This window comes from Enoplosus armatus, chromosome 14 (assembly GCF_043641665.1).
Source record: "Enoplosus armatus isolate fEnoArm2 chromosome 14, fEnoArm2.hap1, whole genome shotgun sequence".
Classification (NCBI taxonomy): domain Eukaryota; kingdom Metazoa; phylum Chordata; class Actinopteri; order Centrarchiformes; family Enoplosidae; genus Enoplosus; species Enoplosus armatus.
The window spans coordinates 18573543-18625975 of record NC_092193.1 but is presented as its reverse complement, the minus strand read 5'-3'; the positions used below and the strand labels follow the sequence as shown (position 1 = coordinate 18625975).

The window sequence follows — 52433 nt, the reverse complement described above, 5'->3', positions numbered from 1 at the left end:
AAAAAAACGTTAACAAAATGGCCTTTTTAAAAGGCTCCTCAGGTGAGGAAAATGACATCAGTGACTGTAGATGTTTCAAGTATGTAATTAGATCATATAAGCAACTGAACACCCAGTGGAGAAATTGAATCACTACTGAATTCTTAATATAGAAATTTAGAATACCACTGGATTCATACCAAAAACATCTATGTGAACCTGATAGGATCCCTGGTAGCCGTGACGTTCAAGATTGAATTTTGGTGTCTGAATTGACCCAATCCAATTGGAGAAACTTGATTTTTTTTAAATAGGACACTTCAATGTCCTATGTCAATTTGTGAACCCTTTTAATGAGGTATTCAGTTAATAAGTTTCAAATTATTTGCTTCCATACAATCACCAGTGATTTTAGTCTTACATTGTACTATAACCAAGTGAATTACAGTCCCAGTAGTAGTTTTAAGTCTGTAATGCCGCTGAACATTGTGACGAACGGCGCCTGTGAAGCAACGCTGAAGGAGTTTCCATATGCCAGTGTCTCCTCATCCTCACTGTTCATTAACACATCAGATGCCACCTTCCTCTGCTCCATCTTGTTCAAAACACGTCTAGTGATGTTGCATAACCCTCCACAGGAAATATGGGTCACACTGCAGGAATTAAGACTTGTAAGGCAATCTTTATTGCATATGAATGACATGGCCTTGCGCTGCACCCCCAACCGCTAATGTGATCTGACACGTAATGGCTGCACTTACATCTGTCATTAATCATGTGGTGTATTGCACTTGATGCCAGCACCCATTTTCTACTGTTGTTTTGTCAAGTAGGAGAGAGGGGGGGGGGGGGGGGGGTAAAACTAGACAAGAGGGGGCGAAGTTTGTTTTATGCCTTACTGCACCCAAGTGGATACAATTACAATTCATCAAACTGGACACAGACTTCACCTGTTTCATTGCACTTCATCACTTGCTTTCATTTGAGAGCAGCAAGCAGTGAGCAGGTACTTCCTGCAGTGTTAACCTGCCTGTCATGCTACTGGAATCACGTCTGTGTTTGGGGGGTTTTTGTTCGTCTAAGAGACACATAGAAAATCAATTCTTTTGAAAACAGGCGCAGATAGACACTGAGACAGCTTGCTGTTAAATGCTCCAGCTTGTCTTTTGTCTTTTGAATTCTCTCTCTTGCCCCGGGGTTTGCTTTGGGCAGAGTCGGGGTCGCCTGCATTTGAGAGGGGGTAAAATGTCACAACAACGTACAGGTAAGTGTTTTATTTACAGGACCACAACATTTGGATATATCCACTTGATTTCTAGCTGCAGGAGATCATGCTGCAACACAGCCAACCTGGAGAGTGCCCACTTCTACTGGCATGAACAGGAGTGAGCAGTCCTAACGACACAGTACACTGGGACTTTGCTCCATATAATGTCTGTTGGACTTTTACATGAAAGTAAACAAAAACCCGTGTGGACACTGATGTTGGTGGCAGAGGAACGTGTTGCATTGCATCCCTCCCACCCAAAAAAAACTGCACAGCGGGTGTCCGTTTCAGAAAGGGGGCTCTGGAGAGTGTTCCTCTTAACACAGTTCAAGTATGCACATATGCGAGGCAAAAACCATTCACACGTTACAAACTAAAAGCAACATTTATAGCAGCAAACTGAGAACAGCTTTCAGGAGGAAACACAAATAAACTGAGCAAAGTGAAACACTGGGAAGCAAGGGTAAGCCTCATCATTATGTGTTGGCTAGTGAGTAATGTCTCCCGCATATGAAATGTACACTAAATTCTGAGTCCCGAGTCTTTGCAGTACAGTAACAGCTGATCCAGTCCGTCGGTTCAGTCCCCACTCTCTTTAGGCAGCTCGATGAGGACATCTATGACAAGGTGGTGCTGTAATGCTCTGCCGTTTGAAACATTTTGACTCATGTGGACAACGGATTAAGACAGATTCACAGATCCACCTCCTGTAAACCCAGCGGTAGATCTGAATTTGCTCTGCAACCAAAAATAAAAATGTGGACTTGGCTAGTCCAGAACTAGCCCCTCGCTGTAGTACTTCATGCCAAATGTGTGACACCAGATCACCATGACTGGATCGGAAGTGCAAATCAAGCCCAGATATTTCATCTGGAACATTTTTTTTTTTTTTTTTTGTCGAGTCCCATCAAGGTTACAACATCACTTTTAAGTTAACAAGGGCTACAAGGGTCAACTCAATGATCATTTTGTGCCTCATAACAATGGATTGACTTGAACAGGTAGTCCATGTTTGACGTACGGATTCTCACACCTTCTCTGCGACCCTTTTCTGCTGCTCCCCCCGCTGGTCAATGCCACCCCCAAATAAGCGACAAAAGAACATGTATAACAGTGGCTTTATGTTGAAGAAATTCTACGCCATCTTGTGAGGTGTGTTGTGGTGAAGAGCTAAGACAGGTGGGCTTGGACAGGGCATCTAAGAGCCCCTACAGCTGTTGAAATGTCTACTAAGGGGTTATTTAACAAAGTCCATAAAGAAATCCACTCGCTTCATCTTTTTCTTTTCTTGCCCCTCTCTCTTTCCATTTCCCTTCTATTTTCCAGTTTGGTTCTGTCCCCTGTCTCAAAACAGTTGAGTTCAAGGGCACAACTTTGTACTTGAACATATGCAAATGGAGTATCCCCCTTCCACTTCTTCACTCTTTTCCATCTCATGTTTTCCAATTTAACCCTCCTCTGTTGCTAATGTATCCATTTGGGAACAGCTCAAGTATTAAAAAAAAAAAGATCCACATCCAGTATCCTCCGATTCCGACAATCCTGCCTTGAGATTGGCCAGAGGGTCCTGTCAGTCACGTGAGAGCCAGTCAGTAGGTAGGGAGAGATGAGGGGGAGGGCTGCAGGGAGCCGGAGGAGTTTGAACGTCTCATGTGAGGGAGGAGGTAGGAGTCCGAGCACAGTTGGTGGACGTCGAACCTGTCCTCCTTGCGGTAGGCCAGACAGCGCCGGATAAATGCCTGCAGAGGAGAACGTGTTAGAAAAGGGGCTGCGGGCGGTGGGTGGGTTTGTGAGGAGACTCTGCACATTTGCACGTGAGAGTAGATTCAAATGTTCTATTAATGTCTAAAAACACATTTTATTATCGCAAATAAAATCACAACACATCAATGTCTCCACTCAGTTATGCTTACGCCTACTAGGAATGGGCAAATCGATGATATGAGACAATCAACATTTGCCAACTGTCAGACATTTTGTTTTCTTGTTTATACTGAGGTCACCATCCCTTCAATTTCGCTGGTTGTATTAGGACAAATCGGACAATGTTGCAAATGAAGTAGGACAGCAGTAGTGTCTTTTTGGGCCAGTCGTTCCCCTGCGATCATTTAATCCACAAATATTTCTTAAGGTACTCCGAAGATGCCAGTTACATTACCTTGGCCTCTGTGCTAGCCTGTGGTTTAGCAGGGAATTGGACCTCTGTGGCTTTGAGGATGGTGTTTTCCTGGAGAATATCCTGCTGTGATTGGTTGTGACCAAACGGCTGGGGAAAAAAAACACATGAAAAAAAAAATCACCACATATCCATCTCTGATGTACAAATCTTTTTTTTCCTCCTCCCAACAGAATCCATGTTGAACGATCTACTGGAGGTTTGTCTGGTCTTCTCCAGAGTTCATTTGCTTTCTCCAAAGTGTAGCAGGTGGTGTTGAGTGTTGTACCTTGCGTCCGTAGAGGCACTGGAAGAAGATCACTCCCACAGACCAGACATCCACCTTGTTGGAGATTTTAGGTGGCTCCTTTCCCACCACAAAACACTCTGGAGGAAGGTACCTAAAACACACACACACACACGCACACGCACACGCACACACACACGCACACAGAATGAATCAATGTGTAATTAAGAGTTCATGCATATTTTTGCAAATTGTACTCCTTGACTTATTTCATATTGTTCAAGTGGTAGGAATTAAAGAGGAGGTGTTATGCTAATTTCCAGCTCTATATCTTTAATCTGGGACACCACTAGAGTAGCTTTGCGTGATTCACAGATCAAATAAGTCCTTAGTCATCTTATTTTGGCCCTTCATGCAGCCCCTCAGTTCACCCTCTGTCTGACACAAGCCTTGTGAGCTCCCGTCTCTTCAAGGCCCGCCTCCCTAAAAGCCTACTTTCTTCTGATTGGTCGGCTCCCTGGGGCAGGGGGACGCCTCTGTCTCCCTCTCTCTCTCTCTCTCAGCGGCATCACTTCATACTCCAGCCGCTGTGCTCGACTGCATGACAGCAACAGTAACTTAGCTTGGAAAACAGAGATATGGGGCACTGAATTTGATGAACTTGCTATTTATCAGACCACAAATGAGACAAGAAGTAGGTTGGAAAAATGACAGATGCAGCTGGAGCTGAGTGTTTCTGGGGACTGGGCCTCACCGATTACTGTACAAAAACACACAACTTCATTCACTGATTTTGGTGAAACTCGATCATTTTATGGAGAAAATGTTTTCTGGTTTTCCCTCTGATGTCCTCCGGCTGCTCTGCCTCAACTCTCGGTGATTTAAGGAGTTTCCTGATGGACAAAAAGATTTATAAAGTAACTGCTAACTGCTGCTAACTGTAGCTGCCTTTAGCTCAGTTCGCTCTGAGCACCAGGGGAGTGTTGGAGTTTTGGACCGCCGGGAGGAGGAGGTTTTCAGTCCCGGGCTCCGAGAGTCAGATGGTTAGAGTCAGCTAGCTAAGAGCATAGATATAGATATACATCTATGGCTAAGAGGACTGCTAGATGCACAGCTAACTAGCGAACGGCAGCTACAGTTAGCAGTAGTTAAAGATTACTTTAGCAACAAGTAAATCCATCTGTCCATCAAGAAACGACCTACTACCTACCTACTTTCCTTCACAACAGAAAAAGCACTTTCTGCGAGACACACTGAACAACCTGAGTAGTAGTAAAGAGCAGTCCTGAGCCGAGCAGCCGAATACCTCAGACAGACTGAGCGGGAGGACGAGCACGTCCCTCTACTTCGTGGGCATGCTTTTTTTTTCTTTTTTCTTCTTCTTGGTGGGCGTGCAGTCACTGCTGTGCCCTGAGCAGATGACTATCTGAGAAAATCTGGGATGCATTTCGGAATACATATCATGGAAGTAAAACACGAAAAGCGAAGGGAGTGTTCTGAGCCGTCTGAAGACTGAGCTTTTGGGTCACAGGGATTACTTTTACATACGTTTCCCTTATTATTTGGCAGCTTTGGTAACATTTAATAGCAATATCCTGCATTGTAACACTATGTATATGAAAAGCATAATAGGTCCCCTTTAAAGGTAATTCATCGACCATAAAGAGGGGTATAACCTACGTTACTGTGTCATTCTGAGAGAAATTTGTGTGTGTGTGTGTGTGTTACCAGTAGGTGCCTGCTCCCTGCGATGTGAGGTCCATCCCGTCCACGCCATAGTTATCATCATCCATAATCTTAGACAGGCCAAAGTCTGTGATTTTGATTTCTCCACACGCAGTACCATCCACCAATAAGATGTTACCTGCACACCACACACACACACACACACACAGTGAGACGGTGTGACTGACACAGGTTCAAACACTGGGCAGGATTGGTTCTAACTACAGCAGTAATAATACATTTGATACCATGCATGATTCATCCAAAAAGGTTTTGAACATGTGACCCACCAGGCTTGAGGTCGTAGTGAATGATGGGGGGTTTGATTTCGTTGAGGTAGCGCAGGGCGCTGACAATCTGCATGACAATGGAGCGGGCCTCCTTCTCTGACATCAGCTTGTTTTGCTTCAAGTAGAAGTCCAGGTCGTTGCCTTCACAGAACTCCAGAACAGTACAGAACCTGGGAGAGCGCAGGACGTACAGTTACATACAAAGGGAAAAGATCAAATTCAATTAAAGTGAAGGTGAACAAATGGAGGCCAACAGTACCCTTATAACAAGAATGTAACAGTGCTGTTGAACTGGAAAGACTAAAGGCTATGAGGAGAAATTTCACAATTTCCAGTCGTGTATGTGAGCTGCCCAGTTCCTCATGGAAAGCTTTGCTAACATGGCAGAATATGAGCTGGGCCTACGCTTAACCTTTGTACTCAACATAGAAACGGTTTGATGTGTTTTTTGGGCGAATATACAGTATCGTCAGCGTCTTTAACTCTCTTTTGGGTATGGGTGGCTACGCCTCACGCGCTTAGTTAACACTCAAAGATAGAAGTTTACCCTTTAAAAATAACTTCCATTGTCATGGGATGTTGACGCTGAATCATACATTTTTCAGCAAACTGCTTTTACTATTTACTCTTTCCCAATCTGATAACACCCCTATGATGTTTGCTCTTGCTTGTAGCGCCCACTGACGTAGAGCCTTGAGGCAGAACTCAAACCTGCCTCTACGAAGGTCTGATTCTTACTGATGTGCACCATGTTGTTTTAAACCCACAGTAAAAGATGCTTTTTTAACCCAGCGCTGGGTGACAAACAACCTCAGGATGTCAACACAGCAGGGCTGCAGCTGGCAGAGGTCAGGGGTGACTCACGTGTCAGTATCCAGGGAAAAATAGTCATACAGTTTGACTATTCTGGGATGGTCCAGCTGCTTGTGTATCCGGTACTCCCTGCATGCATGCCTGGAAGGAAATAAATGTCAATGTAGTGTGTGTTGCTGGAGAAACATTTTGTCTTTGTGTCTCTGAAGTTGTGTGTGTATATGAGACCTACTTGTGGTAGTTCTCCTTTTTCTCCTCTCTCCAGTTCTTGTTGAGCTGGTGGATTTTAACAGCTGCGTAGCGCTGCTCAAACAGGTCAAAAGCCTGTGTGTGATGAGAAAACATGCACACATTTGTCTCCAAACATACTTTTCAGAGAGAGAGGGGATTGGAAAAATAACTAGCCCAACCATACACACATTACCTTATAGACTTCACTGAAGCCGCCCCTGCCCAGCAAGTGCAGCAGCAGGTACCTCTCATTCAGGGTAGGGTGGTCTTTAAACCTGTGTGAGGAGGCACGAGAGGTTAAGCTCACTGCTTATGCTTTGTTGATTTTATTGCAATTCCCATATTCTTACATATACGTCTTTAACTACAAAAGCCATTCCCCATCACTTTTCACAGTTCAAACAGTCTTGTGGTGCTGTATGTAGGACAGACTTACGCTGAGCTGTCCTCGTTGTTTATCCTCTTCAGCTCTCTGATATGGAGGTTCCTCACCCGCTCCAACCGCTCTAGCTCTGCCTGGATCTCAGCTTCCTCCTGCATAAACACACCATTTTAATTAGGTTTCTTTTTGAAGATTCATGCACTTAAAACTCATGTATGCAATCAAACCATTAAAGACTCCAGCTGCCATTTAACACTGAATGATCGTCTATGCGTTGTTTTAACATTTTCAGTGTTTCAATGTGTTTCAGTGTTTCTCTACAAAAAATGTGGCCACAATATGTTTTTTGGTGCGACTGACCTTCTTCAGATGTCCAAGGCGAAGCTTGAAGATCTCTTCCTGCTCGTGGTACTCAGCGAGGGTCAGTCTGCCAAAACATGGACAAGTCAAAATCTTCGGACAGAAGAGAAATCTCAAAAAAACACACTTAATTGGTAACATTCAGAAGTCTTGATAATTCAACTCCAAGTCATCTTGCAATTACATTTTAAGCTTCCACTTGAAGAAGAATCGTGAAGAAAATCTTAAAGAGGGGCCAATCCCCCCTCTCATTCTTTATGGACAGTATGTGTTTATTTCAGTGTACTCACAGTTGGGGCAAGGAGGGCTTGAGGAAGGGGTCAGAGTCGTTGCCGTTGACCACCTTAGTTTTGCGCTGCTTGGGTTCAGAGGTGGAGGCCACCGAGAGGGAGGGAGACGCAGGGTTTGGAGGCTTCCTCTTGGCCAGCAGCTTCCTCTGTCGTTCTATGTCCTCCCTCTGCTGGTTGATGCCCTCCTGCTGCCTACACAGAGGAGGAAATGTAGGAAATGGGTCATACGGAGAACTGCTATAGCAGACAATAAAACAGTGTCATTTTCATTTTCACGTGTTTTGCTCCTGGCCCTGAAGTGAAGCGTGCACACCAAATCAACTTGTGCCACTGTATTTCTGACCCTTCAACACTGTTCAGAATGCAAAATCTGAAAGAAACATGTTGAAATGAATTTAATTGGATTGAAAACTATAAAAGCATGCGTGTGCGGTCTCTCACTTGATCAGGTTCTGGAATGCGTATCCGTCGGTCCACTGCTCCGTGTAGGACGCTCCGTGTCTGACAGTGGTGAAGTGACCGAGGCGGAGACGGTCCTGCATGCTCTTCTCACGACACGACTGCTTCTCCTGGGTGCTCTGATCACAAAAACAGGCAGACATTAGAAATTAGAAAGTAATGTTGCTGAAGGCGTCTCAATAGCAACAGGAGAGAGGAGAGACCAACAAAATATTCACCTATAACAATATAAGGTTACATCTCCACCCACAATAAAAAGTGTGGAAGGCAGGTTTATTTTCTAAATCAAAAAACTGAATTCTCCAGACATATTAAAGCCCCATTTAGGAATATGTTAATATTACTGAATCAAATGACTGCATTATGAAGGGGTTGCTTGTGCCCCAAATCCCACCACCACTGTGCAGCTCTATGCAACTCCAGCCCAAAATGGTGGAGACCTGAAGGAAAACAGGTGGCTGATGAAGAGATTCAAAAGATCTACCAACCCAAAGACAACAATTTTCCCTCAGAAGTTGTGGACCAAAGCAGAGCAACAACACCAGGGAATATTAGACTTTTAGGTTTTGCTCAATTTCTGTTGCAAGCGTAAGTGGGCACTTTTTTTGCTATCTTTGCAAGCAATACGTTTCAATATGTTGCTGACACATTAGGTGTAGGAACATGACAAGACGATATACAGTAGGCTGCGTCTCTTGTCAGTTTGTTTTTCTTTCTACCCACAAGTGATCAAAAACCACTTGAATCGAATGTACAGTGAATACACAAAACAGTGCATTCATGCAAAGACTGATACCTTCTCTATAAGCAGTTTCTTGCTCATGGTGATGCACTTATTGAGCCTCTCCTTGTATTTCTCCAGGAGTTTCTGCTGTTCATCTATCTGTCTCCGCAGGTCACAGTTAGCCTGTTAAGGAAAGACAGCAGGGAATGCATTCAGTGTGGTTGTGTAGTTATAAACATGAAACCTAATGTGATAACCCACAGCACGATAAACAGTCATCCTCTAATGCACTAGCCATCAAAACACTGAACTCACCCTGAGCAGGTCGTCTATTCGCCCCTCTTTTTTTTCCAGGTCCAGACTCTTGTTGCTCTCCAGAGCAGCAAGTTTCAGGCCTGTTAATTCCGTCTAAGAGAGGCAGACAGAGACAGTCAAGAGGTGTATTAATAAATGTACAATCCATACTTCAGGTATCTTCGGGGGGGAAGGGTGTTTCATGTGTGCGTTGCATTACCTGGACACACTTGCTAGAGGACGCTTTGGGGTTGTGATCCACAAAACACAGACTTGTAGGAGAGGAGCTATTCTGCCGGATCTACATAAAAAAGGAGGCGTTGTTAAACCTTGTAATGACACAGAGACAAACATTCACCTCGTGTAAATAACTCATCAGAAATTCCTATGTTAAGGCTTCCTACTGTTTGTGAAACACTCACAATTGAGCCTGGGGCAGAGTGGGAGTTCTGTGGAGAGCGGCGAGCTGATGGGAGGCCTCTGACCGGACTGGAACCATTTCCACCCTGGAACTTTGCAGAGAAAACAAATGGGTAAGCTCAAGAATCTTTAATCATAACATATTGGAATGACAGAAGTCGCTGCAATACTCACATCAAAGTAGTCGCTGATTTTGGGCCCACGAGTGGAAGTCTTTCCTGCATAGAAAATTGAACAAAGAATTAATACAAACTATCAGTAATGCATGGATGCCTATATTATACTGATTTCTTGCAGGTGTCAGTCATACCTTGACTACTCTCTGAATAGGTGTCAGCTTTCCTTTTCCTCCCTCTTGACGATTCAGAGTGCTTCTTCTCCGGGGTCTGTGAATCGATATGAAATAAGAGAGAGAGACAAAAAAGAAGGTATAAATCCCCTGTGTTTTACCTAACAAAGCTGGTTCCAGTGGTGGTGTTCAGCAGGAAAGAGCAGCAGGAAGAAAAGAGTACATACTGAGTAGGCAGGGGAGCTCCCTCTTTTCAAATCAGAGTTCTAGGAAGAGAAGAGAAGGAGAGGTGGAGGTAGTGGGAGAGACAGAAAGACGAGTGGGCAGAGCAAGGGAAAAACTGACAACATGCAACTGTGTCTAACCAGGCTTCATTGTTGGTATCTGTGTATTAAAATATGTTATATTTAAAATTAATAAGTCATCCATGCTCATTGCAAAAATGGTTAGTGTGTGTTTTACCTCAGACTCCTTGTCACTAGATGAGCCCAGGCTGCCATAGCTGTGGTTGGAGGACTCATTGGCCAGACCCTACACACAGTGAGAATTCAAACAAATTAAGAGAACAAAACGCAATAAGAAAATAGTCTCTACAGGTGTGTGGTGCTATTCAAGTTCAGGAACCTCATGAAATGTAAACAAAAGGGAAACAAAAGCCTGGAGGAAGGCCTCTAGTCTGCCACGTCTGATAGGAATCCAGATCTTCGGTTATTAGGTGTGTCACTTGGCCCTTTTCCACCACATGCACATTTCCAGGAACCCAGCATCCTTTTTTAGGAAAACAGGAAATTTTACCTGCTTTTCCACCATGGGAACCTGGGTTTGGTTTTTTATTTTTCCTGCCGCCAAAAAGTCCCTGTTGCTGAGATAGTACTTTCGGATTAGTTAGTCACTGATGAACACAAGCCTCAAGACTGCTACAACTTGTGTACGGCATTCTTTCTGCTGCAAGCAAGCAAGCACTGGTTGTCACTAGTATCGATATGAGAACTTGTCTTGGAATGCAGTCTCGAAAGTGTTGTCTTGTGAGCAAACATTGTGACTAAAACAAAGCTGTTTAAAGCTTTTTAATCCTTTATCAGTCAGGAAACAGGAATGCACAAAATGAACTTTTAGCTCATGAGGTTCCTGAGTCAGCTGTGTGTTTGTGTGTGGTGTGGTGTGACGTATCTCAAAAACAAGGCTTTCATTTTTCTGTGCTGCGGTTACCTTAGCACCTCCACTGGTGCTCCCAGTGCTGCCTACTGTGTTGCCACTAACAGCTCCTGTGAACCTGGCCTCCAGCAGCTCCTGTCTCCTGGGGTCCAGGCTGTGCAGCTCCTCCATGGGGCCTGGCATAAGGGCATCAACAAAAGTAAGGTGAGACGCTTACATTATCGTCATGACTAGCAAAACAGTGGTGACACAGAATGAGAGCGATTGAGCCCAGAACGTTTCTCTGTGACAAAATGGAATAAAAATAAGCACTATGAGAAGGAACAGAGGACAGTATCTGTGTGGAGGATTAGAGAAAATTAGAGTGATTAGAGGATAAAAATAGAAAAATGGATTTGATTCAAGTGGGCAGCAGGTAGCTCTTTAAAAGATGCACTTTCATGCTATGATAGAAGATGCTGTAGATCAGTGACACTGCATTTCCAACTTAAGCAAGAAGGTCATTCTACCACTGAGGAGTCAAGAGTGGAGGCCGGGGCGGAGTCTCCCAGTATGTCAACACAAAAATCTTCAACCAGCCCTTCTATTATTTCATTAGTTCGACTGTCAAAATGGTCTCATTGCAAGGCGCTAAACTAGTCTGTGATATTAAGGGATTTCAATACATTGCAGACAGAAAACACCAGCTGAGATAAGGACACTATTAGTTGTTATCCTAAAGTCACACGGTTCTATATTGCTGCACAGTCAGTGAGGAATAGATTTGGGCCTTTCAGTAGTTATGTGGCTAATTCAAATTGCTACACACGTGCATTAATGTTCCTTACAATGTTGGAAGGGGACACCGCTTTTGGTTTTACAAGCCACTCAGACTTCGCAAAAAAAGCCTACTTTTGTATTTCAATTCCCTCAGTGTACGGCCAGACGTCTGAGTGGCAAACCTGTCAATCTGAACCACAATGTTCATAAAATGACGGGCTAAACATATAAGCTGCCTGACTGGGCCTTCTATGACAACTGGTTTCCAGGGAGAGACACACACACACATACACACACACAGGTCCCCTGCTCTCTGCTGACTAGTTACTGCTGCAAGTGTTTGTTTCCTTATTGGACATTTCCTGGCTGTCATCTTTACATAGCTTCTGGCACAGGGGCAAGCCCTAAAAGGCATAATGGACATTATGAAACCCTTGAGCAGTGAAACAGGGAGTACACCACAAGGCCTGTGTGAGGTTATCTAAGGACAAGGGAGAGAGTGGTTTAGGTAAATTAATCTCTATAGCTAGAGCTTCATATTACTACAATATTTTATATATTTGTACATTAGTGTTCACAATCTAAGGTATAAAAATCATTCTTAAACGATACTGTAATTATAACGCAGATCTTCGTTCTTACCGTTTTATTAACACCATCGACGTCTAAATATTTTTTAACATATCATGTCCTATAACTAATGTACTGGAAGATTATAACCAATTGCTCCCACTTATGATCACAGTTGTCACATCACAGCAACTCAGCATTATCCGAGTAAATAAAGTCTGAACATGTCGAAAACAATGTGGAAAAACAGATGCATGCAAACTGGCCAGAAAGGTAGAATCCAGGGCCTGTTCTCAAGTTTATAGCAGTAGGGGCATGTACTGCAATGCATTAATGGATGCATGCATAGCTACGTTGTTTAATATCCAACTAGATGCTGTTGATAGGGGGCGAATGCTACAAACTGCTACAAAACACTGTTATCGCATAAACATCTGCGAGAAACTAGGAATCATGTAAGCTGACAGTCACACAAACAAAACAACAAGCTAGCGCTGCCTTTGTGCAAACATGATAGCTTGCTGCTAGTTAGACTGGCCATCAACTGAACTGACAGCTGACGTTTGGCTTCCAATTCACGGCATCAGTGAACCTGACATCCATTTTTACTTCAACAAACGTTAGCTCGACACGGCCAAAACAATCCACTTCTCCTGCAAAGAACACACTTTAAGGAGAATAAGAGTCGGTTGGCGAGCTAATATACCTTCCTTGCTCTTTGCGGTCGCCGTTATATGTTGTTGAGAAAACGTTGGGGACGAGGAGAGCTGCGACCAAGATGGCGTCGCCTCCAAACTTCCACCACCACTTCCACTGTTACTTTGGACACTCATGAAGCCACTTTACCGCCGAGAGGAGCCAGCGTACACACTGTCATTCGCAGAAATCCCAAACTTGCGTCCATCGTTTGACACCTGCTGTAACCAGACAGGCCAGTAAACGTGAGTTAGAACGTTTTTGAGTTGCTAGACGTCTCGCATTTTGTGACCCGTGTGGGTCTTGCGGAGGAGCGGCTTCCTGAGACACTCGCTGAAACGGATCCAATGTAACCTTTGCATGATGACCGCACCGCGCGCCTGTCAGCATCCAGTTCGCGAGCGGAGCTCTGATTCCAGTAGGCGAGGCTATCGCGAGGCTGGCGCGCACCTAGCAGCGCGATGGGGGATGGCACGACACCGAAACAGACACTGATCTGGGATCATTTTACCCTCCTCCAAACTAGCCTCAGGTTGACTGGAAGGCGCTACTCGGCGTCGACCTGAGAACAGCCTCTTGTTTTGGTGAAAAGAACAAACACCCCGAAAAAATGGCCGAAAGTTCTTGTCTTCTTCAGGAGAACGCCAGAAAACCGAAACGCACATACGCACACATGCGCGCGCGCGTGCGCACACACCTCGTATACATGTACTATCTATTATATATATATATATATATGTGTGTGTGTGTGTATATATATGTATATATACATATATATGTTTATGTGTGTGTATATATGTATAATATATATAATAGATACACATTACACATATATGTGTGTGTGTGTGTGTGTGTGTGTGTGTGTGTTGTTTGTGACAGAGAATATTTGTGTGCGTGCGTGCGTGCGTGTGTGAGAGTAGTATCTGTGTATAGGTGGGGCTGTGGTCTTGATATGCTGTTTTCCAGTCTTGAAATACAAGTTGGGGGGGGGGGGGGGGTGCAGGTGGGAGGATAGTGATGTGGTCTGGGCTATAAGGTCTTTTTGTTCCAAATTTGGTGCAGTGCATCAAAATGCCTTTGCCTTCTTGTAGGGCAGCATACACAACACACACACACACACACACACACACACACACAGACAGGCTCTGTAACATTGAACTGTTTGGCCTACTTACTCTTACATTCCCTTCTAATTTATTTCTAATATAATAATTTTACTTTACATGAAAATAAATTGACTGTAAACCAGACTGTAAGATTAGAGTCATCCAATGTGTCTTTACTGATACTGAAAAGATGTTTAACCTCTAATATTTGAAAAGTAAATTCTAATGTGATTTCATTGGTTCAGATAAGCCTTCAAAGTAACAGTAAGTATACTGTAAAAGGGTCGTTTGTCTGTCAACCCCCGCCCCCCTTGCAGTCAGATTGCATCAGGAAACAGACTGAGGCACAAACGATCATACTGCACCTCATATGCACCTGCCCATGGTAACCTGATTTTTTTGGTCACATGGTATCCATGGTAACAGAGCAATAGTCTTGACAGGCAATGAGGAGGATTGTATAAGCAGACTACTACATTACACTACTACACACTACACCACACATATACACACACACACACACACACACACACACACACACACACACACACAGTTTGTGATGTCATTTCAGGTATGAAATTGGAGTCGAGTTATGAGGAAAAGGGTGACGGGTGACTGATATTCAGGCAGCAGTCGGGACATTCCAGGAGCATCAAATGTCTGTGTCTAAAAACTGGGAGTGTTGGCTGACATTTTGAAAACTGTCTCTAGCTTGTGTATAAGACAAACAACTGTGGCTTTCAACAGTAATGCCCCTTCAAATTTGTTTAAAAATACAAAGAAAGTAAAGAGGCAAAGAAGCAGTCATACATTTACACAAAGTATGAACACAGCGTTTTGAAATAATAAATATTAAATCAGCATTCAGCTAAGAGCACGCTAACTCTCCAGGCCACAGAGATGTAATGCCAAAACAAAACAAAAACTGTGACAATGTTTTCCGTATTTTGCAGGTGTCAGAAAATAATCTTGTAATTTTTGACATGGTGCACTAAAGTCAGCAGTTCTGGATTTAAAAAAAAGAAAAAGACATCTCAACATTTATGCATGCTATACACAGTTTATAGTGCCCCTTTTTCCTCTGATGTAATTGTGATGGGTATGAATGAATGAGGTAATTACATTTTGTCAAATTTAGATGTTAATCGAATAACAATTAATGAAACTCTATATCTAAATATATACGTAGATATAGAGTACCAAAGTAGTATGATAAAGTATGACAGTAAGCAGTTTGAAAAATATTCTAAAAAGTATGAATGAAGCTATTTGGTGATCACTTTAGATAATATTGGCCAATATAGAGTAAAACAGTGAATAATAAGTTTATTAGGATGTTGGCAGGAGTGGATGTTTTAAGTGCAAGACCAATGTACATTCAGGTACAAGAATACATTCTCCAGTTAGTCATCCACATATCTTTTCCATTGCACATCTTGATTTGAAGTCAGAAGTATCTGATTCACACAAACTAACTGCAGTGTTGTTCAGCAAGGAACTCATTGATGATCTGATGGCAGTTGAAACCTTTTCACAAAGATGAATTACCATGACCGTTTTCTTCTCTCTCTAAATGTAATTACTATGATAATAAGCACAATATATTATGTGGACATAAAAAGAACAATCTACAGCTAGTCTCCAACTTTTAGCCGAATCAGCCTCAGTTAATATAGCTCTTATGGCATCAGCAAGTTCTCTTTAGTGACATTTACAATGCCCCCATTTCACTGTCTTCTTCAAAAGAGAAGAAGAATTATATTATAAAGAATTATATTGGCCAAGTTTCATAGAAAAGTCAGTTAAAACGACTTATTTTTAAAGGTCTAAGACACATTAGCAATAGTATATTCTGCTAATGCTCAAAGAATGATATGTTAGTATCAATTTGAACAATTTTCATGCTCAGACTTAATAGGCCTTCTTCACACAGTTTGACCCGTCACTGCACGCTAAGCACAGGTGTAACTAATCACGAAACCATGTGCAGAGCTAGAGCCCTGGTCGTGGCACAGCTAAATGGAATGCAGCCATAATTAATGTTCTTAATAGTTTCCAGTTATAACATGTCAAATGTCTGCTGTGAAAATGACTTATGTATATTTGCTGGAGAGTGTCTCTTAAAAGACACATTCACTTTGGCACAAGCCATGTTGCTGGGACGGTAAGAAAATCAATGGAAAACAGTTACAGTATACACCATATCCCATTCTATTGACCTGACATCCACTGCCCAACAACACAGGCTAGAGCAGCAATCTGTGGGAAAGAATCAAGCCAGTTGGACATTCACTATGTCGCTAATGTCACTAATTGTCATCAAAACATGTATTTTAGAACATAATAGACTGTGTACACACCAACAATACGTACAGCACAGGGCTCATTATTTTGTTTTTCAAAACTGTGTATGAACATATGTACTTTATGTTGAAATTTCCTTTGAGGTAGATAAAGATAGATAAACACAATAGGCATTCATTATAGGTATTATAAACATCAGCTATATATGGCAATTTTTCTTTTAGTATTGTAGGATAACTTTTGCAGTGAAAAAAATGTCCAAAATAATAAAATCACAAATGTCTACTGAACATGTTGCTGTAGAGTCTTACAAATGATAACTGAATATGTCTTCATATAGGATTTCACTTCGGGGTAAAATCCTGTATTTGATCAATCTTTCTCTCAACAAATTTGGCATCTTTTAGACCATGGCCTTATCATAATTGTCCAGTATGTTCGGACTGCATGTGTATAGTGTGCAGAATACTGTAAGTCCCTGAAACAACAAAGTGTGTAAAGTATTATGGTCTGTTAACATGCCTTTCATGTTTCTAAATCATCATCATGCACGGCAGAAAAATGGAAAATATTTCAATGTGAAGGGCACTGTGAGACTAATGGTGTAAAGGAAACGGGCATTTACATTAAAAAATGTTCTTTTATGCATTTATGTCTTGAAAACATTGCAAAGAAAAAAATGTAATTCAGTCCAAAACGAGGGCTTAATCTACAGTAGCTAAATGACAACGTAATGACGGAGCAGGAAAATGTCCTCGCGCCTCTGTGACTAAAACAGTTATTGAATTGTTATTATTAAATCATTGTTAAATATCTTAAGATAAATGACTCAGTTTTGGACATGTTAAAGCTTAATACCACGACATTTACATCTCTATCATGTTCTAGACAGTTCTTACAGTGGCACAAGTTAGGAAAAATGACAATATGACACTCTTAAATTTGAATATCTGTAATTTAATAGAAGTAATCTGTAGGGACAATTTGCCATTTGAAGTTTACAAATACATTAATAATAAAGTCAATATTGATCAAGAGTGCATATAGTAAATCACAGCCTATTCTTTAGCCCTTGAAGCTTCAGGAAAACATGTAGTTCCTCGGTCGAAAGGCCTGCCTCTGCCTCTCGTACATGCTGATGTACGATCTAAGAAGGTCCTCCATTGTGTTGGCCTGAAAAAGGAGGAAAATCGGGCTCATTAACACAAACGGACAGACTGCTGTACAGAACAATGTGTATTGAAATTAAATTCCAAAGACTCACCTGTGAGGTTTCACAGACAAAGCTGTTGCCCCTCACCAGGGTGCCGATGGTCATCTGGAAGTAGCTGCCGTTGCTTTGGTACTCTGTGATGCGGCTGAACGGGTACATAACCAGCAGCTCCTAAAAGGTTCACAGCATGATTAAACAACATTAAATGGTTTCTTATCAGTAAAGACGAACCCCAGTAGGAGGACATCATAAACTGAGATGACACTTTAGTACCACACAACATGACACGTCAATATATATAATGTAAGGCTCATTATTGTGCATACCTTTGTCTTTGGGTTACTTAAGCTGACACCTTGCTTGCTGATGGCGATCAAAATCATTTCTGGGTAGCTAGATTCACACGTTTGCTGCAAAGTCAAACGACATCATCATGTTAAAAAAAACAGTTTCATCAAATAGTTGTCTGCCAACTTTGCTGTTGCTTCATCCTGATGACTCACTTTGACTTCAAAGAAGGAACAGCCAAAGGTGGGCCAACTTGAAATGGCTCTCAGGAAGGCGATTTTGGCCTCTTGCACCGTGATGCCACTCTGCTTGTTGTAGGAGGAGATGATGTGCTGCAGGGAGAAGGAAAACACTCAGTGGACATCCCTAACACTGGACACAAAATGTCGCCCTGCTTCTGCACGTCTCTTCCTTTACCTTCTTCCAGTCTTCAGGGGACATGATTTTTATCTGGTCAGCAGGAACCAGCTCCTTAAGCATTTTGGGGATCATTAGAAACTGCGACCTGTCTGAGTCTACTTCGACTCTGAAGAGCAGCCCGCCCAGGTTGGTCATGTCCTCTTTGGTGCAGTTGTGGTATCCCCGCAGGTACTTGGGCAGCTCCTACATGGAGGCAAAAACAGAGGTCACATATCATGAAGAGATAAAAAGGAGTAAAAGCCAGCAGAATGAAGAGCGCGTTTGGTTGAATACCTGTGGGAAATGGAAAGTGAGGTCTGCAACCAGGTCTTTCCCCGGATTCACGTTGAACCAGAGCTTCCTCTTACAAATCACCAGGTAGGGCACGTTGGCCTGGTTGCCTGGGAGGCAAGAATTGAATTATACATTTAGAGAAGCACTGACACGTAAATACTTAAGGTGTCCCTATGATGCATTACCTTCTTTCACTTTTTTTGCTTTCTTAGGAGTGTCTGAAGTCTGCCTTAAACTGTCAAAGAAATATTTCCGCTCATCCAAGCTCATGACCTGAGAATTAAAAACAGAATAAAATCAATAAGTTAAACAGGGCGGGAGCATGGCCTTGGATAGATTTTGAAGATTTTGAATTCACCAGCGTAGGAGAGATTAAAATGTACGTGCCCTGAAGCTACATAGAAATCAATTACTCAATCAATCAACAACATCTTCATCTTTTCTGTCCCACTACAATGTAATTAATGGCTAAAAAATAAATAGGAATCAACAAACACATCACGCAGCCCCACCTTGTTTGGTGTTTTCAGGTACAGGCCATATCCGTCATCTGAGCTCAGTTTGAACTGAGAGGCGATACTGCAGCACAGGTCTCCAATTGTGGTTGTGGATGTCACCTCAAATATCTAACATATATATATATATATATATATATATATATATATATATATATATATATCAACAGCAAGGACAGAAAGAACAGAAAAATGCACAATGTAACAATATTTGTAAGATATTAAAAATAAAAGTGGGGAAAAAATTGTTTGGGTATGTGTTTCCAATAATAGGAATAAAAAAACAGATACAAACGGACAGAAAAAAGAGGCGAAAGAGAGAAAAAAACAAATGCAAGATGAGAAGCTCTTCGGTTCAGTTCAGTTCCAACTCCCTTCCATTAGTAAACGGAAAGAAGTAATGCCAGTTAATATCAACTGACAAAGAGCTCAAACACTGCTGAGAGTCGGCACACTAATGGACACCTCGTCTAAGTGTTTAGAGGAGAGCGCTGTGTCTTACATCATCGGTGTCATTTGGGAAGTGGACTTTATGGAAGATCTGGGTGCTGTTCTGTTGGATGGCGTCCACTTCTACCAGGTGGGGAGGAAGCTTCCTGGGCTCCTTACTGAGGGCACAAAGCACATACACACAAATACACATTATAACTACTCTATTTCACAGTGACAGCAGCGTTTAGTTTATATCAGTGAACTTGCTTATGAAAAACTGTGATTTTCTTTATATGCACGGATGACTTCCATTACTTGACAAATACAGTAATGAACTGAACAAACAGACGAGGGAGGCAAAACATTTCTGACATTTCCATCGGCACGCTCTCTTTACAACATCTCTTTTATTTCCACCGAAGCAAATAATTGCCAGAATGATTTGAATCTTAGCAGCAACTGAACACCAAAATTTGACTAATGATTACATAAGGCTGAAATTAAATACCTCCTAATCTACTGCACTAAAATATTTTACTTTGATAACCAAATTATGTGGTCTGAATCACTTTGAAATTTTCAAGTTGGGCAATTTCAAAAACGTTATTTCAGGGATGCATATATCATATTATTATTATATTAGAATATCATATATTCAGATAGAAAATTCCAGGACACAAGACGCGGTCATCCCGTTACATGTGTTCTTTGTTACTTCTGCCTGACCTGAGCATCCCCCGCAGCCTCTGCAGGCAGCCAGCGGCCAGCTGATCTCTGGGGCGCGACTTCAGGAAGCGCTCAGTGTGCCTCATCAAATTGTGACTGGGCGGGAACAAGCCTGAACACAGCCACATCAGCTGCCACCCGAGCTCCATGCTCAACCTGAGAACGAGGGAGGGCAAGAGAGCAGGGGGGGTGGGGGGGGTTAGGGTTGGCTCTTGATTTTGTGTGAATTCTTTAAAAAAATCCAGAGGTGCACACTGAGGGAGCACCTGTTGTTGTTGCTGGTCATCTGTCTCATGATCTGGCAGTAGATCTCGTCCTGCAGAGCTTCGTGCTGGGTGGCGGGACCAAAGATCTGGTCAGTCAGATCTATGGGGCTGCGAGCTTTGATGGGGTAGTCGCCCATGTACTTCAGGATAGGTAGCAGCCAAGGTTAAGGGCTCACACGGACAGTAACAAAACTAGACTACGGTCTGTATTACACACATGTGTTCTAGACAGAGGGGCTCTTTCCTCTGAAGGTACAGATCACAGAGAGTAGATTGCGTGTGAGGAAAAATGATTCACACATTCATCCACATGTTTCATTAGTGAAGGAAAAGCAGAATATAGTTTGGAAAATTCCCTGAACCAGGTTTACAATTAGAGGGTTTTAAACACAGTTAAGTATCTCCACATGCTCTAATGTTACAGCTGTTACCCTCATCTGCATTAATTTCAAGGATATCAGTGAAGACGTTGCAGGCCAGGGTGCTGAGTTCAGAGTTGCGGACCAGGCTCTTCATCAGCGGCTGTTTGAGGGGTTCTCTGGAACAAGCCCACAGCTTCTCCCTGCTGACTCCTTTGGACGCACCCTGTCGACCGACATCCTTACCTACAGGCCTGTGGCAGGGGGGGAACTCGGTATGATTATTTAAAAGCATTCATATGAAAGTTAAAGTTGGATGATGATGATGTCTTTGTTACTGGCCAAACCTAGAGTCACACTTGTTGTTAGATGAATATTCAATATTTGAAAAGTGCCAAATTATAAAGGGACTCATATGATATCGTTACCTGAAGTTCTCAAGCGCAAACTCTTTTAAAGAGATGGGAGCCACTGTTTCTTCTCTCTGCGGGGCATTTTGTGTTGCTGAAAATTTCTTCTGGCCTGGACTGAGCAGTTCCTGATGGGTCAGAAGCAGTTCATTAGTTACACCACAAGGGGGGCTCATATGAACCATCATACTCAAGGATCCAGTGCTGCATCTAAAGACCTGAAAACTCACTGTTGATGCACACCATGTCTGTTCTTGTACATGTGCATATTTGCCTCTTTTGACACATCGTTGCATTGTTGTTTTTATATTTTATATTTATATATGGTGCACATATGGACCAGACTACCAAACCTATTTCTAAAATCTACCATATGTATTACCTGTTTATAGACTGATTTTCAGTATATACAGAAAACATTCATTCTCTTTTATATGTTGTACATGTGACCCTCTTGGGCAAATAAGTAAAAAGTGTGACATGTGTAGGTAACTCTACCATCATGTCGTCAGTGGGCCTGCTGAGAGTCGGCAGAAACTGCACGGAGTCCTTAAGGACTGCACCGCTGGCACCTGTCCGCTGGTTGGTTGCTTTGATCCGGTTCTCATAAGGAGAGCATTGTTCATCTTTCTCTACCAGCAGCAGGTCCCCTCGTTTACAAGCCAGGAACGTGGGGTCATCTGTAGAAGGAGCGAGAGACATGGAGGCATATTTGTTAATATGTGATACGTTATTTTCTTGTGTTTGGGCCGACTATTCTGTATTGTATGGACTGTGGACTCTTACCTGGCTTACTGGCATCCATCTGAGCCAGTGCAAACACTGAGCGCTCTGTCAGCCCTCCCAGGTTTTCCTCTGTAAGCGCTGCCATGTCCGCAGCTTCCCCAGACGTCAGGACAAACTCCCCTCTGACTGTGGCCAAACTCACCGACTGAGCACTGAAATGGCTGTCACTAGACGGGTTATAAACATCAGAGTTTAATTTGTTTGATACTTGTCAAAACTCAATTCAAACGAAAAAAACAAAGAATTAAAAAGTTACCCATACCTCATTCTTACTTCCTTTAGCTCTAGGTAAGGAAGCTCAAGGAGTTTCTTGTCTTTTCCATCCATGAAGAGGAGGCCATTCCAGTTTACAGACACAACAAACCTGTTTTTGGGCAAAGGAGGTCCTGTGGACAGATATGGGCAAATGTTTCACCACATACATATTTCACACATTAATTGCGTTAAATGATGACGTCTGCAATAATCCCAGCTGCAGAACAGATACGTTAATTGTAATTAGGGTAACTGACCTGACATCATTGTAACTTCATAGAACTTGGAGAAGTGAAGGGGCCATTTCTCTCGGGCGCTATCGACCAGCTCTCCTTTTACGCTTTCTGTTCCCTGCTTCCCGTTGATGTAAGGACCCTGTATGATCAAGATGTAAGAATTATCCTGAGGTGACCTTTATTGTGCCCATGTGATTTAGAAACAAAAATAAATCATTTAGAACACTGACCATGGTGCACACTAATCCAGTTTGGTCATATACAGTAGCTCCTTTTTGTTTGACTGCATGCACTGTACCTTTAAGTGAGCTGCGCTGATGAGTTGGATCCACTTTGTCATAGATTTGTTCTCAATAAGCGGGGTGGCGATGCACTCCTGAACCACCTTCTTGACGTTGTCGTTGCTGTGTGCCGAGCCAAACTGGATGTAATAGTGCTTTGCTGCCAGCTGGACATATTCATCCTCCTGAGAGATGCAATACATTTTTATAGGATACAGTTTACACACACTGGTTTATTGTTTGTTGTTTTTTTTTTGCTTATTTTGGATCGGACATTAATATCATTTATATGTACCTGGGAAATATAAATTATTTTGTCATTGGTAATGATCGATATTTAACCAAGATGTTATTGATCACAAGCAAGAAGGCAATAACAAGAAATTGGTATAAGACTGAATCCCCCACTATAGAACAATGGTTATTGGTCATATGGTATATTTCTGGATGTGAAAAAGTCATAGGTTAACATACACATTTTCTTGGTTGTATGTACAAACAAAAACCCAGTAAATATTAAAGTAGAAAAAAACATCTATGACAGAATAAATCGACGACTGTTGGTGTCAGTCACATTTGTCTTTTCGATTCACTTCAGGAAATGATGTTATGTTGAGTATGTGGTGTACTCCTGAGCCTCACCTTCTCACTGGTGTACTCCCCCGACTTGATTCCCTTGATGACCTGTCTGTAGATCAGATCCGTGCTGATCGGGTCTACTGAGCAGTCATGCCACGGCGTGAACAGTTCCTTGCGGAGGGAGAGCCTCCAGGGCGCGTCCTTCTCCTCCTTGCCCTGCCTCCTCACCTCCTGCTCGCACTGAGACACTGCATCCAACACATGCTTCCCACAGCTGCCCAGAGACCACATCTGGAGACGGGAGACCAACAAGGTTTGAGTGAGTGTGGTTCTCTACAATCTTCTGTGTTGGACTTTCAGAAACTGGATTCACAGTATATGGGATAACCAAAGCATGCGCACATTTGCATGCAAATAGAGGGAGGGAAAGTTTGAATGGATATGACGAGACAGGAGACAAGGAAGTACAGCTCACCTTGTCATAGAGACTGATGTACAGGGAGAATCCATATGTGTCTCGCAGATCGATATCGTCAGCCACAGTTTGACAGACTTCAGCGGAGGTGGAGGCTGAGTCCAGTTTTAGACTGACAGTACGTTCATCCATTAGAGTCACAGACATGTCTATGGGCTCCTTGGACTTGGCAGCCTGTCAGCAGGGAGAAGGAAGGTGAGACTGGACTGAAATCAAGAAAACATTCCAGTAATTTGGAATTTCATAGCCGGCAGCCGAGGCGTGCTACTTGAGAAAATCCAACAATAAACCCAGCCAAGAAAACACAGTCAAGAGAGGTTGCAGACAAAAGAAAAAGTCACCATAACAACAAGATAAAAATATGATCCAGTGTTTCTACCTGTAGCTCTATCCAACAGGGCAACTCTTTTCTTTCTCCATTGGCTATTATACGACACAGGCGCTCAGTACAATATGCTCCGTAGCCACTTGGCCCTCTGCTGACAAAATGTTCCAAATACTGTGAAGCAGAGTAGAATAGAACAGGGTTAATAACATATGTTGCCAAACTAGAGGAAATGGATAAAAGCACAATTTTCTCCCGCAAGAGCGAAAAAAACAATGCAAACAAACGGAAGAAAATAAGTGTGGATGGCATCTCAGCTGAAACGACACAAGAACTGGTAACTGATTCGTTGAAAATGCTGTCAAGCTGTAAAAGAATCAGACATAAAATGGTGTCTATTATTGACATATCAAACTTGAGCTTCTTTCAGTTTTTATTAAGTAATTGGATCTTGTTTATCAAGTGTTTTTATCTTGCACTACTTTGATCATATCAACACAGTGGGTGGGTGTGAACTACAAGCAGAAGTAACTGTGTTTATCCTTAAACACTTGTTTGTGATAAAAGCAGAAGCAATCATTGACAGTGACAGACTGACTATTAAAAGAGTTACCAGAGGAGGGATACCCTTTAAAATAAAAGAGCGCAATTTCTTTAAAATGACACCATGCAATAAACAGGAAGGCAAGTCTTTTGATTACAAGCTGCTGTATTACTGAATGACTGACCTTCATGAAGAGGTCTGTTGGGGGGAAGATCCCAAGACAGATGGAAAGAAGGGTCCAGCCTTGTATACGGCTCCTCCTGTTCTTATTGTTCACCAGCTGCTTACAGATCTGGCAGTAGATCTCATCCCTGCACAGGTAGAGAAAGACAGGCAGTGACAACCAAATGTTAAACAAGACAGATACACTATCATAAAAAAAAAGACTAGAACAGTGAGCGCAACAAGATCCAAGAGAACATCCAGGACATTTTATCTGTGCATTGAAGTTTGTTTTCCCCCTTTCATGTAAACAAGTATTTCATTTTCACCTTATGTCTCGTCTCGATAGAGCGTATCCGGTGATAATGTGTAGTTTTTCCTGGGATGAAAGTGGCCGATCCAGTGTGGGACCCTCTCCGATCAATATGTCCTCGTCCTCTGTCAAGTTCTCTGGCTGGTGAAGGTAACAAGACAAAGAGCAATTAGCATGCGACACACCTGGCGAATCAACGCAGGAACAATGACTTGACTGATGAGTATCGTAGCAACATTAGTGCTGACCTCCTCAAGAATAGCGGAAGCTTTTCTGTTTCCACCTCCGAGCTTTTTCTTGTTCTTCCTCAGTATTTTCTATTCAGAAAAGACATAATAATAATAGGTGAGCAGATATTTGACATTCAAGCTAATCTTCTATATTATACAGCTGTTTGTAATACAGTTGGGTCAATACATTTGGTGATATACAATTCAAATGTCCAATAAACTCTCATTATTTATTACAGCATCTACTTCTAACCACCATGAATCATGCGTGGCAGCAAAATGTACCATTATTCTTACTCTCAACATGTAATAATGTGAGTATGTTACCTGGTCCAATCCCACAAGGTTGCTCAGCCTCCTGCCCTGTCTGTTAGGCAGATGTCGCGAGATGGTGCTGGACACTTGAGATATCGCGTCCAGAGATTTCGGCTCTGGCATGTCCCCCATGAAACGCAGTATAATCCAGAAAACAGTCAGACACGCCTAGAGGGAAAATGAGAGGAGCAAGTGGGAGTGAGTTCTGGTGAAAGATGAAAATCTTTGGGGAAAGCTTCCTCTCTCTGCTCCCTGTCCTCTCACCAGTGCGTCACCCTCGTCTTCGTGGGGCAGAAGGGGCTGCCTGAGTCTCTGGGTGATGTGCGTGTGGCTGGCGTTGCCCTCGAAGTGATGGATGCTGAACTTGTAGAATGAAAACTCGTCACTGCCGTCGTCAAACTCGTCATCGTCCTCTTCCAGCGACGGGGTGGGGGTTGTTGAGATTGAAGCTGGAGGGATTTCCAGCTCTGAGGTCCCAGCAGAGGTTTCCTCCACCGGCTCTGGCATGTTCCTCCTCTTCTTAACAGTCAAAATAGAATTCATATCAGAGGTTCAATCAGTCGATTAATCATGCATGGTCAAATGCAAGACATTTATTAATGTCACATTAGCAGATCACACAACAGGAACAATCAGCAAACCTCGGATTCATCTGATTCTGACGCCTCCAGTTCAACCGCCTGCACAGGAGGTGTGGGCTGGAGGTCATACGTGTACTCCTCTGAATCCTGCTCAGTGATCGGCTCAGGCTCCTCCTCTTCGTCCTGCGGCAACTTTGCGATAACTTCTTTCAGACGCTGCTGAATCTCCAAGGCAATCCGCTCTTGGTTCTCTTTCTCCAGGCGTAGCAGGGCAGCCTGTGAGGGAGTTGGGTGGAGTGAGGACAGAGAAAGAGGGGAGGTGAAAAGGTGTCAGAACACAATGCGTTCATCGTGCCATGTCCAGTGTCAAGACTTTGAGCTCTCACGTCACTCCTCATCTTCTCAGCTGTTCTTCTGGCCAGCAGTCCTCTGGTGTGAGCCTGCAGCAGTATGACAGCCTCTCTCTTCTGCTTCCAGCCCTTCCTCGCCCGGTGGCCTCGCATCTACAGTTAATCACATTATTAATCGTCTTATTAAATCATACTAACACACTTATTCATTCTCATAAGTTTGTTAATGTCTTTCAGTTGCAAATGGACCAAGCGAAAAGTCGTTTTTGTTTCTGCGTAATAACAAGAAGAATAGGTGTGCAATTTAAAATACATTTGACATTCACAAATTGATTAAAAATGATTTCCATTTCTAAAATATTTTAAAAAGCACTTAATACATGTATTATTGAAAAAAGACATTCCTCAAATACATTCCTGAATGCACTGTAATATATTTCATATTCAAATGATATGCTTTAAAATATACTAATATATCAAAGCATATAAAGCAGAACATTGTTTGAACTTATTTAATTATGCTGAAATGTACATTTTTACTGTATATTTATATAAAAATGCATATAAATACAGTATATATATATATATTAAACATGTGTTACAATAGCTACATTAACTTTTAACCTGGGACACCAAAGTGCGTAAGCTAATTTACAGTATCTCCAGCACATGCCTGGCTTTGGATGGTGAGCGCTGCTGCTCGCTGTCTTTGGTACTCTAACCGGAGCTTCCTGCTGCGGATCTTTGATGCCAGCCGTTCAAAGCCTCGCTGGAGCTGGTTGGAGCAAGAGCGGAAACAAATGTTTAAGTTTAATGGATAAGTTTCCCTTTGTGCAGCAAACATCAAGGAGAGGGCATTATGTCAGCTACAAGCTCTGAGTTCTATATAAGTTTATTAAGCATCAGAACGTTTTTCGCACTTTCTGCTGTCTGTAAGCTCTCCAGTGCTTCTGCAACACCACAGCTGCCCTCCGCTTCTTCAGAAAAGACTTTCTGCAAAAAGAGGAGAAGTAAAGAATTTAAGTGAAGGAATAAAAAGACACTCACACATGTCTTTTTCTATAACCCCTACTTGATCTGGCAGCAGGTATGTCAAGAAAATAACACTATCTTTAGCTACAGTCATACACAGACCTGTTGATAAACAAGGATAATGTATCGTACCCATGACCTCATTTAACTTTCATAGTAGAGTTCATAATCTATATACGTGATTTCCCCTTTACACTTCTTAAAAACTGCACCTGTCTTTGTGTCCCATCATGACCCTCTGGATCACCAGAGCGATTCTGCTGAGTTCTTGTTCCCTCAGTCGTTCCAGGACGGCGTCGTGAACGTCCTGAAATAAAGTGGCACGCAGCAACAACTGAACAGTGCTCAAAAATCACCTAAGAGACAATATAACGTCAACACTTATTCTACTTTACCAGTGCCACTTAATACTGTGATGCTCTGCTGTTTCAAAACAATTGAGAAGAAGCTGCAATACAACACGATTTGAATGGCAAGTTCTGTTCACCCTCAGGAAAATCTTGGTCCTGCCTATTTTCCACTCGTCCGCTCCTTTAATCACTGTCTTGCAGATGGCTTCACAACAGGCTGCAGCTGTCTCCTGGAGAGACAATAAAGCACTGATTTGATGCTGAAGAGACACTAATGACAGCCCAAACTCCTCCAGGGGGAAGGACAATGAAGAAGTAAACCATGTTTGTGGCCATCACAATGACATTTACAGCATTATATTGAGTGACGTTTAGCTATATGATTTTAGATTTCACAAACATGACACTTGTGATCGACAGTCAACATTGTAACGTTTGATTGTCGACAGGGCTACGTAACCACTAACCTTTCTGGGGTCACAGACGGTCGTCCTCAGTAGCACCCTGTAGCGCTTCAGGAATTCCTCAAAGGTGTGGCGAATTGGGTATCCCAGCTTCCGGATGCGGATGGTGTCCATCATGCCGGAGTATCTCAGCTGACGCATGCACAGCTCTCGGTCAAAAAACTAGAGGAGAGCAGGTTGTTAAAGTGGTTGTGAATATTCTGTCTATGTGGGTGTTTGTGTCTTCGTCCTTCACAGCAACAGCAAAATGACTCCATGCTAACACGCTCACAATGACAATGCTAACCTGCTGATGTTTAGCAGGTATAATGTTGAGCATGCTCACCATATGGTTCAGCATGATAACATGCTAACATTTGGTAATAAGTAAAAACTGTGCTAGTGGCACAATAAGAAAACTCAGGGGATCGCCGCAGTGGTAGCAATAGGGGGGTTCATCCTCTGGGGCTCATGAATCTTTGTACAAAATGTCATGGCAACCCACCTTCTAGTTGGACCAGAGCGGTGGACTGACAGACAGATATTGTCACAGCTTGGCGGCTAGCATGGCTAAATAAAAAATAATCTAGAAGGAAGAATTAAGGCTTTCCAGTGACACTGTGTGTTAGCAGGTTATATATTCTCCAGGAAATTTGCTCAATCGCTTTATGGCACAAGACAGGAAGAGGTTGTTGTTTATCCAGTGCAAGGGCAGATGGTGGAGGGGCTGAGAAGCAGATGGGAAAATTAACTTTAACCTATTCAGATAAGCTAAAGGGGAAAGAAGCAAATGCGGACAGGGGAGGTGGACTCACAGCAACATCTCCACTATTTCAGGAAACAGCAGGATTCAGGGGAAACGTCTTAATGTTGGTAAACACAAACACTACCACCACTCTTCCACAAGGTGGTTTATCTTCATCGCAACCCTCATCTCATTTGTTCATCGTACATAATTGCCCATTGACACAGTGCTTAAAAACGCTACACATAGCAACCGTTGTGTGTTACTGAGGCCATCCATGCTGCAGCCGCTGCTCTTGTGTCACTCACCTTAGACTGCTTGCCGCTGTTGGGCTTGAAGCAGCGAATGAAGAAAGGCTGGCAGGCGGACAGAGCCTTCATGAGGAAGTCCAGGGACTGGCGGAACTGGCCGCTCAGCGTCTGCATTTGTTTGCGGCTGTCAGTCTGGGCCTGCACGGATGACAGACAGGAGACTGAAATCATGATGCTGAGTCAGCAATACAATGGCAACTGTCACACCGGTGTCATTCTCAGTGCATCTCCACCGTATCTGAATATAGACCGCCAATAAATGTCCACCAAAACGAGTGTTGTGACCTAGAATTGCTTCTTAAAAATCTTGTTTTTCTCCCCATCCGCACGACATTTCACTTGAGCAAAGAAAAGATAGATGCAGCAACATGAAACTACATGAAATGCCGTACCCGTAAAGAGCTCTTAGGTGTCATGATGACCTTCTTGTTCTTACTAATCTTCACTCCATTAGTTGAAAGCTCCGTCTCAAATATCTGACGAAGCAGCTTATTGGTGGACATCTCAACCATGTTCATTATGTCAGAGCTGATGGCATCTCTGTTCTTTTCCAGGAACCCTGGGGGAAAAAAAAAGAACATCACTGAGCACCTCATAGCAAGCGTTTAGTCTTTAGTCTGACTTTTTTTTTGCGATTTGCTTTTATACCTTTGGAGTCGTAGTGAACCACGCCTGCAAAGTGGCAAATCCCGAAGTCTGTGTCACGTTCTCTTCTGGAGGCGACGTAGTTCTTGTTCCCACGGTGCTGTTGGTTCATCTTGTTCAGCATGGTGACGTCTGAGCCCTGTGACACACACCAGACAATACTTTGGCTTAAAGACAAGAAAAAATATTTGACTGAACTGGAGGATTTGACAGTGAAAGCAGCATTTCCCAAATCATGTTTATTAATGGATTAAAGAAAGCAGGACAGTATGGCACCGCCAACCTTTGGAAAATGGCTTTCTTCGTCTATCAGAGCCAGCAGGTTACAGGGTTTCCCAGCTAGGAGGTCCAAGATGTCCTGGTTGTCACTAAATTTGATGTTACTCCACACAATGTCCTCTTTCAGGTACTCCTCCTGCTCTAGCTTGAATATGTGGCCCACAAAGAACTGTTGCAGCTTCTCATTGGCAAAATTGATGCACAGCTGCTCAAAGCTGTAAAACGACAGGGTGACACATGTTCAGTTTTAAGCAGCTGTTGAGTTGTGATGCACTTTAGCCTGAAGGACACGTGAGTAAATGTCCTGACCTGTTTGTGTTGAAGTTCTCAAAGCCAAAGATATCAAGCAGGCCGATGGACAGGAAGGAGGATTTGGGGCTTTTGGTCACCCTCTTATGGATGACACTGTTGATTTTCCCAACGATCCATATGAACAGCTTATTATAGATTGCCTGAAACATCAGAAACAAATTACGGTTAAATTTGCTCTTCAAGGCATGAGTTATTGCCCCAAATAAACTGAGAAATATTATGCACGAAGTGTATCTGTGACTGGATGTTGAAACCCCCCTCTCTAAACCCTGGCTGCACCCTCCTCTTATAAATATGTGTGTATGATTGTTGTTAAACAATTGTTCTCTCTGCAATCAAAGGTTAAAATCACCCTTCCTTATGAAATGCAGCATTTATAGGGTAATGAACCTTTCGCCCTGGGTCAGGAGCCAATAAGGAAACACGCAGCATTCTGATTTACCATCACTGGGCCGGCTTCATTACCTTGACGAAGGCGTCTCTGCAGTCAGAGGCTTGTTCGGAGCTGAGGGGTTTGGTCACCCTCTCCCTGTTGGTCATGAAGGAACGATGGGTCAAACTTGTTGCCAGGGAAGACTTTTGGACCTGCGGAAAACAATACAAAAACATCATAGTTTCCTACTGAGGAATGACAATCCGTTAATCACGTTTTGATGTCAACTATCACAAAAAGCAAGTGTAGGATCAAGGAAGTGCTCACCTCCAGTAGTGACGCCGCAATGCTGAAATGTTCTGACTTGCTGACATCACTGGTTTCCAAGTTATTTTGTATGTTGGCTGGTGGGAACACAAGACCATCAAAATAGTAGTTTGTTGTGTTGCAAAGGCAGTGGTGGGATGTAACTCAGTGCATTTACTCAAGTATAAGACTTAAGTACAATTCTGAGGTACTTGTACTTCAGCATTTCCATTTTATGCTTCTTTATACTCCATTACACATCAGAAGGAATTATTGTATTTTTTAGTCCACTACATTTATTTAATATCTTAATTTATTATATACGAAAACTATGATGAGCTTATAAAATACAGTGCATTGCTTGAGGTTAATTAACAGTGTATAAATCAAAATTAGCTTCACCTCAACCAGCTGCAACAGAATATAAGATGTTAATATTACACTGACAGGAGCCATTTGTCCACAGTACATTTTATTGCTACTTTGCTATTGCTAATTACACTTTGCATTGTGTTCTAGCTCTTTACTGTGTGTCTATTTGCTTTCAGCGTTGAATCATAATGTAGCATGCACTAAAGTTAGGATTAGAGTCTCGTATAGTTGCTAGCTCTGTTTTATCAACATTTTTGTTGAGACGATCCTGACATTAAATATAATGATTCAATTGAAAGTAAAACTAAAGCGCAGAATGTTCAGCTGGTCTCACCCTCGAAGCAGACGTTTCCCAGGTGCAATATGGCCGCCAGCAGCTTGAGGATCCTCTGACACTGGCTCTCTGAGAAGGTCAGGATTTTCATGGCAGAACGAATATGCTTGTAGTCTTTTGCATCGTCCCTGGCGTCACACGCGATGCAGCCGCCCTGCAGCACACGAGAGGGGAGGTTTGGATTATTTCTTGTGGGTAGCTAACATGTTGAGTGTGTGTGAGCTGCAGAAAGCTATTGTGATACCTTGTTAAGGAATCTGTATTCTTTAGCATCTCCAAGGCTCAAAGTTTTCTTTTCCTCTGCTGCGACTCCTGCCAGCATGCAGTACAACACGTGGTAGTTTCTCTCCCCCAGGGCCTGAGGTTGTGGAGCAAAAAGTAAGTATTGTTGTTACAAAAAGGTCAACTAAAGGTGTTTGAAAGGCACGTGGAATGGTCTGCTTTCTCTACAGGCCTACAGAGAGCTTATTGCCCTTGATAACAGCTTCCTTGTTTGACCAGCCCTGCCACAGATAGTGCACTGTGCTTTTATAGGTCTACAGCACAGATCTGCCCTCCTTAGAGATAATAGGAGCTGTTTGGATGGAGCCACCTCACCTGATGGCAGACACGAGACTTCTCCAGAAGATACTGCTCCACGCGAGCGCCTTCAATCACTCCGTCCTTGTTGAAGAAGATCTCCAAGTATTTCCCAAAGCGACTGGAATTGTCATTGCGGATCGTTTTAGCATTTCCAAACGCTGTACGGAACAGAACGGGGGGATGTTTGAACACTTTCCAACCATTTATTCTGTGTATGTGTGTGTGTTTGTGTGTGTGTGTGTTGCTCGTCTATTGAGAATGTGAAGTACAGTGGTGCTGATGTAGTACCTTCTAGTATCGGGTTAGACTCCAGAATCTGCTGCTCAATCTTCTGTTCAGAGAGCTCGCCACTGACTGCTGCCAAGTACCGAAGGATCAGCTTGGTGCTCTCTGTCTTCCCGGCTCCTGACTCCCCACTGAGGGAAAGACAGAAGAAAAGAACGAGTGAAAGAAGTAACAGTTGACAGGGCGTCGGGACCTTTTGGGCAAGGGAGGTATTCTGACCTGATGATGCAGCACTGGTTCTTGAGGTTGCGTGTCATGTTACTGTAGCTGGATTCAGCGATGGCAAAGATGTGCGGAGGGAGTTCCCCCAGCTTTCGACCGTGGTACAACGTCATCTGAAGGACAACAGGACACACACATGAAACCCATCACTTGCAATCTTTGACAAAGAGGAAAATGAAAATGATCCGCAACTGTAGTGCTTCTATGATGAATGTTAACGCCAGTCTCACCTTGTCCCCTGCATATATCGGAAAATCCTCATACGGGTTCACTGCCACCAGCACAGAGCCTGTGTAGGTCTAAAATCAGAACACATGGCTGTGGTTACAATCACATTTGAAGTCATTTAGTCTGGGGTTGAGGTCTGCAGTTGTATTGGTTTTAAAAAGTGTCAGATCAACAAAAGAAAAAACACATTTTCCCACTTACCCCTGGTGGTATCTAGCCATGCAGTTCTGGGGTTTGTGCTGCCACCCCAATACAATGTAGGCGAATGGAATTTAGTTTGAGATGTTCAAAGCTTTGCAAAATGTCAAATTTGACAGATGAATCTTGCCAGAGAATGTCCCAGGTGCTCAGGATGATCCACAGAACTGCTTTAAATGGGTAGTGCACTGTGTGGGGTTTTGTTTAGAATAAGAAAAGCTCATTGACCTTCATTTCTATGCATGCCATGCGGGTGCTGTTTATAAGTATATCCATTTTACGGGATGGAGGTGTGAGGTACTGGATGTGTGCAGGATTTTTTGGGTGCACAAATTAAAAGCGTTCTACAGGAGCGATTGTCCATTATCCTCAGGAACCATCAAGTACGTTACTATCAAGATTTTCATTATTTTTTAATATTTTGAAAAAAAAATCACCTTATTTCAGGTTATAATTAATTACTAATTCATTCACCCCAGTGGCAGGTGGTTCACTTCCAAAGGTAGACTACAGTTTGTGTGTTACACGTGTGCCTTACGTAGATGATGCCTTGTTTGTGTCGGAGCAGCAGGTTCCTGAGGAGGCAGGCCTCGGTCATGTCTCCCAGTTTGATCATGTCGTCCACGCCCTCCACCGATGTGGGGTGCATGACCCTGAGAGAGGCTTCCTGCTCCAGGGACAGACTCTGCTCCTGGGAGAGGTCAAGAGTAAGAAGTGAAACCACACTTTAAGGGTACATCTTGCTCTGTATCTAAGCCAGCAAAGGGTGTTCATTACCTTTCCCTCATCGTCCACCAGTAACCGCTGGCCAGACGGTGTAACTTTGACCCTCGCCCCAATGGGTACGCCGATGGCCGAGTCCGCCCAAACCCACTCCCCCTGAAAACAGAGCACAGTAAATATCAATATTAAAGAAATAGTTTAAATGCCCTTCAGAATACAGAATTTATGACGGGACTACCTCTATCAGTTTACAGTATTTCCTGAATCACACAGCGCTGTCAGGTAAGCAACACTTTATCAATGAAATCCATCCTCATAACTCCACAGTCAGTATTGAGAGACTTTCTTCAGCCTTACCTTTCTCAGCATCACAAAATGTGCAGCTTTCCTACTCCCTAAACAAAGAAATCCATATGGTGAGTTGCAAGCAGTTGTTTTTTTCTCGGCTGTGTTACACGTTATTCATTACAAAGCCCACTGTTGTGCTCAATGCCACTAGCGAAGGTGTACATAGGTAACAGAATAACAAAGCACTTACTGTAACATACACAAAACAATGCAGAGGTCTACCTAAAATCCTTTTTATCAGTGATTAATTCCCACTTCGCTCAGCCTGTCATGGAGCTGCTGCTTGTCTTAACGTCCTCTTGAATCTGTCTCAGTATGAGGAAGAAGAAAACGCAGCCCTCCTATGACGGACAGATAGGTTTTTATGGCACTTTGACTTTGAACCGCCTGTGACAGAAAGGAAGAGAAGAAGAAAGCGATCGCAGAGGTGCGTGACAGTCTTGTCATCCAGGGGGTGGTTTCCTAGCACACATTGATCCCATTTCTTTCTTTCTTTCTTTCCCTGATGGGGGAAATCTTCTGAGCCTGATATGAGCAATCAATGCCAGTTATGTTGTTCAAATACAATCCTGAGTTTTAGGGCAATAACAGCACATTCATACACTGATATTAAACAACTCTTTATGTAAATGGCCTTGACGTAGATTGGCCATGGTCAAACAACGAGTGTTGTAATGAATTTATGTGCAGCCTTTGGACCCTGGCTGTGTAAATCAGAGCAGACACTGCTGGGCATCTCATGGACTGTCGCTGCAATAAAGATAGCAAATATAAGATTAAACTATCTGTTTTGCTGAAGGAGGACCAGGTTTCTCTCATGAGATACTTCAGTTTCTCTGTCATTTAAGTCACATTCTGCAGTATATTCCCAATATACTGTAGCCTCCCTCTAATACGCAAACATGAGTTATCTGCACTTATATATATATATATATATTATATATATATATATATATATATATATATATATATATATATATATATATATATATATATAATATATATATATATATATATATATATATATATATATATATATATTATATATAAGTCAAGTCAAGAAGTCAAGAAAGTACACTCAGCTGAGATGGGAGTCACTGCTGGTTATTCACTGGCATCAGTGTGTTCAGCTCTGATAAGGAATTCTTTGCAAGGTGGTTAGAGGAGGAAAATAAAAACTCTCGTAAAGCAAAACACTTGCACACTGCAGTTGCACGTGCTACTTGGTGATGTTCCAAAGGTGGGTCCGTTCAACACTGCTTAATGTGGATATAAGATTAACTTCCTGTTTCAGCTCATCAGCCTGACCTTTGACTTCACTCTTGATGACATAATGGAACCAGAGTTATGACGTCTTCAGACGACAACAGCAGGCAATTTTAAATTTTAAAGTGGTGCTATGCAACATTTGAAGGGAAGAAATAACACTGCCTTCTTCTTGCAAATGAAAAGTTAAATTTGTAACCAATAAAAAGCACCTTTGCTTTATTCAAACTACTCAAGGATTTTACTGCTACAGCCTTAACTGGTCTGGTATGACCGGTAGCTCATGGGGGCTACCGTTAGCAAACCTTTGGCATTTACCATTATCACGTTATGGTCTTGGGGCTACAGAGACTGCTGTTCAACAACAGTTACAAAGGCTCAATTTGAAAGAGCTGAGCTATGGAATTGTCCGTGTCTGAAAAACAACCCTCCATTGGCTGGTTAAAAGAAAGACGAAGACAAATAACAAAACAAACAACCATACATAACTAATAATAATACAAAACTATTTAAACCTGAAATAACTGATTTTTATGGCTGCTTGGGGGCAGCGGAAACAAGCAAATTACTGCTTTTATGTTGATGTGCCGAACCTCCTAGCAAAGAGCTGCTTATTTACACATCCAGCAACATTAGCAGTAATATAGTCGTTTTTGTGTCTACCTTGTATTTACTCTCCTTTTAGCTCTGTTCTGCTGGAAAAACCCGGCTGTTCAGCCCCTAGCTAAATGCTCCATTTGTTAACTAGCTAGTAGCAAAGTTAGTCGCTAACTTTGTCTGCCGTTTGATCCTGGACAGGGAGTCTACAGTGGCTTTATCTGAGCTTCTTCGTTGGTAACAGCTCCAAAAAGCAGTGACAGTGAACCAAAACGTTTAAGTTGCGGGCATTACAACCAAACAATGATACTTTAAAGCTCCGTAGATTTCGGGGATAAGTCACAGTCGGGTGATAATTATCTGCGTTCATCACTACAAATAACCCAAGTAGTCATGTGATTCATTGTTGATACAAAAAAATATTGATTATAGCAGCTTTAAGCATACCTGAAATGCCATGAAAAGTCATAAAATCTTTTCTGTAAAAAAAAAAAAAAAAGAAAAAAAGAAGGCAGATTGGAGGAAAACAAAACTCATCAGTTTTATTTCACTGGGTGTGGAATATACCTGTAGTTTATAAAGGCAGGTCATCATCCGTGACGTAAGTCCCCACCTCACTATCGTCTATATGCTGATGAGGAGGGTTTATGGTGGATTAGTCACAGACACTCCCTGGTAATAAAAACCACAGATTCTCTGTTTATTTGCTATATAAACAACACAGAGGAAGGCAGTGCCAGTGTGGTTAATTAGGGGTCATCAGTGTGTCACTGGCAGCAGGGATCACTCATACATTAGTGTCTGAGTAGTATAAACTAGTATTCAGGAGGGAAAAAAAACACAGCTTGGGTCATTTTTTTTGCTCAATGGATTTCATATATGCATTTATTTACCTAGAGACAAAGACAACTAGCTATTGCTCAGTATGGTGTTTTAGCGTACAGCGTACAGGTGAGTACAAATGCACTTTGAATACTGATCAGAATCAAAGTTACATGTCACAACATAACTTTGCAAAACACACAGAAATTGTATTTGAATTTACTTTTGACTTGCAACTGCATTCTCAGGTTTTCAAATGTGAGAAATTATTTTTTCCGATCCTGATCACATAAACACACATCCTACTAAGTCAGTATAGTCGTTTTGCACTAGCACTTAACTTGCTGGTTTAAAACACATTTAAAGCTCATGTCACAAAAACGGTCGGTCCACAGAAAACAAAATAACTTAAAAATATTAGCTGGCGTTCTTTCGGAAATCTGACACGCCTAAAAACAATCTGTCCTACAAACAAGATTTGATATCCAGAAATAAAACAAAAATGTGCAGACGCAGCAGCTAATTTGTATGACACTACATAGCACTGTTTTACTAAAATCTGAATGACTAAAGAGAGGCATGTTGACTCAGTGAAAGCAAAAAGGGGAGGCCATTTTAAAATGTGCTGCAGCACTCAAACGTTGTTTTATCTTTGCTCTTAAATTAAGGCTGAATTTCAAAGTTGATATTAATGGCATCCAAAAGTCTTTGTGCTGCACAAATCAAGTCTGAGCATAAAACACAAAAACACAAACAACAGTTGGAAGCACAAAGCACATGAGCAAAAATAAAATACATTAAGATCTCAAGGCCACCAACCGTTTCTCAGCAGCAACTCACATTCAAGTCTTTCCCATGTTTTGACGTAAGAACAATAACAGTAAGTAGATAGATTAAGCTTTGGCCTGTCTGGCACACTGAATACAGAAATGTTAGTTTAGACTAGAACGATATGTTAGATTCATTGAGAAGTTAAATGAAATGAAAAGTCCTGTGAGCTCTACTTCATGACTGACATGTCACACCTGAAGAGGCCGTTCATTCGCAGCCCACAACAAAACTCTTCCTACATAAATCACTATAAATACATACGGCAATATAAAAAGTCACTGATGGCATGTGGTAGCTGGTATTGTTTCTATGCAAATGTTAATATACCTGTTCTTTGAATCTGATATAGTCAAAGGTTTTGTAATTACTGCTACATTTTTACAGTTTGATCCATGTAGTTTCACTCACAAGGCCACAACAAGTTATATCACAGCCAATCAAAGAAAGCCAAAATAAGTCAACTTTAGAGGTGTGGTGAACTCTATTGCTTTGCAAATACAAATATGGGTCTCTCCTCAATCTAGAATCAGAAAAGCAGTCATTGATATGACTGAAAATAGTTAAAATTCTGCTCTTGCACATTCGACTGTGCACCGACAGTTCTATCACATCAAAGCGGTCCTCATTGGGTCAATAAATCAACTGCAAAATAAAACTCATCGCTTCATTGGTTTCTTCACAGTCAGATCTGGGTCACAATTCAATTTGAAGTCCATACTGAATTACATAAAAGTCTGCCAATTCATGAGTTCATGAAGGCTTAAATGGATAAATCAGTGTTCACATGTCATCAAACCACTTACTATAAATCATACAGACCACCACTTTCCAAAGCATGGTACATCTATAACTTCCTTTTAAGTTTAAGATACATATTTCTATTAACGTCTGAAGGATTAAAGTCAACTTGTCTTCTATACCTTAAACCTGTGCTCCTTTCACAGCAAATTCAAGAATATTAAACTCAATAACATACCTTGGAAAATGGGCAGCAGTCGTGTACATGTGTGTGGGTTATTTACAGTAAGTGGGCCAACATATGAAAAAAACAAAAAAAACAAACACACTGTAATGGGCCTTCAAGTTAAAACTGAAACTTGGTGGGAATTTCAAATGAATGTGACTCTGACCTGATCTGTGATTTCCCTGCTCACCACAGTAACACTGCTTCTACATGTCACTTTCTAGCAATCAACAAAAGAAAATGTGCAAGTGTTTGTGTGCTCTGTGGCACGCTGATGTGTTTATGATCCGTTCTCCTCAGGCCTCTTGAGCACCGCACTGTATTTCATGGGTGCACTGTCCGCTTTGAGCTGCACCTCCACTAACGTGAAGATTGAAATGACCTGTAAGTGGAAACAGAAATGATGATTATTGCAATTTACACCGTCCGTTGACTTTCTCACTTTCTAACCATCCTAACCCCAGCTAGCTGCATCAGCTAGTAATCTTGTTTTCACCTGTTTTTTATCTTTATGCTGTCATTTTTTTTGAAAAGAATTGTCTCATCACATATTACTGTTGTTTTGAAGTCCCTTCAAAATATGATCACCCAGTGAAGACCTTTAAAACCTGAAATTAATTTCTCAATTTAAATTCTATTTTAATTCTCCTATTGGCCACACCATAACAACACCATGTTCAGTGTCTGTGGTTCTCACCTGCTCTACTGGAGGTTTCTCTAAGTCCTCTGGCGTCCAGACCAGAGTCAGCTCGGATTTCTTTCCCACCTTATGATGGTGGAACGAGTCCAGGCCCGCAACAGACTGAAGGTGGGGAAAAAAATGGTTTCAAACTGTTTCAGATGAAACTGTCTCATTTCTCTCTCCTCAATGAGCTTCTTTTTTTTGGCTAAATAATATAATATTAGAATATCTCTAATTATGTCAACTGCATAATAAAACAGCCAAAAATGCATACAAAAGAGTTTTTAAGAACATAAAAGGCAATACCTAAAAACACTTCTGCACAATGCACAAATGTACATATTAAGACTGAAACTGTTCCCTGTAAATGGAGTCTATTGGAGCTGACCTTGCAGTAGATGCGTTTTTGCACTCCGTACCGGAGAACCAGCACATCAAAGGACTGATCCAGCACCCCCATCACCATGGCCTCAGAGTCCAGAGGGCCACAGTCCTGTGGAGCACAGACCAAAAAAAAGACCTCAGCTTATTTCACATTTTAGGCATAATATCAAATGTGAACCAACATTATTGAAATCAGGAGCTCAAACGACAGGAAAAATATTAAATATTATTTATGATTCTATTTTCTTTTTGAGATAAAACAGACAAGGTAGTTAATAAATGTTTGTAAACCACATTTCATAAGCAGTTTGTGGCTGTGGCCGCTGTAAGAGGGCAAAAATAAACTAGCAGCAGTCAAATGTATGTTTTTTACCTTGTTGACAGCGTGTTGTGTTTTGGCTACCCACCTTCACAAACACTCCAAAGAAGAGCTCAGAGCTGAGCTCCTGGACCTTCTTGGACACCATCTTCTTGTCATTACAACGTGATGCCTGTTTTTGAACTTCTTCTGTTGACAGACCCAAATTAGGCCCACAACCTGCATGCAGATATTCAATGGACAGAGACAAACAAACAATTATCAAACATATTAAACTGACAGACACACACACACACAGTCGGAGCAGACAGAGGCAGGAAGCGCAGAAACAATGGCAAAGGCAACAGCACAAACAATGCGAGATATCTGAGGCCGCTTTGTCCGTTTCTTTGTCCGTCAGCAAATACGACTGCAGCACTGTTAAAAGAAAAGAAAGAATGTGTGTCTTTTGTGTGTCCAAGAGAGACTTGCAGAGAAGATACTCACTCAGTGAAGAAGCCAGCAGCCGGTGGACAATGATGTCAGCGTACCGTCTAATGGGTGATGTGAAGTGAGTGTAGAGAGGAACGTTGAGGGCGTAGTGCTTAAAAAACTGCTCATTCTTAAGTACACCTGTACAGAAGTACATCGCCATCTGGGAAACACCAATAACCCAGATTAAAACACAGCAATATTACTGGAAAGGTTCAATGATAGAAAAAAAAAAAAAAATAAATAAATAAAAATATATATATATATATATATATATTGTTTTTATATTGAAAAGTTTAAATTCCTTCAGCAGTGGTTACTGAGCTCTAACCTGCATGGGTCTGGAGCACATGTGGGTGAGGACTTCTTTTCTGGCAGTGGAATACTCATCATCGCCAAGAACAGTATTGAGACTCTTCTGCATGATGGAAAAGCAGAAAAGAGATTTTAAGTATTAATATTTGTTATTATACTTTATCACATCATTTTCATTAATTATTGTGAGTGAGTGATATCCCTGGTGAGATGTAAAATACCCAATACAACACAATAAAGTTATTTTACAGGAGTAAAGTTCAGTCTAATTGTTATCAGAGCCACATTTCCACCATTTCCTTATGTGATCATGTAAAAGAGCTAGCAAACATTAGGACATCACATGGGCAAGAAATGTAATACCTGTAATGCTGTCATTTTGAATTTGATCACTTAAATAAAATCGAAACCTTGTGTTTTGGACAAAAGTCTTGGTGTTTTTGAGATATTAGAATGGAAATGAGTACTGACATGCAACGCTCCCGCAGAGGACAGATCAATGTCGATTCCCAGCTGGTCGCAAAGCTCCTGCAGCTCATCCACCATTTTGGCCTTCGGTGGAGGGTGGCGTCTGAGCAGGGCCACCTCAGGGAATTTGCGGTGGATGTGGTGGGCTGTGGCAATGTTAGCTAGTAACATGAACTCCTCCACCAGCCTAGAGAACAATTTATGGATGATATAGTTGAATGGAAAGGAGGGAAATTGGAAACAGAAACAAAGGAGGACTGATCCTCAAGCACTCAGACTGATTCAGAAATATATTTCACCAGAAGCTACGTGTGTCATGTCAAATAAATGTTCATTTTGGAAGAGAAGCAGACACAGACATGTATCTGAGGAGGGTTTGTTACTCACTTGTTACTGTCTCTGTACTGGTAAACATAGCAGCCTTGAGGCATCATGGTCTCTTTGTCCAGGGTGAAAGACAGTTTCAACTGGAAAAAAAACAAACACAGCGCGTAGAGAAAATAATGTCAGAAACCTGACAAACTGAATACACTGGGTCTTGTTTCTTAATAATCTTGTAAATCTCTTCCAGCTAACTCTTACATTATCTTTTATGAACTCTAACCCTTGAAATAAAGGGAACATGAGAGGAGAAACCATGATCAAAAGCTGCACAGAATTTACCATGCCCCATATCTTAACTATGAAAGGAAACCCTACCAAAAACAGACACATTAACAGAGATTATAAAGACTACGAAACAAAACATGAACAAATTCAAACGCAAGGCAACGAGGACTAACCTGGTCTAGTCTGAGGGCTCCTCCTGAGAAGCGTTGAGCCCGGAGGTTCTTAGCAATGGTGTGCAGGTTGAGCACAGCCAGGTGGATCTCATCAATGGGGTGCTCAGGGTCCGCAGGTGGCAGCTCCTCAGCAGAGAACATCTTTTCAGGGGCCTCGATCATGCTCTGAGCATGGTCGTAACTCAACTTCACGCAGGAGCGGATGACTGAGCGGCCAAACCACTCACTCAGGATCTGGGGGGGGGGTCGGTTGGCAGGTGAAGTGAATCAATCAGCCATCAGATATTTTACTCCTCTTTACATTTCATTGATGGAGTGCAGTTCCAACAGGCCCAAGAATTTTGAAATGGTCATACCTTCCCCTCCGGTGTGATCTTCCAAATGACAGAGAAAGTCAGTCTGTCGGTGCGAGGATTCAGACTGCACAGCTCCTCACACAGCAGCCTGGGCAGCATGGGGATCACCTGGACAGTGACAAAACAAGTGGGTTATATGAAAAAAGCCATATAATGCAGTAAAATTTGGTCAGATCAACTAGCAGTTTCAAGTACGATACCATGTGAAGCAGCAAATTATTCACATAAAAAAGTGTAAAGGAGCGCTCACCTTTTGAACCATGTACACACTAGTTGCTCTTTGGCTGGCGATGGCATCCAGAGTGTTGTCCTCCCCCACAAAATAACTCACGTCTGCAATGTGGACTCCCACCTCAAAGTTACCTGTTAAATGGACAGTCTATGACAAAACCTCCCATCTCCAAGTAAAAACAGCATCTATATCTACAATTTATCATCATCATCATCAAGATACAGAGTTAAGGTAGTTTACCATCCGGGAGCTGTTTACAGGACAGAGCATCGTCCAGGTCTCTGGCGGTAGCAGGGTCGATTGTGAAGATGCACTCCTTCCTACACGTGATAAAACAGTACTTTGAGAATCATATGACCTAAATTCAGACTTAATACAGCACACTGCTGTCATTGGATGACAAAGTTTGAATTGGTTAGTAGTCCAATTATCAGCAAAATAAACATAGTCATGTGTTAGGGGTCTGGGTCTATAGAGCTCACATCTCTCCTTTAGTGTTTCCACTCAAAGAACATATTTATAAAAAAAAAACAGAAAAGGATGTAGAGCGACAGAGGCATGTATGAGATTCACAGTCCTACCTCAGGTCTCTCCTCTGTCTCATCTCCTCAGGTGGGATGGTCCAGGGCAGGTTCTTGGGTAGGCAGTCTAACACCTCATCTGAGAACTCCGAAAAATCTACGTCGTACTCTGTCAGGATGCCCTCTGTCTCTGGTTCGATTTCTCCAGCTTGACCCAGTGTCTTAGCGAGTCGACTGGAGGAAACATGAGGAGAGAGTCAGGTTGGCTGTTACGCTGTTGAAAAGCTTCCCTGCATCAAGCTTTCAATAATAAACTCACCCTTCTGCAAAATTGCTGTCGGCAGCCCAGTTGGTGATCCGAACTATGAACAAGGTGTTGGTGTAGTCGCCCGGGCGGGAACTGAAGTCTTCGGGGCAGTCAGCAAGGACAACGTTAATCCGTGGCACCCGGTGGTCCACGGGGGAGAACATGGCAAAAGGCTTATCTGGTAGGAATTTCAGGAAGCCTGTCGCAGCTCTCGAGTGCTTCTTTTCAACAATGTACACCACCTGGCAGACAAATGATAAACGGAAATATAGTGATGTAAGGCCAAAGTTTGGTTTTGAAAGCGAAAGAGAAGTTTTATGATCTCATGTTAACGCAAATTTCTTGAACTTTCTTTTCATAGTTAAAGCATTTCAGTGACGAGAAATGTGTAGCCTTTATTGTGAAATTGTTGTGGCAACTTAGCATAACTTATTTGAGTTTTAAACAAGGTTGGGAATAAATCTGCATTTTGTCAAAGTCTTTCACTTTGGATTAGTTTTACATGAGGAACCTTGAGGGCTCAGATGGATATTAAATCTTCCAGCACATACAAGTCATATATAAACGTTTTGTCATTCCCCTGCCATTGCTTCCCCTGTATTAGTGTGGTTATTTTATCTGGGAAATGCTTGGACAAGAAAGGAAGAGGTGAATAAGAAATACAGCACAACAGATAGGCGGGAAGCTCACTTTAGCAGTCTTTTGGAGTATTTCCCCATTGGATCGTGGGGGTGAGGGGTCCTCCAGAGGTTCCCCTATTTCCATCAGATGAAAGGACAAATCAAGATGTATTAGCTGAACTATTGTTTTTGCTTCTGTGCATTGATACTCTCTTCAGACCAGTAAATAAACCTTCGAACATCGAGTTCACTGACCATTACCAAATACCTGCTGAATTGTTATACTATGATACCACAGTTCCTATATCCCAACTCTGTCACAGTACCTGTGTCAGTGAGCGTGACATTCTGAGCTTTTCTGATGAGTTCATCCTGGTCGCTATGCTGGTCTTCCATAGTAACATCAGGCCTGGGGGTGCGCTGTGCCTTCTTCTTCACTGCTTGGACCATGTTCTCTCTTTGGGACTCTGACTCACTGGCGCCCTCACAGTCAGTATCTGACCTCACAACCTAGACAGACACATAACATTCATCATCTGCTGATACAGTCACTACTGGTGTGTTTTGCTGCCCTGTGGAAAAGTCCATTACCATTAATTATATTAAGTATACCATGCATAGATAGGTAAATGTAGTCTACCTTCCACTGCTCCCGGGGGAGGATTTGCACCACCACAATGTCTCCATTCAGCGCCCTGTTGCGAGCTACAATCCCATCCAGAAATATATCCCGTGTGTCATCCTGCGAACATAAAAAAGAGATTGTTCGTCTCCTGCCCATCTTTTAACTTTTGGTATAAACCTTTCCAGACAGATGTTAATGTACTAACTGATAGAATGAAATCACATTTATTACACAGTACAACAGGTTATCTATAAGGTGCTTTTATAGAACCCATTAAACAAGTTGTTGAAGCAGCAAAACAGAACGTGTCAAACTCACAGGAGATGGGACGAAAGCTTCTTGGAATTTCTTTGGGTTGATTCTTAACTGTCCCTGCAGAGAAAGGAAAGAAACACACTGTGTGATTCACTGCTGTAATAATTAGAAATGTTACTACAACAGGTGTTTAAGTGCCACTTCCTTCAAGGTCTAGCTTAAGAACTTGACCTTGAACTAAGTGGCATTTAGATATGGTTTTAATCTGTATACAGGAGGAACAAAATACAGCTTTTTATAAAACTTGTATACCCAAATAGCGTGACCACCTTGAGTAATTTCATCCATACTCAATATGGACTTGATATAGATTTTAATAAAGTCTCAGGAACAGTAACTCTGGGTTTGTACCTGAATGAGTTCTCCTCTCTTAAGGCCATGGGTCACCTCCTCAGACGTCATGTAGGATTCAAACACTTGTTTCTTTGATCCTCTGCCTCCTTTGTTCTTACTCTTGTCAGCAGGAGAAGCTGAAAAAGATTTAACTCAACTTTAACTCATCATATGTATAAAAACACATTATCTTTGCCCAGCTGCTGAGAATTAACATCTCAAAAACTAGCTCACAATTTACCTCTGGACTGCTGCTGTTTTTTGTCTTTACCATGAGGGGACTTGGGCCTCGACATCTGAGCGTCAACCCCAGATTTTATTGTCCCATCTCGGCTTTTCTCCTCTTCTGGGTGCTTTGGCAGGTTTTTCTTCTTTGACTTGGCCATCATCTCTTGCTCCTGTCCACTTGTACTGGCTTTCTGTGGGGACTGGGGACGTCCAACAAATGAGTCAGTCTCTTTAGAGTCTTTGTTTTTCCTCTGCTGCTGCTTCTGGTGTTTCTTTGAATCGCTGGGTTTCAAAGAGCCGAGTTCCTCGCCAGACTCGATGTCTCCATCGTGGCTGGTGGTGGTGTCCCTTCTCTGCCCCCGTCGCTGCCTGTCAGATACACCTTGCTTCCTTTCACAGTCCTGCTGAGGACTGCGGGTGCTTAGTTTCTCCATGTACAAAGACAGTGAACTCTCCTCTCCTTTAGTTTTCATGGAAGAGGGGGAGAAGTCACTCGAATCAGAGAAATCATTGGGCACTTGGTCCCTTTTCCGCTGCGGTATGTTCAGCTTGTCACTCTGGGCTTTGGGCAGTGTGCTCGGCCCGTTTCCTTCCCTTTGAAAAGACGTGTCCTTTGCATATTGTTCCAGATACAGACTGAACTTGCTGCTGCAGTGCTGGCTGAGAAGCCTGGCATAGGCATCTTTCTGAGGAGGAATGCTTGACTGATTCTGGCTGCGCTTTGGCTCTCGATTCAGGTTAGCCTTCTTGGATTGCCGTGGAGAATCCATATGGCAATCCTTCAAGATACTGTCTCTGAAATGGCAAAAAGCATACACTGAGTGTTGCCATTCAAGCTTGAGTCAACGAACATGACTTTTAGGCAGCTTTAATGAAGCAACAAAGCTTACAATTCACTGGTTGCTCTCAAAATATGCAAAAAAACAGGAGATCGTTAGCTAAGGTTCATTTGAAGAAAATGATAGCCACTCTTCAGCTAGCTAATTTATTGCAGAGTAGTCCACTCATCGTACATCATGTGTTTAGCTTAGTAATAATAACAACGTAGACATGACTGGTAACGGTGGTCAACCATGTTAATGTTAGCTAAAGTTAATCACATTGGGATGATGAAGATTATAATAGAAAACAAACACCGTCTCATCTCATTATCTTCGGTTTTAACGTCTCGTTAAGCTAAGAATACCATTTAAAACATATCCTCGCTAGCAGCTAACAGTTAACTAACGTTAGCTAACATTTATTAGCGGTGCCTGACTAGCATCAGCTACTTGGAACGGCAGTTGACGGTTCAACGGTAACTTGCTACTTGTATGTCAGACAGACCGCGACCCCGAACACGACGAACGACTCGAAAATGGACGGAAACCTTGTCAAACTTAAAAATCGAAACGTTACCTTATTTACTGCGTGTACGTTATGCAACTTAGCTGTTGTTCAGAGGAATGCTAGCTGACGCATTCACGTCCCAGTTATGCTGCCTTTGGGGGCTGTCGGAAATATCGGAATTAGCCGAACGCACAGAAACGTCCCGAAAGGTGCACAAGATAACTTGTTCCCACAAGATAATTTACTTGTGCGCACAAGATGAAAAAAAAATGGGCACCGTAAAACGCTACAATGAGGAAAGTCAAGATTTATCTTTAAAAAAAAATCAGTGGTAATATATAGCCTATTCATATCATGAAATGGCCAATTGACACTGAATTGGTAGAACCACTGGATGGACCTAGCTGGAAAGGTAAGAGGAGCAGAAGCAACCTCTAGAGGGCAGCACAGTCTAGATATTAGATGTATTTGACCATACAGTGACAGATTGCTGTGTGTGTGTCAGTTGTGCAAACAACTTATCCTGTGTGATGAGAATGATAGGAAGAAATTCCTATAAATTCCTATGTGTGTGTGTGTGTGTGTATGTGTGATGTCTGGGTGTGAATGTGTGTCTGTGTGTGTGTGTGTGTGATGTCTGGGTGTGAGTGTGTGTGGGCATGTGTAATTTCACAGGATGAATATGGCTCTAAGCTATCACCTGAATTTTCTGGAGATTCTCTTCTCTCTCCTGACAAGCCGATTTCACACCTGTCTGTTCACGCCTGCTTCGCTTGCATAGTACAAGACAACTCCTGAAGGCTCCTTCAAGTGCACATACACACACACACACACACACACTCACACACACGCTCCTCAGTATAATTCCCCAAGGATAGTATGGGGGTGATTCTTGAGACAACACAGGTTAGGTGTATGTGTGCAGTCAGATTTCAGGCTATTTGAGGGTGTAATGAACATGAGGTTGTCATGTCTCACCTTGATAGAGGCCCAGACTTTCTTGCAAAAGTCACGCACAGACACTGATGCTATCAGTGGTGGTTGTGATTAAGTTATTTACAGTAAGACCTTTTTGCATGATTGAGGAGATTGTCATTGAAGTTCACAACAGCCTGAGTGTGTGAAGGCTGAATTAAAAAGAGACACCCGATTGCATCGCTCAACTCCCCTACACAGTGTCCTGTGACCCCGCTGCCACTTGGCCTCATTGACAAACATCACGATGCACACATTTTCTGACACTTCAACAAAAGCGCTCAGACCGCCAGAAACATCTGGTCTCTAATTATACCCCACCTGTGCAGTATTGTTTGTCAAACAGAGATAACGTGAAGAGGCTGTAATTGGATGAATTATATGACTTAATTAAGTCTCACCTGCTGTTGCACTATTAGACATAGACGGTATTTATGCCTATCTGGTTTAAACAGTATAGCTGGGTGTTGTAAGTATAACAGTTGTTGGAAACAGTATTAAACTATTACTAAACTAAACTAATATGACCAAGGGGGATTATATGCTGGCGCTGAGGCCAGCCGAGGGTACTGAGAGATCCCATATGACTTACAGGCAGGAGAAGCATCCAGCAACACTGGGTATTTTTCTTTGATAAATGTTAGGAAGACCAATTAAGCGCAGTTCTATTAATCTTTTATATTTGGTGGAAACTGGAGAAAATCCACACAGATAGGGGGGAAATGCGAACTCCTATAGAAACACCCTAGACGGCCAGCAGATTAAAATCCAGGACCTTCTTAATGTAGGCTGACCATGTTTAGAAGACACTAGGTGCTACTCTCTTCCCTGGCCAACAGTGAGAGGTAGCAGCAGAACAAACTGAATGAATGAATTGGTCACTCCACATATTTGCAGGACTTTTCTGACTCCAAATTCATGAGCACAAATCAATATTTCTTCTACATGTTCCTAGATGTTACGACTGATTTGTTTTCTCTCTGCAGTGGCTTAGTGCTTAGTACTGTTGTTGCGCAGTAAGTAGGACCAGTGCTGGGTCCTTTCTGTAATTGAGTTTTCCTCCTGAATTTCAGGATGAATGTATTGGTCTCTTTGTGTTTGGCTTGTGGAAGACTGGCAAACTATCCAGCGTTTACTCAGGCTCCTGCCAAGTGTCTGCTGGGATAGGCTTCACTAGACTCCAGATTTCACCTACCTTTAACAAGGGGAACATGTGTGCTGATATTTGCAGATGAAATTGATTTTTTTCCACCAGCATTAGTTGATAAACTGTCCTTCCTTTGGCAGACTGCGCCTTGGGAAATTATCCTAGTTACAATTCTCCACAGCCTTTTTCATCTTCATCAGGCAACTGCAGTCAGATCATTGACATATTGCAGAATGACTGATTCTAATGGGGGAAATGCACAAAAAAGTTATAGAATTAACAGAATCATTGTTTTGAACCATACACTATTTTCCTACTTTGAATTTTGAATTTGGCCTGTTTCTGTTTTACACCACCACAAAACTGGTTGATTTGACTCTCCATCATTCTTTTTCATCTTCTTCTTCATCGCTCTCTGTTACCTTTCTGGCACCCTACTGGCTAATCTAAAGAGAACTGTCAGAGGAAGAGACTTGAGTAGCCATAGCCATCACCACATCACACTCAGGTTAGACCAAGTCGGTAACCGCTGGAAAATATTTAGAGCTTTGATGCTGTTGATAGCTTCTATATTAGCATAGATGGAAAGCTGTGGTTGAAATTTAAGCTTATATCAGAAGATGCTGTTATGACAGTAAACTGCTTCGTATACCATACGTATAGGAGTGAGATATGGATCAAGACAGATGACTCATATAATTTGGAGAAAACTTTAAGCCTCTGAAAATGAGCTTCCTGTCAATCAGCTCAGTGTGTTCGTCCTATGATTCAGAGCATAAAACACACATCCACACACCGGTGAGGAATGTTTATTGATGTCTTTTCCAGAGCCCCTCCAGTTAGTGTTTGATTATAGATTTTCACCCTTAAAGGCACAGCATTGTAAACTTTTCTGTTGAGCCCTGGTCACCCTCCCACTGACAGCAACACAGCTCCCCACATGGGTGCAGTAGCAAAGCAGACTCCTGCAGGTACAACAGCAACAAAAAAAAGAAAGAAAATGCATCAGAGGAAACACCCTTTTTGCTCACAAGCCTTTTTTCTTCCCTAGCTCTCTTCTGAGGAACTCTAAAGGAGCCTCTGGGAGAACAGGGAGCGTGGGTGAAAGGAGGGCTGGTACAGCAGCCCTCTCCACCACTGTTGTGGTGGTACGGACTCAAGTTGTGAAGCATGCAGATGAAGCAGCAAATTCCTATCAAATATTCATCAGGCCAGGGGAGGCAGTGCAGCTTGTAAAAGAAGATGAAATGGAAATAGAGGGGGCCGAAGCAGTCACTTCGTACAGTCTCTTTCCTTCTGATGCTCCCTCACTACTTGGTTCTGTCTCTTTTCCTCCCCCCTAATTCACCTTTACTGATGGGTCCCGGAGGCTGCTTAGTCATTTAAGCCGATGCACAAAATGAATGAAAGAGTTGATAGTGATTTATGTGATTTACAAGCACTTTCTTGGCAGTACTATCAGTTCCATCACCAGTTATCCATCTGCCTATGAATATCTGTTCTTATCATTGCATCATTACATGTCCAAATATGAGGCTGGTTTACCACAGACTGATGAGTATGTGAGTGTGTGTGTGAGAGGTGTATAGGTCTAGATATAGATGCTGCAGGGCCAGACAGGCCACCTTCCTCATCGCCGGCTGCAACGAGCAGCTGGGAAGCATGGGGAGATCTCTGCTGGTCGTCACCTTCTACTGCCATGGCAACGGCCCGTGAGTCACCCCAGGGCGAGCTGCACGCTGCTGCGCACAATTTACAGTCCGGGGCTGACTCCCAACCAGCCCTGGAGAATGTCAGAGCAAGGCCGTGATGGACACATGAACACAAACACTACACACTACAACAAAAACATGTTGTTGTTTTTTTTTTTTATATGATCAACAACAGATGGTGTCATGAAGTATCTAAACACAGAGAGGCAGCACAGAGTGGAGCATCCCACCTCGCTCATCAGTGATGACAAGTGACACACAGATGTTCGCCTCTCTGGCAGTGAGTTTTTGTTTTCTAGATGGAGGCCTACACCATTACAGGTGTGTGTGTGTGTGTGTGTGTGTGTAAAGATGACGTACTAATGTCTGATTTTGGCAAAAGCGTCCAAAGTTTTTGGATGGTGTGTTTACTGTCAAGTCAAGTCAATTTTATTTATATAGCCCAATAAATCACAAATTTGCATCAGGGGGCTTTACAGTATGTACAGCACAGCCTCCATCCTCAATTCAGGTCAATCAAAACGGGGAGAAAGCGTGAGTAAAATGAGCGCATAGTTTTAGGGAAACGTGCCAATGCAGTTGGTAACATGGGGTTTATTTTAAGAAATGTGAGTTAGTAAAAAAAAAACTGTAATTCGTGTATGTTTGGGTGTCCACTTACATTTGGTCACGTATTGTACATAGAAAAGTACAATGTGTATTCAATAGTATAACGTGTATACTTGTCTATATGGTTGATTATATTTTTAGATTCAGTCTAAGTGACAGGCTGCTCCTCCATCCTCATCACTGAGAAGCCCCTCTTCATCATCATCACCACCACCACCTCCCTGGCTTGTCTTCCTACGGGCGCTACTTTCAGCACCGGACAGCTCCCGTCTTTCCCACGCCCCGC

The 52433-nt window shown here is 42.3% G+C and overlaps 3 protein-coding genes across 4 annotated transcripts; all 3 read right to left on the bottom strand.

Annotated features, from left to right (window-relative positions):
* Positions 1 to 641: 641 nt before the first annotated feature.
* On the bottom strand, positions 642 to 13375 carry LOC139296199 (serine/threonine-protein kinase tousled-like 1-B). Of its 2 annotated transcripts, XM_070918544.1 has the most exons (22): positions 13116 to 13375; positions 11135 to 11256; positions 10388 to 10456; positions 10153 to 10191; positions 9947 to 10022; positions 9811 to 9854; positions 9639 to 9728; positions 9437 to 9517; positions 9238 to 9330; positions 8995 to 9105; positions 8181 to 8317; positions 7740 to 7931; positions 7450 to 7516; positions 7144 to 7241; positions 6901 to 6982; positions 6709 to 6800; positions 6528 to 6617; positions 5664 to 5833; positions 5377 to 5512; positions 3691 to 3802; positions 3405 to 3512; positions 642 to 2985 (listed from the first exon to the last, which is right to left on the bottom strand). In XM_070918544.1, exons 1-22 carry the CDS (start codon positions 13240 to 13242, stop codon positions 2836 to 2838), a joined length of 2286 nt encoding a protein of 761 aa, XP_070774645.1. In that variant the 5' UTR covers positions 13243 to 13375; the 3' UTR covers positions 642 to 2835. The 2 variants fall into 2 exon arrangements, with proteins under 2 accessions (XP_070774645.1, XP_070774646.1); XM_070918545.1 differs by lacking the exon at positions 10153 to 10191.
* A 4220-nt stretch (positions 13376 to 17595) lies between these two features.
* On the bottom strand, positions 17596 to 34958 carry LOC139297031 (unconventional myosin-VIIb-like). Its single transcript, XM_070919614.1, has 49 exons — positions 34947 to 34958; positions 34644 to 34745; positions 34405 to 34557; positions 33671 to 33739; positions 33438 to 33553; positions 33222 to 33349; positions 32949 to 33091; positions 32596 to 32709; positions 32352 to 32505; positions 31667 to 31743; positions 31432 to 31551; positions 30964 to 31106; positions 30659 to 30869; positions 30379 to 30514; positions 30123 to 30289; positions 29728 to 29868; positions 28699 to 28857; positions 28369 to 28461; positions 28094 to 28188; positions 27770 to 27842; positions 27523 to 27624; positions 26886 to 27002; positions 26560 to 26775; positions 26183 to 26437; positions 25931 to 26086; positions 25622 to 25690; positions 25390 to 25514; positions 25083 to 25209; positions 24409 to 24528; positions 24030 to 24203; positions 23618 to 23845; positions 22993 to 23160; positions 22716 to 22833; positions 22466 to 22589; positions 22204 to 22370; positions 21916 to 22097; positions 21436 to 21545; positions 21107 to 21261; positions 20649 to 20799; positions 20383 to 20538; positions 19727 to 19832; positions 19222 to 19335; positions 18895 to 18982; positions 18710 to 18816; positions 18434 to 18619; positions 18232 to 18348; positions 18055 to 18138; positions 17780 to 17899; positions 17596 to 17688 (listed from the first exon to the last, which is right to left on the bottom strand). Exons 1-49 carry the CDS (start codon positions 34956 to 34958, stop codon positions 17596 to 17598), a joined length of 6441 nt encoding a protein of 2146 aa, XP_070775715.1.
* A 4604-nt stretch (positions 34959 to 39562) lies between these two features.
* On the bottom strand, positions 39563 to 47145 carry dis3l2 (DIS3 like 3'-5' exoribonuclease 2). The gene is made up of 20 exons (XM_070919080.1): positions 46385 to 47145; positions 46166 to 46283; positions 45818 to 45871; positions 45515 to 45616; positions 45201 to 45384; positions 44945 to 45009; positions 44267 to 44496; positions 44008 to 44181; positions 43667 to 43746; positions 43445 to 43557; positions 43195 to 43302; positions 42839 to 43072; positions 42444 to 42523; positions 42060 to 42243; positions 41605 to 41691; positions 41289 to 41436; positions 40891 to 41021; positions 40488 to 40592; positions 40115 to 40219; positions 39563 to 39799 (listed from the first exon to the last, which is right to left on the bottom strand). Exons 1-20 carry the CDS (start codon positions 47143 to 47145, stop codon positions 39698 to 39700), a joined length of 3165 nt encoding a protein of 1054 aa, XP_070775181.1. The 3' UTR covers positions 39563 to 39697.
* Positions 47146 to 52433: the final 5288 nt, after the last annotated feature.

Coding starts and splice junctions, on each gene's coding strand:
- dis3l2 (XM_070919080.1), bottom strand. CDS start 47,145: ATGGATTCTCCACGGCAATCCAAGAAGGCTAACCTGAATCGAGAGCCA. Junction 43,073..43,194: donor AGATCACACCGGAGGGGAAG/GTATGACCATTT, acceptor CCCCCCCCCCAG/ATCCTGAGTGAGTGGTTTGG. Junction 41,437..41,604: donor TGTGCTCCAGACCCATGCAG/GTTAGAGCTCAG, acceptor GGTGTTTCCCAG/ATGGCGATGTACTTCTGTAC.
- LOC139296199 (XM_070918544.1), bottom strand. CDS start 13,242: ATGAGTGTCCAAAGTAACAGTGGAAGTGGTGGTGGAAGTTTGGAGGCG. Junction 5,834..6,527: donor TTTTCCCTGGATACTGACAC/GTGAGTCACCCC, acceptor GCGCTCTCCCAG/GTTCTGTACTGTTCTGGAGT. Junction 3,513..3,690: donor AGTGCCTCTACGGACGCAAG/GTACAACACTCA, acceptor TTTTTTCCCCAG/CCGTTTGGTCACAACCAATC.
- LOC139297031 (XM_070919614.1), bottom strand. Junction 30,870..30,963: donor GAGAACTTCAACACAAACAG/GTCAGGACATTT, acceptor GTCGTTTTACAG/CTTTGAGCAGCTGTGCATCA. Junction 18,817..18,894: donor AGCAAAAAAAGTGAAAGAAG/GTAATGCATCAT, acceptor CTTGCCTCCCAG/GCAACCAGGCCAACGTGCCC.